Genomic DNA, 60948 nt, shown 5'->3' on the forward strand with positions numbered 1-60948 from the left:
TGAAAAACTGAAGCAGAACAGATACTCATACCGAACGTATCAATCCTCGTAAAATATCATAGTCAAGGCGAGAAGACCCAGCCAAACCGCCAACTTCCAATGCAGACATTGCGTTAACTATGTGAACATTACGTTGCCGATGTTTTGCTCGAAGATGGAATTTATCCACGGATTCCAACAGCTGGCGGGAGAACTAAGAATCCAGAATTAGTTTTGCAGCTGTGATCACCGCCATCAATACTTCAACAGCTGCTATTAGCTTCTGATTGATTTGCTTGAGCTGTAGTCAAGATCGGTATTGATTTTTCTTTACCAACTAACGGTTAACGTTTCTGCGTTAATGTATCCGTTAGAGCTGCTATTACATTTTAAGAAATCGTTTGTAGTTAAACTACAAGAAAAGTGCAGTCAACTCGACCTCTGACAACAATATCATTTACATTTGCAGCAGTTAAACGCTAAATCGGTGGGAAACCAACTTTTACAAACTAAAATTAGAAGACTTTCGTTTTATATGACAAAATGGATGCAAACGCTGCTCATTCCGACTTTGTGGAAAGCGGCAATTTTCTCAGCCAAGACTTTTCAGTAAGATTGAAATCGTTGGCATATATGGTTCTCTCTTAAGGTGACTTCGGTCATTTCTCGCTCATTTCGAATTTCATTCGATTCACATCAATAGTTGTTTTCTTCAGATGAAATGCATAACAAATGAAGTTTTTCAAGAGTGCTTATTCATCTTGCCTCAGATTAAGAGACTCGAGAAAGCTCCTCATTATCGATCTCGGGATCCGATGTAAAATTTCTGCCGTTTAAAAAAAAACATATATAAAACAGTTTAATTAGATCGAGAGTGACAGAGACAAGGTAATTGGTTTCTTGACCGCTTTGTCTCAGGAGTGATAACTGTATTTTTTTTTCTTACTGAAGAAAACTAGAGAAAATAAACTAAGAAGAAAGAAAATTGAAAATGTGCAATGATTTTGGGTGAAAGAACTTGCAGTCAAATGTACACAAATGCAGACAAATGTACACAAGTTTGTCAATTTTCACATACTATTATATCGCTTAGACGTAAACAAAGGACAACACACTCCACCTTCTCAGCTGTTGTCTCCTGATGCACAACTGGGGCACGTGAACTCTCGGGATCAAACATCTGAAAATCAATATGATCTGAAAATGAACAATCACGGTGGGAAGTCAGGAATCATTATTAAATACTGAGAATCTAGTAAAGCAATCTTGTAATTCCTTTCCTAGAACATCTCCGCGAGAAAAAAAAGAAACCAGAGCAGTTTCTGTCGTTCCAAGCAGAAAACTTTGAGATCCTAAAGCGGCTCTTATTTTTGCAAATGTGACCAGCAGAAAGGCAGGGAACCGGCATTCATTGATGAGGATCCAGGTGCAACAGCATAAGGTACATGGAGTTGCGGCTCCTTTCATTTTTGTAACATATTGTGCACAACCAGATCAGTAACGATCATCTCTATGCGTTTTCCATTATACATGGACTCACAATATGCTACGAGAGCAGGTATGCGTCGCCGATTTGCTATTTAGAAGTAGCTTTACAGTACTCCGCAGCGATACATAGCGATCGCCCAGTTGTTTTTTGATCTATTGACATATTCGATTAGAACGCAACCATCCGATCCACCTCCAACGTCAAATTGATCATCGCATTATCGTTTAACGTCAATTTACCATCTTCTACTTTCTATCGCCCCATTAGCACCAATTTATTTCATGACTTCATGCTTTTCCACCACTCCTCTGCCACATTTGGCCATTCTCATCAGATTGTCCTTTCACGGATTTCACGAATGTTTTTTTTTTCTTCCTGTTTCTCTTTTCCTTCACAATACGTGTGGAGAAATGCAAAAACGGATACGCTGGACTTGGAATGGAAATTATAGCTGCACAATTGGCTAAAAATTCGTGATCTGTGTGTTGCTTCCTGCAGTATTGATAACTGCTTATACTGTTGTTGTTGTTGTTGGTACAGTTGACACGATCAACCAAAACTTCACAAATTAGTTCAATATTAGTACTCTTACTCTTCTTCATAGATATAATTAGACTCAGAACTAGTTTCATTTCATAGGAAAGAACTGAATACGAGATGTGACGGAAATGTAATGGATTCTTTACCTTCACTTGCAATCTGCAAAGAAAAAAATGTTTTAAGAAACCTCATTTATACAAATTTATTTAAAACTATCTTCTCCATGGAAATCAGACGTGAACGCTTCATAAAACCATAAATTACTGTACCGTATTAACATTGAACACAATCATGTTAAAGAAGACTCAAGTAAGGCCCGTGACTACACACATACATTAGCGACAAAGGGATCAAATTTCACTAGACACAAGACGATTAGACAGCATAAATCATTTCTGCAATATCTCGTGCAATACTCTTTCCTTTTTCGTCAGCAACTGCATCCTTTATTCGGTTGACAATGCTCAGCATATTTCTGGACTTTGCAAGCTGCAAGTGAAATTATCTAACGTTTTTAGATACAGTGGACCACGACATTCCGAAAATATAGTTTTTTTTTATTGGTAGGATGCGATTCCTTGATATCAGTAACAAATAACAGTAAGTCCTTTACTGAGATAAAACATCGGAACAAAGAGCTGTGATATAACGATATTATCACAACTTTTCGAAAAAAAAAATACAGAATGATTTTTTGTGTGTGCAATGAAAGAAGAAACACAACAGAACTTACATTAATTACTGTAGTATCGCCCCACATGAAGGTGACGATTGCTTGCAGCAATCGAATCATTGCAACTTCGGCGAAGGAGCCAAAGGAGGTTACTTTGTCTTCGCACACCTAAGGAAACATCAAAATCAGTCAAGCAAAGATGTAGAAAAGAGCGGTATGGACAGAAATGAAGTCTCAAAAGTTTGATTTGTACTTTTATGATCTCCCGGATAGCATCCTCTCGTGGTCCCAATTCGGCGACCGTTTCCGATCGGTTTAACAAAAGTAGGCTCCAGTTTGCAAGGGCTGATGCTGCTGCTATCTAAAAATAAACAAAATCACCAAAAACGGCTACCGATTAGGGAAATATTACAGCTATTGGTGCTGCTATAAAGTAGCACAGTGCAATGCTATGCATACGGTATGGAGAACGGCTTCGGACGAAGGGACAACGTTCCAGACAAGGAAATTGCGTGAGCCGCAGCGAACAAAAAAGAAAGTTTCATAAAACCCAAAGCAAATACGAATCCTGGTGGCCAAACCCTTATTTACCTGGAGTGCAGGTTTGTGGCTTGTAACGTGATTTGCTACAGCTCTGAACAAAATTTGGAAATCGTGAGAAACCATCTCACGGCCACGACTATGAACAAATGCGTTAGTGATACATCGACACACAAGTATAGAGATCGCATCCGGTGGCTCGCTAAGAAGAAGCGCTGAAAGGCGTTGTTGAGTGCTTTCTCCTCGTCCCTGAAACTCAAAAATCATTTACCTTGATGATGAACAATAGTTTATTTATATAAGAAGGAATAATTAGATTGTCATTATAAACTATTTATGGGATAATCATCTTCGAAAAGAACAGATTGGAACGACAACTGAACCCGGATAGCTCCTATAAGTTCTTCCAGTTCCTTTAGTTCTCAGATCCAACCAAGACTATTTTAAAGTTCAAGACGTGACTTTCTTATCCTCATATTATTTCGTTCTTGCTACGGTAAAGACATTTCACGTTAATTATTAGATTTAAAGGCATCATCCCACGAATCTGAGGTGGTACGGATTTCAGGTAGAGTATTCGTATACGGGGTGGGAGACTACGGAGAGGGGGTGATTCCGTCCATTTCTTCCTAATTGCCGTAAAAAACGGCCCGAAAGATACGGCTTCAGGCGTTTTGGCGCACTATTTTCTACAAGGGGTTCGATTGGAGCGCTCCAGCCTTGTGCGGCGCCGCATCTTCCGGGCCGTTTTTTACGGCAATTAGCAAGAAATGGACGGAATCACCTCCCTCTCCGTAGTCTCCCATCCCGTATACGAATACTCCACCTGAAATCTGCACCACCTCAGATTCGTGGGGTGATGCCTTTAATTGTGAGAATGTTAAAATGCTATCACAGCAGAATATAGGTAACAAAAGTGAGCTCCAATACTAGCAACAGTGTCTTAATGATATGCTGAAACAGTGATTACCTTCATGTCGCAGAAGTATGAGTTAAGCGTTTCATCTAAAATGGCTACTCGAAACACATCGAGAATTGGAACTAAATCTTCGATGTCCCACTGCAATCCCGTTTCAAGCGCCATAACCAACATCTCATAATCATTATTGGTGCTAGATGCTGACATCAAACGCTGAATCGCTTGCAGCTAAAACAAAATAAGTCTAATAAAACGGAATCTCGAACTTAATTTAGATCTCAAGAACTCACTTGTGTTTCATTTAGCCTCAGGGCTGTTTGTTTATCATTTACTTCAAAAAGCTTTGTAATGGCTTTAGTACTTAGTTGCTCCACACCAAATCGATAATAATTCGCCATAGGAGTGAGCTCGCCGCGAGGCCTTCTTTTGTCTACAGGTAAACACGAGCTAGGAATAATATCACCGGAAGCTGAGCCTGGATGGTACCTGCAAATTCACGAATTAAATTTTGCTATCGAAATGAAGTTGAGCCTCATATCTTAAGAACCAGCGGATTTCGGAAAGAAATCTGAAAGTTGTGGAACAAAGTTTTGTAGCAAACATACATATTCTATCCTAGCAATAAGGATACTCAAGCACCAAGCATAACATAAGCGCTTCGGATTTAAACAATTGAATAAGGAAACGAGTCATCTTCAGCGAAACTGTTCAAAATCAAAGCTGGCAATTAGATTAATGTTAAAGTTAAACTACTTAAAGTGTTGATAAAATTTTAAAACTTACCCTCCAGAACTTGTGAGTGGATCACCGCTACTAGCAGGGGGAAAATCTCCATAAGAATTGCCAGGAATGTATCGTCCACTATCAGTGAGAGGATCGGCGCTGCCATTCGATGAGAACGTACTGCCCTGTGACGGAACGTAACGGCCACTACCTAAAACTATTTCCGAGGTAAGCAGTGCAGTTTTTGCGTCTCTATAAAGAAAACGAAATTTTTTTTAACAAAAAAAAAACATAGGGTTTAGTACGACTCAAAGGCAACGCGACGATTTTCCATCAACATCAAAAAAGGAAGAGAGGGGCGGTTATAATTGTCAACTTCTCGTCAAAGAAGGACGGCTGGCAACAGTTAGAAACCGTGTTATAGATGAGGTCTTGCAAAAATTACTACAAAGTTTCACCTTAAATAATAGCGAAAGAACCATTGATAGGGAAAGGATAGTACTCGGAGAAACAACAAAAAAAAAGTTCAAGGATGCACCGAAAACATCATGCGTACGGAGATAATTTTAGAAGACGAAATTTGTCGATGTTTGAAACGTGAAAATGTGAGTAACAAGTATAGCAGCGGCTTTTTTTAAAAACATCTTTTGATCTTCGTCACATCCTGCAGTGAAGCATAAGAGCAAACACCCACACTCTCATAGCGTTTCCACGTGATAGTTAAAGAGAAGAGGAAGAAAGACACGCACATGGTGTAAACGAATATAAATCAAAACAAATTGTTCTTATCGCGCTCGCAATCAACTTATTTGTTCTTGAACTTACCTGTAAATGGGTCATAAAACTGGCCCGAAAAGGCTCCTTGTGCTCCCGAAGTTTGGGATCTCAACAATCCTGACACCTAAATGGATGAAGGAATGCAAGAATCGAATAGAAGACTAGAAAGAATGATGAAATAATGGAAAACTAATGGAAGTACCTTGGCTAGGAAAGAGATGGGCAAATTATGCTTTTCGACAAATCTTTGAGCAGCAACGTCCGGATCCTCACTCAGATTGTAAGGAAGACGCAATTTTCTTCCATCGTCAACGGTGACATCGAAACAGTAGTCGTACTCCTACGACGCAGTAGCAATAAAAAGAGATGTCAACAGTAGCTGAAAACCCCGCTAACCTTTCCGTCAACTATAACTCGCTGCGTTGGTTGGACTTTATGTTGCTTCTGCGCAGCAGCAGCAGCTTCTGGAACGTGAGCCTTGATGTAGTCCGTTATTTCATTCAGATATGACGCAGGAAGATTGTTATCCTCAAAACATGAAAATAAAAACAATTCGCAAGGATCAACGCATTCACAGGTGCGATAGGGAGAAGCCAGACCCTCATCAAGTGAAGGGGGTTCAGCTCATGGAGTGCAACTCAAGTGAAGGGGGTCCTTTCGATAGCCGTCCAAAAGCGAAGGGGGTAATTTCGCCAACCGTTTGAAAATGAAAGAGGTTCTTTCTCCAACCGTTCAAAGTTAAAGGGGGTTAGAGCACCGGCTCCGACTATCGCATCTACGAACGCAATTGAATGGACTCAAGGACTTCACTTATCAGAAGATAGTTGTTGAGTAGAGCCAAAAATTCAAAAAATATGTTCCAGAATCATGATTATCAAACTTGAATATTAAACTACGCACAATTGTTGATCAAAAAATGGAAGATCAAAGAAACTTCATAATTTTGTCATCTGGAACTTGTACCAGAGGTGTCTATTAGTTTTCCTCGCACTACGTTTTTCATTTGACAACTGGTATTGTCCCTTTCGTTTCTCCTTCACTGCCCAAATCAATAGACAGCGCAATTCAGGAAAAAACGGTATCAGAAAAAAAAGAAATCACCTGAATGAATTTCTCAGCTGCCAGAGCTGGATCAGTTCCTTTTTTGTATCGAAGTTCCATATTTGGAGCACCATCATCCAGAGAAACCTTGATTACCACGGTCTCGTTTGCCTAGAAATTAAAGTATAGAAGAAACAAGTATCAATCGAAGAAAAGACTTGCTTACTTGACGTTCCTTCCTTTCTAACTCCTTAGCAACCTTAACTGCAATAGCGTCATCATATGCAGCCGCTACGGCTGCAGACGCTTTGCGATTCTCATTTTCGGTGAACACATAGATTTTGCCATCACTAAACTGGTATAAGTTACAGAACATTTCTTCAGAAACACTCCTCTATATAATTTTTCGCTTGCCTACACCTATGCATTTGGTAATTACAATTCACGAGTTGTAAGTTGCATTAGAATTAGATTTTCTGCTGAGGTGAATATGGTTATAGGTTCACACCCTTCAGAAAGAAGAAAAATGACCTGGCCGCACAAGCAATGTCGCCGTTTGGAAGACCTTTCACAGCCCAAAGCGTCAGTGCTGGGGATTGAAGCAGTTGTGCGTGTGAAAGACTAAAAACAGATAATGTGTGCCAGAAAATCTCCAATCGAAAGAAATACACACCTTAATTGTCCTTCTATAGTGTTTTGCTTCCAAATTTCAACATATCCTCCTTCACTACATGAAGCTATATGGGAATCGACGAAGGCTAAGCTAAACAACACTAGAGGTACGAAGATGCAGAAAGAAATTTTTAAAAAAATCATAAAGATGAATATACAGTAGGAACTTGCTCAAAGATAAAATCGTCCCGCAACGACGAGAATTTCCCAAGACAAACACCGGTCTCCGTATGCCATAGCCTTATAGTAGAATCATTAGCAGCAGAGAGAAATCGGTCAACAGAAATAACAAGTAGTGCTCGTACAACGTCGGTATGTCCTGTAATTAATCTAACTAATGTAATTAATTCAATTTTAATTTAGCTGATTAACTCAACTTTAATTAATTAAGTTTCTTATTCATCTAGTGATCGGCAAAATTACTTTTAAAGCGACTACTACTGGCGATCTGCGCTCATATGCGCCCCTAAACCTCAAAAAATTTTTAGGCTTTTTTTTCACATGAAGAATGTGACCACAACTCAATTCAGAGCAGCTTTGATTCTTTAAGCCATTGGTTGACATTATCAGAAATTCAGCATTAGTATTTAGGATAAGGATAAAGGATAAAGTGTCTGGCGTTAATCAATCCGCTTGGGATGCGCCCCCACGTTCACTTCAATTCAGAATCGTTTGAGGTTTACGAACGTGTATCTGGCCTATACAATGACTTGCGGTGGCTAGTCGATGTGTAGCTTTATCCTCAAAGTTGTCCAATTTATACGGAAGCTAGGGCGCATTCGAACCCGATCGATCGGAAGCATTACCCCTCCACCCCACCCCCAGTATTTAGGATGCTACCCTCAAATCCCTCTGCGTCTATGTTTATATACAACTTCTTGTTACTCTGCACATTCTTTGACTGCACTTGACATTTCCTCCGTGCAGTTGCGATCAGACACAACAACCACCCTATCGGGTGACCCTTTTGTGCTATTTAGTCAATAATCAAGCATTTCACCACTATTGTTTTCAAGTACCGCTTCTGTCTCAAAGAACAACAGTCAATCTTGAGAATGGATTTCAGCCGAACAACATTCTGCGACCAATCTTACAAATGGGAAGAGGAAAAGTGAGGAAAGAAAGTCTAGATTGCAAAAAAAAACAAAGGCCGGAAAGTTTACGAGTTCCACCCTGCTAAACATGAATCTATTTTTGAAATTTGATCGTTTTGTGTGAGCCTTTTACCTAGCTAAAAAACAGGAACTGTCTTACGACAGCAGGATATGATGACAGGAAGAAATGAAAAGAAGAAAATGCGACAAAAATTTGTTCTACAATTGTTTACATATATCTTACCCGTCAAAGCGAGAAAAACAAAAACCAAACCTGTATACGTCCTAACTTCGTTATCGTTATGCCAAAGTTTAACAGTCTTATCAGCACTTCCTGACAGATAATATCCTGGATTTGATTCAATTGCGCACAGGGCCCATACTGATAGTTTGTGCCCATTGAGCAGAAGAACCTAGATAATAAACCCATAACGGCTAATTCAAGTTTGCTCACTTAATTAATGAATCAAAGTACCGGAAATTCTGGAGATCCGATTTCTCTGATAGGCCAAATGATGATATTGTTATCCCAAGAACCACTAAGTAAAATATGATTCTTTTCATCGACGTAGAGGCAACAAACTGAAAAAAAGGTCGTACAGAAAATTAACGAAAAACAACAGCAAAAGATTTGAGAAAAAAACAGTCGTTCCCTGATACTCACCATTTGAAGAATGTTGAGTTAACACTGATAGTGGCTCAGAGGATCCAGAACCATACACAGCTATAGAGCCATCCTTTCTACCAGCAAACACCCGCCAACCTTCTGGTGATTCATAGTAGGCTACTGAGTTCACCGCTAGTCCTTTTGGTTGGGGGAATGCGAGAGTTTCTGAGAACTCTCCACCTCTGAAACACAAAATCAATAAAGTATGGTTACTCCTCTGAAGAACCCTAAAACCATATTAGTGGTTTTTTTCTTTGATAACTAAATATCAAGATAAGCAACGGATAAATCGTAACGTAGTCTTCACTCATTAAGCAGAGCCTCATCAAACTGATTAAATAGATGCCGCATAAGAAAAAAAAAACAAAAAAAGCTAATTCTTGAATGTCCGCATGTTCTATAAAAGGCGAAAACAGAGAAAGGCAGAGAAGAGAAGAAAGTACCTCTTAGACCAGAACTTCACAGTTTCATCACGTCCACCAGAAATAATTACTCCAGCTGATGTTGAAGCGAGACATTTCACATCCGATTTATGAGCATCGATGACACGACTGAGACGAAACCCTTCTCCTTCGGTGGTATCGCTCATTTCAACGTCACTCATGGATGCTGAAACGTCACGTTGGTGTGCAAGTAAAAATGGCCAATGCTTTCCTGTAACTTCAGGGTTATGTAAGGACCCTAAGCAGTATCCAATGTTATTTAAGTAGCTAAGCACAATTCTACGGCACTTATTTACCAGTTACAGTCACCAAAAAAGATTTGCATTATTTCATTCGAAGTAACTTTCTCACGGAAGGTCTTACAAGTCGTGCTGACATAAAAACAAAACCCAACAAGAGTTCCGTAAGCAAACTAAGGATGAATCAGACGAATGTAGGGAGGAAACTCCGAAATTTCGAAAATCATCATTGTTTTGTCAGCTCGGAGCACCAGTACAGTGGGTAGATTTTCCCTATTGTGCAAATCGCACACAAAGCGTATAAACCGACGACATGCTCCAATGGGGCTTCCTGTGATGTCCTTCCTTCTTCACCTCAGCTCTTTTAACCTTCCATAGATTGTTGTGTTGGCTATAAACTGGTAGAGGCATTGATAGTTGATTCTCCCCTCAAATTTGGGGCCATTTATAAGTCAGCACAACTTTTTTTGTTTACCCTTCTAACGCTGCCGAGATAAAATCTACAGTTATTACCCGTCATTTGTTTTACCCTCACTCATGTGCCATAATTATCTGCCTGAGCCACTTAATACACTAGGAACGTGGCGTATGTACATTCCCTTCCATGTACACGCTAAAAGTCTTCCGCAACTCCCCGGTGACCTTGAGGAGTGAAGAGATTTTGAACGGATAATTCGCTCGACCCCAACTGCGCCTTCTTCTTAATTTCGCTGTTGTTGTCCTACTCAACCAAGGACAGGAAAGACAGTTATATTAAAGAAGTGGGTCTGTGATGGATTGATAGCTTTATACCACATGGATTGTAAGGGTGCCGTAGAGTTCTAGTTCCGACTCTATGATTTTGGTGGTTATTGACCACGGAAAACTAGCCAGAAAAGGTTATCGATGGTCATTGATTGCTAGATCTGGATCGACGCACCGCCCATCTAGCGGAGACTGACCGTAGTGGACTCTGTGGACGGCCTAAAAACTCCATGAGGTGATCCCCCGGCCCTGACGACAAGCTCTGCTGGAAGCCCTAAAGCAGTGAGCAGAGTCTGCGTTCTGATCCCGTAACAGTGAACTTTGAGTACTACTGCAATTTCTTTCCATCAGTTTCTAATAGCAAATCTAAAAAATATTCTACCATATATAGTAAGGTCAAGACGATATGAAGCATGGTGCAGTTGCGTAAGCGGCTGCGCTTCAGGAGGCGCTGGCATAATGTGGCACTCAGGGTCGAGGTGGGACCATTGCTAGCACCATCCATCGCTGCAGCGCGCGATGGTCCCACGTCGATTCAAACCCCAATCTCCACCGCGACGTTTCGAAAGCAGCCGCTTACGTAATTGCACCGTGCTTTCTGTCGTTTTGATCCGACTATACGCATGATGTCGATGTGAATATAGCCATAAGGTGGTAACACCCTGGTCAGAGCACATATGTAACATTGCATACACATGTTGACAGACGTTACGGCCTCTGGGTACCTCGCTTTTGTAACTGTTACACGATAGCGTTTATATAGTCGGGTCAAAACGACATGAAGCACAGTGCATTTGCGTACGCAAAACGAAACGGCGCGGTGGATTCGGCAGTTGGAACCAAGGTGGCGCCGTTGCAAACTGCAGCGTTGAGTGATGCAAGCAAGGGCTGCAGTCCGTTCCTAACCTCTACGCTCCACCACACCGCCTCGAGAGAAGCTGTGTACGCAATTGCACCGTGCTTCATGTTTTGATCCGACTTGTCTACTATACTATACTATGACTACTATACGTCCACTGTATAAATAGTGTATGGACTTTATATAGTAGGTTCAAAACGACATGAAACACGTACGCAATTGCGTAGGCAGCTTCTTTCGAGGCGTTTCGGTGGAGCGCAACCTAGCGGCTAGGAGCGTGGTGAAATCCTTGCTGACAGCACCCATCGTTGTAGTTTGCGACGGTCCCAACTTGTTTCCAAACGCTGTCTCCACTTCGCCGTTTCGAGCGCGTATGCAAATGCGCTGCAACTACACTCGTGATTCATGTCGTTTTGACCCGACTATAAACGATGACATGTATCAGCTGCTATTGCACCATAGTTGCAAGAACTGTAGAGTAGATTGTTTCTGTGATTCAACTGAAATTGTTCATTTACAGGCAATCAATTGGAAATTTGAATGGAGAATGTGGCGCTCGAAGTACAAATTAATGAGGTGCATTTTATATTAAGAGGTTTCTATGTACTTTTTATTCGTTTTAGTAACCACAATTTTTAGGCTGAATGTGTTGAAAGGGAGGTCGCAAAAGAATTGGAATCTAAAAAGCTAGAGCTTGCTGGAACAGTTGCTGAACATGAAGACTTGGTCAAAAAGAAAGAGGTCTGGGATTCCATCGTTTCTCGTTTTAGCGCATCGTAAGTTTTTTATATCTTAAGGTAAATACTATGCAATCTTCTAATTTTGCGGGAACTTATTCTAAATTATTAAGCGAAATAGAAGAAGCTCGTGAACTTCTTCAAGAATATAACGCTGTTAGGGACCGAGAAAAAAATTTGAAAGCATCATCGAAAGCACAACTGATGTTATTGGTGAACGAAATCCAGTCATATCAAGAGAAGAATGGAAATGCGGTATGAGGTACTTGTTGATTTATGGCCACCATCAACGAAAGTTTGATTGGATGAATACAACAGCTATTTTATTTGCTTCTTAGTAGAATTTTTTTTCTTACTCTAATCGACCTAGAGGAGGAGAGCCTCATATTGATATTCTGGCACTTGATTGGCCCTTTCTTTACTTCTATTCCTCAAGAAACTTATCCGTCCAACAAGTAATGAAGACGTGAATAACACTCAGCGCATTAATAATGGCCATCTGACTTGGAAACAGAGTAACTTCTAAGGTGTATTCGAGCGTAAGCTGACAAAGTGTTGAATCATATTTTATCATATTTTGAGATAGTCTTTCGCTTTAAGTGCTGTGAAATTTTATTTCTGTTATTCGACATCAATACCTCCTTTCTCAGGAATCTGCATTGATAATGAATTTCTTGTCGAATTATGGGGATCTGTAATGATTTAGTACACAAGTTACCAATTTATTACCTGATTCAGAATCAACGAGAAGTTGAGGAAAGTGAGGAAGCGCTATCAGCTGAACGATTACGGTTGGCAGAGGTAAGTTGCTCCGATTAATCTAACAGAAACATATTTTGTGTAGACTGCCATCAATATTCCTCATTTGAACGTGATTATTTTGCAAAAACATGGCATGTATATTTTATATGAGAGTATATGATAGGGTAGATATGTATATTTTATAAATGAACACCTTGAAAAATGTGTGCTGATTGTATAATAGTCTCTGAGTGCTTTCCACGTGGATGGAGTGTGCGTCTTGAGAAGTTGGGGTCCCGGTGTGAAAGATTTGATGCACAGGATCCTCAAAAACCCACTATTCCTTAGCTTTTGCTGCTTAGTTGGTAAGAAAAAAGATTGATTCATAGATGTCTGAGTTGTTCTTACACTCGGAAAATATTTGTGACTGTATACCAAGAACTTTTTTTTTGTTGGTTCCGGCTGTACTAGTTCTTTTCTTGAGGCTATCATTATTTCACAGGTAGCTCAACGAGTAGCCTCTTTACAAAACGAGTTGGACAACATCCCTTCACAAACGGAAATGTCCCAATATCAGCAACGGTTTATTGAACTGTACATTCAAAGTTAGTTTTCAAATTAACTTTGATTCACTCATATTTGTTATTATTATTTATTTGTGTTGTTTATTCACTTTAATGTAAGGTTTTTTTTAAAAAAAAAAAAGAGTAACCACATATTTGTAACCAACGTAATCTCGGTGAACAGTGGACTCCTAGAGTTATAGTCGGGTGAAAACAACCTGGCTTGTGCTACAGTACAAAAACCCTATTTGCACTTGCGGTGAAGCCCTAGCTGGATCCAATCTGGGGTTGCTGATCGAGAGTTTCACTGCACCATTTCAAGTGCAACCGTTTACGCAATTGCACGGTAAACCAGGTCGCTTTATCTGGACTGTAGGTCTCCGCCGCGCTTTGAACAAAAGTGAGTAACATAAACACAATCGGCACAGTCGCTATAAAGAGATTCGTAATCGTATGCGAAAGAAGGCCTTCACATTATTTGGAGGAGTTTGGTCGTTGTACGACGACAATAATTTAAAGGCATCACCCCATGAATCTGGGGTGGCACGGGTTTCAGGTAAGTAATGCCCATACGGAATCGTAGATTGTGGGAAGATGGTGATTCTGTTCATCTTTTCCTGTACCAGAGTAAACGGACGATCTCAGAACGCTATTTCTTACGATGGCTTTTGCTACCCGTCTGAAACCCGTACCACCCCAGATTCGTGGAGTGATGCCTTTAAAATCCATATCTAATCCCGCCACCTTTCAGTGGGTAGCAAACATCGACAAGCTCGGCAGTACGTAACACTCTACAATACACTTGTTGATGTTCGGAATTACATCAAGAAAGATATAGAATTGCTTTCTAAAATCGAAGATGTTCTTCCCCTGTAAGTTTTTTTTTCAACATTTATTTAACGAAGAAAATAGTGCAAAGATGAAACTCACTATTTTTTCTCAGAGCCACTCAGGCATCGTATCAAGATTCTTTCATCAACAACCTTAATGACATTTTTAATGCCGTTTCTGCAGTCCAAAAGAAAGTAAGTCCTTGTTTATAGTGCATGTTTTGTAAGTTTGAAATGCTGTTGAGTGTCCTAAGCAATGATTCAGGTGTTAGATCGTACAACTATGCTCACCACTAACAAGACTCAACTAACGTCAGAATACAATGAATTGAAAGAAAAAACGAGAAAGTTCAATTATCTCGTTGCGAAAGTGATATCGGTAAGGAATTAGTTCTGATTTATAATATTGGTAGTAGTCAAGAGACTTTTTTTTTTCTTTGCACCATTTTTCTTACCATCTAGTCACTCTTTCCGTAAATGAATGCTATTCTCTCTTCGCCTGCGCTTACGCGTTGCACATCAACAGCTCCTATAGCTATATTTTCCCTCAACCGGTTTTCACCATTACCGTATATACGTCAAATTGAATACTGCATCGGATGTTTGATCCAGGAAAATGGTTTAGTGGCAGAGGAAAATAATTTGGGTCAGATATATTCATTGCGCAAACTAAGGTTACTGCTTCTAGTTCTCTTATTGTTTCGAGAATTCAGCATGTTTCACTGCACATGAGCAAATCTATCAAAATTCTCGAGAATCTGAAGATGGGATAATCGCAAACTACAGATAGGTTCGAATCTCGTACCCGGTTAAAACACATGAATGAGTTATCGGAGTAAATTTAATACCAGTTTCTATTGCTTTGAAATTATTGAGGTCTCGACATACTGTTTTATTGTGCTTTCTTGTGCTTTTAATTTCAATTTCACCTCATTCTTCCCCCACTCGCTTGAATATTAACAAAACAAAGCAGAGTATGCTGTTGTATAATAAATGACAACTATCTCTTCAGGATTGCGAACGTAATGAGAGGTTACGCAAGCAGTTGTCGGAAAACAGCAGTACCGCTTGAATTTCACCTCATAATCGAAGATTGTTTATGTTGGTTTGGTTTATGTTTACTTTAATTTCCCTCTCTTCGTAAACATGTCCTTGTGGATTTAGACTTTCTCATAAACTAACCGCTTCCACTTCCGTACGAATCTACGTGGACCTACATTGGCTTCGCTCATATGTTAAATAGAGTTCTGATGTTTGTACATTACACAGTTCCAAGAATAAATAGTTCTGTAAACGAGGTCGCTAGTTTGTAAGAATTGCACAAGGATACTGTATTTCGAAAAAAAAAAAACGTTTTGGCTCCTGTTTACCCATCACCTCCGTTTGGATGGATAAACTATCGAAGTACCTTTTCACATTTCGTTCTGTTTACACTTTTTTGTCGCATACATCGCTTTCTCTTTTACACTTAAGGTAAACGTGCTAACTAGGCTTTTACAGTAGCTAGCTACTGTAAGTACTTGAAAAAATACTCGCGTTTTCTTCTAAAATTACTGTAAAAATGAAACCAGGGACTTCCATTTACAGACAAAGACTTACTATTTCACATGAAACGGAGATTCTGAATATTCTGAATAGTGCGTTGACGTTGTTTTTAAAATAAGCCTATGGCAAGTTGGTTTCATGTAATCTGGTTCACTAACATACACATAAAATGTAGATAGGGATGCTTGTGCATGTATATATGCATAATAATTTGAGGTCCAAAGCAGAATTAAACTAGGACAACATATTTATTTACAGAAAAAATGCTTTATATGAATATGAAACAAACAGCGCTGAACGAATCTGATCACAACCCGCAAGTATTGTCTTGAAGCTCACCGCGGACTAATAAAACAGTAAAATAATTGAGTTACAACTATACGGGATATGGCTATTTGTTCTTTACCCAATAGATACACGTTTAACGTTGCACAAACAACACAGGAACCAAAACGAAAGTACTAGGCGGAGGAATAAGAAAGTGATAAAGTACTATCACTTCAAACGCTTCAAAAACGCAAGGTGCAACAAATGAACTCGAGAATATGAGGACAGTGTGGCCTAGAGACGTTTGAGTAGCAGTAGCAGCCAACGATATTGTAACTTTCAATTGTTTTACATCCCGAAATTTCTCAGAGTCTGATTAACAATTTCTAAATTCTTACTAGTTTGTCTCAGAGGAAAATATGGAATGAAAAAGTTGTCTTTTCTTATTCTCCCAAAGAAGAAGAGATATACCATTGATAAGAAAAAGTTAGTCTATTCCTAGAAATTCACTCTTTTAGGCGTTGATGAATCCATCGTTCTACTAAAATTATTTTTGGAACTTGTATCATTTAGGGATTTCAGCCGTATTATGAAAAATTAATGAAGAAAACACAAGAGTACCAACCTCTTCAGCTGCTACTACACGCAACCCACCCATTTGAGAATAATCAACATATTTCTCAAAAAAAAAAATAGCTAACAGTTTGACTAGAGAAAGCAGTGAAAGATCCGAAGAACACTGCATAACTGATATCAGCCGAGGACAGTTCGAAAACCAGCAAGAATGTAGGCATAAATTCACAAAAGATGTGAAGTGAAATACATGGAGAAAAAAAAAACTAAGTGGAAATTCCTTAAATGAATGAAATTCTAGATGATGTACTATGTTTGCGGTTCATAAACTCAACAAGGATATGTGATCATATTTCACATTTCAAACTCTCATATCTCTCTAACTGGCTACTCATCTGGTAATGGTGTTATTGATAATCTATCAATAGAATCCACCAAAGCTCCACGATCATGATTTCCCAGTTCTTCCGGTATTGAATACAAAGGACTGCTTACCAGACTCCGTGAAGTCGACATGCGTCGCCCTGCTACCATCGTTGGTGCGGAACTCACCGGCCGAAGGCGTCCAGGGCAACTTCCTACGGAAGGTCGTGTGCGACGTCCAGACAAAATTGGGCGGTCGTTTTGTGACGGCTATGAGAATAAGAGCATTATTTATGAATCTTAGAAATATCGCTACACCTTATGAACGTTTGCCATGTAAACAGATTTCTGATATACTTCCGGTACTTAATTAACTGTATCATACTTAATCCAGGCATCTACGGTGCTGAGCCCGAGAAAACAAAAATTTTGAGGTCATTGGAGGTCGTATATGTCAACGTATTACTACGGATAGTGAACCAAGAGCAAACTATGTACGTATAAGAGTCATGATTTCGGAAAACTATGCAAGGTAATCGTATTCATGTGGAGCCAAACAACTAAACGGAGCCGTTCACCAAAAACTTTAGGCTGTCCACAGAGTTTCAATTTCAACGGCATCGGTAAAACGCGCGCCAAGAATCAATTCACACATGTCGACCGACCTGCTACAGTATGACAGTAATCGAAAAATGGCAAGTTTACAGCAGTGTACAGATACTTTAACGAAGGACGATGGGGCAAAAAGCTACAGCGATAATTCGCGATTGATTTAAAACGCGTGCATTTTATCGGCACTGAAGGAACTTTGCGGCCACCCTTACTGTTGAAGATATTACTCCTACCAAGATGACCATGATAACATTATATCTTTGCGACAAGGTCTACTATAGCGGAATATGGACGTAATTTTCTAACAAAGGCTAGTTTAACGACAATACTACAACAACGTAGTAGTGCATAGATGTGAGTTTTTAATTATCTGTTTGAAAGGATGAAGAGCATAATTCTAAGACTATTCTAAGCCTCTGTTAGGAAATGTCTTTTGATGTTTCTTGAAAATGGAAGGATTAACTCACTTGGGTAAGGGGACGATAGCGACGTCGCCAATTCCTCACTACAACAACATCAGCAATGGACGATGTTGACGAACCGTATGATGGATAGAGCGACTACAAGGAAATGCAATATTATTGAACACTCACAGAAAGTAGGAATAGAGTTATATGAGTTAGCTTAACTCACCTCCGTGGAATCGTCGTTGTAGGCATTTGGTTTCGTAGTAGTCCGAAACACGTAAAGAATTGCCCAAACGGGCATCAAAAAAGAAACAATGTCATATGGAAACTTTAACAATGAATAGCGTAATTGATCATGATCCTGAAAACAGATGCAATCCAAGAAAACTACCTAATATTTACAATGATTTTGTGACTGTATGCGCTATTTTATACAAGGAAGAATAACTTACAAATACTCCACTGCAACCTCTTCTATCGTCGGCGAGACAAAATAAGCTCACATGGTAGCCGAGATCGGCTAAAGTGGATGTCTCGAACGTCCAGAATAGACTGAAAGTAATGTTTGGAGGTCGAGCAAAAGAACAAAATATTCCTCAACTCGAACCTAAACAAGTCACGCCGCTGATTTGCGCGTATATTAGGAGCTGCAGATATTCGGCTCATTCGTTGTAGAATCAAGAAGAATGAGCCAACCATAAGTTGAACCATTATAAATTCTCCAGCGGAGAACCATATCCAATAGGGAGCTGGAAACGAAGTGATAAAATTAATCGTGGAGTTGAATACGAATGCAGAATCATTTTCATAGTGTTTTGTCTAATAGTTCAAAAGAAAACAATGAATTACCGTGACAATCTCTCCATGGTTCTATCGAAATAAGAAAGCCAACAATCAAAAATAAGGTGAAATAAGTGAACATGAGGAACAGCGCCGAAAAACACAGTCTGAATTAAATTAATAAAAAGATAGGAAAACCGGCCAAGCTTTTAAAATTTCAAAACAGGAATCAGAGCAAATGTTAGAACTTCAAAACAGTACCTTTTACCAGCTATTGAGCTCCAATGCATCATTTTAGATGCTACATCCAAATAGAAATAACATATAAGAAGAAGTTCGAGTGCTTTTGCATAACTAATGAAGAGCGACAACTGTGTTGTCCAACCCAAAAGCCATTCAAATGAACTAGAAATATATTTTGAAAAAGAATCTAAAAATTAAGAGAGATTACGAGTAACTTGTAAACTCACCCAGCAATACAATGAACGCATAAAATATAAAATAAAAGGAGACGAAGATGTGATGGTGACGTTGCATGAAGATGAATAATCCTTGTTAAAGCCACCATTGCTGTTATGATACCAGCCAAAGCAATAAGTCCAGAGCGAAGACACGCTAGAAAGGTGGAAAATAAAACCGTAGAAATAAAAAAAGAACTAAAGTTTTTAATATACAGCTTGATGAAATCAACTTCGAAGCCAATATTAATTGGGGTAAACAGAAAAAACATGGAAACTATGGTACAAAATGTTAGTGATCCATTTGTTCCGCTTCGTCAATAAACTGTTGATAAAAAAGAACTGACCAATGGGCTCCTGAGGTGAAACACAATTTGCGCATAAAACATCAATGGATCGGTTAGTTTCTGGTGTTGATGTATTGTCACGGAATAAATCACGCAACTGTTCCTCTTCTTCCATCTAAAATTTTAATTCAATATAAATCACCAAAAAAGTAGAAGTTAAAAAGTAATAAAACCACGCACGAGTAAAATCAGAAGAGGATTAGGAAATTCATAGTTTTTGCCAAAGATTTCGTCTACGCTACTGTATCATGTCTCACGTTATTCATATTATCATATTATTCAATCACAGCTAAACGCTAACTGGTCGCTTTTGCATACGCGCGCGATGGTCGTAGTATGGCGATAAGCGGATGAAAAAAGGAAAAGAAAAATCCCAACAGTGCAGAAACGTAATATAGCTACAGTAGGACTAAACACACGAATTAGAAAGAGATAACATCTCATAGTTCCTAAAGGTACACTCCTAAAGGTTTTAATGTCAATTAAGGGACTCACAATATATTTAGAAGAACAAGAATGACAAAGCATGCAAATTAATGCTCCAAAATCCGCTTAAAGGCATCACTCCACGAATCAGGTGGTACGGATTTCAGATGGAGTATTCGTATACGGAATGGGAGACTATGGAAAGGAAGGTGATTCCGTCCATTTCTTCTTAATTGCCATAAAAAACGGCCCGGAAGATACGGCTTCAGGCGTTCTGGCGCACTATTTTCTACAAGGAGTTCGACTGGAGCGCGCCAGCCTTGTGCGTACTAAATATATTATATTAAATATGCTTAGCACGTCGTGATTCAACTTGAATACGCGTTCACTCGTCGTTTATCACCGCAGCTGGGTTTTCATAGGCGTTTTCTTCGTATGTCTAAAGCACTCCACAATATTTATAACATTTATTTCTTGTTTATTTTCTCTTCTTTATATTTTTTTATTGTTTCCTATTCTTCAATGCTATCAGTATGCATGTAATGACATCAAATAAGAAAATATAGATTCTTCATCTAAACAAACTCAAGGAAAAAATAAGCCGGAAAGCAAACAGTAAGATACGCACTGTCTGAGGTGACGATAGCATTTCTTTGAACGTCACTCTTCATCACAAACAAGAAGTTACATCAAATCATTCGAACATTTCCTTCTTCCAACAATCAAGCGATCATATTTCGTCTTTTTTTTTTCTTAAGAAGACGTGATAAGGACACAAGTGTGTTTCGCCCCTATCATTTTGATAAATATATTAAAAAGTTTCTTTTTGATCAAAAAAGAAAAAACGAAAGATTCCACTTTGTGCTTGTAACAGTCACACCACTTCACATTATTCTCATGCTACAGTACAACTCTACGCCTCTTATCTTGAGAAAATATTTCAACTACCTCCAGGATCCACGATTAGAAGTCACACTCAATTCACGTGTCCTCCAACAGCGAATGATTATGTTGCATTCAATCGGTGAGGATGGATGTATGTATAGCTGAGTTCTTTGTTTTGTGCATTCAAAAATTCCAAATAGATTTAAGAACTGCCATTTTCAAATGAAGGAGATAAGTGGTGCGCTTAATCTCTGTCTTTTTTTCCCGAAGCTTATTAAGTGCAACGAAGCCGCAGTATGAGAATGGATGTCACGGTACGTTGGACGAAAATTACTGTAATTGTTGGCTATGGTCCAGGGGGATAAGGAAAAATCGAAGCTCTACAAGCACTCTGTTCCTACGGGAGGAGTTCTGACCTCCCGCAGGAACAGAGTATAGAGCCGTCAATTAAACTATAATCACCTTCTTCTTTATCGTAGCTAGTTGCGTAAATGCAAAGGAAGACTTTCAAAAATATTTTGATGTACATCTCGGTTCCAGCAGCATTTATCTGTGGAAGATGTCAATGCATCTCAAAAACACAAATATGTAGTAGCAAGATAGATGGACTTGAATTAAAAGCAAAAACTACATTTTCCCAAAAAGAGAAACCTCAAGATTTTTCCAGGCTTTGACCAAGGCGATAACGTCGAAATGTCGTAAGCTGTTAGTTAATAAAGAAAGATCAATACCAATCTTGGCTACAGCTCAAGCAAATCAATCGAGAAAAAAGATTGTTTATGCGAAAAATGATAGCTGGTGTCGCTGACGAACTCCGCTTTGCAGCAAATAACAAAGGTCGATACAGTGATGACTCAGATAAGAGACGATTGTTATGTGTTATTTGATACGTGAACGCAAGAAAAAATGATCGTAGTTCTCGAATCGTATAGGCACTGTGCGTTACCACTGTATCGGTCCAAAAAGGGCGAGACCCCTTTCGATTGTAACTTTAGATACGACCGGACCAAATTCGAGCAAGTATGTAAAACATCTTACTGAAATAATCCTAGAATATCTGTTTTTTTTTCTTCTTTTGAATTAGTAAGTGATGGAAAAACGGTAGCTGGTGGGGAGAGGGGGAGGCACAACGCTGCTCTAATCCACTTGTACTCCGGCCGGCGCGTAAAAAAAAACGTCCATAGAGAACAACGATCGTTCCTAAGCGACAAATGGTTTTCCCATTGAAAAAAAAAAAACAGAAAACATTTGAGAAGGCGATAGTTCATCAATCTACAGTCGTTATTACTGGAAGTTAAATGAAAATGAATCTGTTGGGGCCCTAACACCTAAGCGTTAGTCATCGAGGACCCAATGACATATTAGCTAAAGCAACTAAGAAAAAGTATGATAGGGTTGAAACTGCCAATGCTTTAACTCCATCAAACGTTTCAAACGTGAAGTTAGGAGGACGAAAATGTGATTTGAATTTGCGAACAGATACCCATATCTTAGATTTATCAGAAAACGGAGTCGTATCATCCCCGCATATCATCTCTTCATCTCCCGCCGTCTGCATGCAGTCAGCACTGTTTTATCGAATTGACTACGAATCTGTCGGGGCCCGATAAAATTGTTGAGCTGTCAATAGTTGATTCCAGTGTTATTTTCATGACGTATAAAAAATCTGCTAATATTTACTTTAATCACTGACGACGAGGTGATTGATCGATATTACAAATCAGTTATAAAGATCAAAGAGGTAAAGAGATCAATCGCAACCGCTGTACCAGGAATATACATGCTATACCCATAGCACATGCACCGAACATCATAGGAGACAATGATGAAAAAATGAGAAAGAAGAAAAGGAGAGGAACACTGACGAAACCTGGCCCGATCCTCATAAAATATTTGAGTCACGGGGTACCGTATTTTCTTTCGACGGTTGCGTCGCGGCTCACCCTATTCAAGCGCATTGACAAAGAATTTGTTCGATTTTGAAAAGGACAATGAGTGGGCTCGTTGCGCATGGATTTTGTTTATTCCAAGAAGTTTCCAGGATTTCTATACTTTAACTAATTCTCCTTTTACTGCATGTTACTCTTAATTTGTGATGGGACAATGACTACGCGACGTTTATTTGCCTTAGGATCCTTTCTATCCTAGAAGTTGTACTCATTTTTCCTTTCTAAATAAGTTTTGGTGCAGTTCATCTTCAGTAGTAGCTGGAAATCTCGCTATTATTCTCTTTCAAGAAGAAGAAAACAGTGGGAGAATAAATATGATACTCTTCATGGAGGTTACTTAAATTATGTATGTGGTTGCGTTCAAGATGGGACCTTCGCCAGCTCCTACCTCCTCCAGGGGTCAGTAAGAGACCCATCACGGCATCTTAGAACACAACCACCTACGCAATTGCACCAGCCATCAGATCGTATGGCTTGACTGCAATTATGGAATTGAGGTGATTCAATGTTTGGTTTGATTACCTCAATAAGAAATCTAAAACAAATAATATGCTGTGAAGGGTCAGCCTTGTTGTGAAAAACTTAGGCGAAAACCAAAACTCTGTAAAACCTTCTAGTGAGCTCCGTTCTGTCTTGTTTTTGTTTTATGACAAACCTATGGGTGTTTTCAAACAAATAAATGAGTTGTCGACAAATTGAATTCGGTAGGAATCGGATTTATGTATACAATTTAATAAAGCGAAATGAACTTACAGACACCATAGCGATTCGGTGTCTTGCACACATTGGTGTTGGCAGCGATGACACGTGATTGACTCATGAGGGGAATAGGTCGGACAGACAGATATAAAATAACATAGCAGCGACACTAACTCATTACAGAATAATTCCAGTACTTAAATTACTTAAAGACATCACCCCACGAATCTGAGGTGGTACGGATTTCAGGTGGAGTATTGTTATACGGGATAGTAGATTATAGAGAGGGGGGTGATTCCATCCGTTTCATCCTAATTCCCGTAAAAAACGGCCCGGAAGATGCGGAGCGTGCACAAGGCTGCCGCGCTCCAATCGAACTCGTTGTAGGAAATAGCGCACCGGAATTCTCGAAGCCGTTTCTTCCGGGCTGTTTTTTACGGCAATTAGGAAGAAATAGGCGAAATCACCTCCCGTTTTATAATCTCCTATCCTGTTTACGAATAGTCCACCTGAAATCCGTATCACCTCAGATTCGTGGGGTGATTCCTTTAAGTGGCACATATTAAACATCCCGTTACCTCTTCGTTCGATGGCTCAAAAGAAAAAAGAACTCTGTAAAACGCATAGAAGTAATATCTATGCGAACAAAACCAGAGAAAAGCTCCGTTATCCAAGCTTCGTCGAAATAAAACTTTCGTTTCGAAGTATTCTTCATGTACGACTTTCAGTTAACCTCGACATGGTGGCATATTTCAGTATTTAGTTTCTTTCGTTGAACTGGACCCGAGGTTGTTAGTATTTTTTATTCGTAGTTAACGTTTCGGCAATATCGCTTTTTTTCGAGGTATTTCTCAAAAATGACTGAATTTTTACTTTGAGTACTATGGAGTTCCGATGGATATACACCGTTAAAGTAATTCCATCATAAATTTCCTCTTTCGGTCGTGAGAGTTAATCTTTGACATTGTGTTTAATATAATGTCCGGTGTGGCACTATGCCCAATATTATTGTTCAAAAACGAATCGTTACTGTAAATCATAGGACAGCATGTTAGGGTGGCGAAAAGGATACGCTGAACAAAAAATTAGAGAAAAGTGCAGTAAATTTAAAAAATCCCTTCCAGATGGTGTCCAGATGTGTCTTCGATTTCAAATGATTTTCATGAAACTTGCTTCTTTTTCTTTTTCTTTTCTTTTCTTTTCTTTTTCTTTTTGCTTTGCTACTTTTTTTCAAAACAAGAACTAGAAAATAAGCGCTCAAAAGGTAGCTAGACAAAAGAAGTCATTAAAAAGTTATTCTAGCATCCTAATTTCAAATGCTTCACTGATTTCGAATACAACTTCTATCTTTAGGTCACATCCTGACAGATCCTGACATTTGTGGGTTAAAATCAGGACACCTGTTCAGGACGTTACTATATTGAAAGTATAGGTTGCATTGTATTGAATCATATTATATTAGAAACATGGCGTTGTGTGCTTGCATTGTTCGATTTTGTTAGTGTAGAGGACAATGGTTGCGTTTCAGGCCTCGTTACGATATTCGTGTGGAAATATATGCGATGGAACCTTTGAAAAATCGAATCGCCTAGTATAGTAGACGTAAATTCTTGTTGGTTTTTCTTCATTCTCGTATTTATATCGTGTCCCACTGTTTTTTTTTCCTTTTTAAATATCATCTATGAATTTGTTTCAACCCACATGACTATGTAGGGAAGTATTGTCAGCCCGCTTAACTGTGAGACAAATAGCGCACTAATCCCATTGTAACAAAGATATTGTAGTAAAGAGGCAGTGCATCAGCTGTCTTCAGATATTCCTGTTGTCGGGGCACTATTATAAGAGGCACCATGCCAGCTGACCTCAGTTAGTGTGCGTATTCCTGCTAGTATCTGCCACTACTCCATTATTATTCGGACCAAAAGTCCTATCACTGATAAATAATTCCACTGAACCACCATCTACAAAAGGCACTACACATCATTTTGCTGCATCCCCCAAACTAATTGGCTCTACCAGTCTCGAGACAAAGGACAGTTCTAGAGCTAATGAATAGCTCAAAAAACTGAAATATTCCAGAAACCCCATCTCAATCAGAGAGGCCGCGTTGATCAAGTCCCCTCTCATTCATAGGAACCAGGGAGTCGTCCTATTCCATATTCTATTTATTCTTCGATAATTATTCAACTATTCTTTTATTACTGTTCCCTCATTTCGCCGCCACAACAAGCAGCAAATCTTCAATCGATATGATCAATGCAAGGATCAATCATATACGAAACTACGCAGCTCCGCTGGCGTGAGAAATACGTAACATATGCTCTTCTTTTGTATCGTTGTTTCATTGTTGCTGTTTCCTTATTACTTATAAAATACTTGGCTGGGCGGGAGTGTTCGACAATAGCTGACGAACCTCTACCATGTTTCATCATTTTCGTAATCCCATTGTAACAAGGATATTCTCGTAACATCGTAATGCTATTGTAGTAAAGGGACAGCACATCAGTTGATCCTAGTCTATTCTTGTTGTCGTTACTAAGAAATAAGAGGCAGCATTCAGCTGACCTCAGTTAGTGTGCGTATTCGTGTTAGTGTCTGCCACTACTCCATTGTTATTCGGACCAAAGGTCCTATCACTTATAAACAATCTCACTGAACCACCATCTACACAAGACATTACCCATAACACATCATAAATAATTTACATCAATCAAGTTAAAATGGATACAATTAAAAACTTATCAACTTATGCAATACATATGACTACAACAAGAGACGAGAGACAGTTCCATAGCATAAATGTAAACTCTTTGTGCACAAAACATGCTATTGTGCTGATAAAGCACGCAACTGTCGTATAATTGTATCTAGTAACTTCTTGCGATCTCCTTTGTTGATGGCAAAGAATCCAGAACTTTTCTTTTCATACTCGATCATTCTAAACCAAAAAGGATAGAAATAAGTTAAAAAAAAAAAAACAGACAACAGTGTTCTACACACTTTTCCAGTAGTTGGGTAGCTGTAGAGGGGCTCACGCGCACATAAGTACCATTCTCTTGCCCATATTCAGCCAAGTACGATGTCCAGTCATTACTCATCACCAGCTCTAACAACTGCCTGAATAATATGAACTTCCACAACGCTACTAACTTTTTACTCTCTAGAAAAGCTATATTTTCTCATTTTCGCGTCTAGAAATAACCTCAGATGAGCGAACGTCATCGGGAGAGTATTGTGATCGAAGCCTGGCACAGGGCATCGTGCTGTAAACATCTCACACTGCATGACGTCCAAGCTGAATTGTTCCAGAGCACCCACAGAGATTGCTCGAACGTCAGGTGATAGTAGTACATCAGACAGTCTTGTTGACAGATGTTTGCACGTCTGGAATTTAGCATTTTGGTAAAGGACAAAAGAAGTTTTCGTCTACTGAGCACAGAAGAAGGAGTGAAGTGAAGGTTGCTCATTTTGCTTTTTTTCTAATAATTCTCAAAATAATGAAGTGGATAGATAAGTCTACCATGAAGTAAAGATAGAAAAAAACTTTGCACCGGAGATAGAACTCACTTGCATACAAACATGTCGAGCCAAAACTGAAGGAAGGTTCGTGAAGGAAAGGAATGTTGTTGAGAGATAATTGATTAGATCGCTGATATATTCAGATGCATGTCCTGAAAGTGTGAACAATTCTATCATCATCAGGTGAACACACAATACAGGCGACTGCACAACTACAGATGTGAATTCGATATAAATATGGACACAGAATCCTCACATTCAAACATTAACCGACGTGAAAGGACGATTTCCTTCACAAAATATTTAACTAGAGCTTCGCAAAACAAATCTCCAGTAGTCCTTATTTTCGATTAGCAGGACGTAGCGGAAACTAATGTACTACACTAAGATTAAATGCTGGAACTAGCGTATTCTGCGTAAACTTTCCTCTAAAAATGATCCACACCCCAGTACGATTTCAATTGGACTACGATATAAAGATGGAATAAATTATCCAGTTTGAAAAAGCTTATCTTCAGTTATTTCACTTACCAGACGCTGTAATTAATTAGTGAGAATGAGACATCAAAGATAAGAAAATCAAGAAAAAATAACAAAATCGGAAGAAGTGATAAGATTGTAGTCACAGCGAACCTGAAGACGCTGGTAGCTCCCAATCATATTGCGCCAATTCTATGAAAGCATCCACTTTATCCCGTATGCAGACTTCTATCTGTTGCTCTACCTGGTATGAAAACGATCATTAAAATCCTAAGCAAGAAAAATTACAAAAATTAATCAGTGGTACCTCACTCCTAGCATCACGAAACACCCGTTCGGTAAGTGATAACTGATGAGCGGTCATTGATACATTGAGATCGTTTCCGCTCGTCAATTTCGTGATATAGACACCAAGTGATTCGCAAGATTTCTCGAGGTAGCCGATGTTAACTGTGATTTGCACCAACTAAAAATGCTTGTAGAATCCATGTTCACAGACATGAGGAGCCAAATGCAAGAAAAAGCTTTGTCCACATAGATTCGACACTTTGTTACAATTTTTTTTTTCAAAATATGATATCTGATATGTTAGATAGAAGTCATTCAAAGTGTTTCAGTTTCAGATATTTACCAATATTTGTTTTCGGTGTCGATGCAACGATGCGTACCTGAACTAATGATAACTTTTTCTCCACAAAGGACTTCAGGCTACCGGACCAACGAGATAGTAAAACATTCGCATACCTAAGCAATGAATAGGAACACGCTAAGAACATATGAAACTAAGGATCGAATCAAAAGGATAAAAAAGTCCCCGTTAATATGACTTACCTCCTCACGGTATCATCCATTTCAGATTGTGTCAACTGAAGATGTTCCATGAATTTCAGGCATCCTTGTAAATACAATTTCGCTTTCGAATAAGCAGAAACGACAAAATGTGAGTATGGGAACTTTCGAGGAAATGGCTCCTGAAGCACATTAAGAAAGAAATGCGTATATAAGTACATATCAATGTATATAAAACCAAGAGTCCAAGCTCACAATTAAACATGACTTTTTCTGTATGACCGGTAACTGAATGATCGTAAGAAAGAGGCTATGAATAGTGCAAACGCAGCATTCTCTTAATATAGTATAAAAAAAACCTGCTCCATGCTCCTTTTGTAGAATGGAAACTCTTTTATAATAGCCTTGAATTGTTGATCGTTCTCCACGACAATTGGAGCATAGTTATCCTTTTCAAGATCCCTTTCGAACTGTGCACAATACTCACTCATTAAGATTTCGTTATATTGATCTCTAAAAAGAACAAAAATGAATACTAAAGAAACATGGAGCAATTTAGTGTCCAAATCAAATATGCACATGAACAATAAATAGTAAGCGATCAGGTGAGGGCGCCAGCGACCAGAAACAACTCCACTAAATCAAAACATAAAAAGAATCGCTTTTACACCACCTGAAATTCTGTAGAAGAGAATATAACGGCGCGATCCCATAACCGTAAGACTTCATAGTCAGAGCAAACAAAAGAATGACTTTCTTCATCCGCAACATCATCTCCACATCAGGACAACCTCCCTGAAACATAATTTTCGTGAGTGCTAGGAAAACATTTATATTTCAAAATTTCACAGCACATTTATTTTAATACGATTATTGATATATTCACATTAACGACATGAATATCGATCAATATTTGTAGCATGATTTCGAGGTTCATTAAAAATGTAAGAGGTAACTTAACTTAACTTTCCACCAAAGTCTACCTTAAATAGGAAATTGGTGTAGGCAAAATTTTGAACATTATACCAGGAAAATACAACTATGTGGCAAATAAATACGAAATGAGAGTTGTTTCACGTAGAAGACCGTTCGGAAATTAGATGACAAATGATTCACTTCTAATCTTAAACTTTTCTATGCTCATTTTTGTTCCCATCAGTAGCGATGAAACAGAGATGTTCAGGTTTGATTTGGTGCTTGTAAAACGTGCGATGTACATGTCTTCGTAAGGTCAGCTACAGTTCAAGTACAGTTTTGAATGATAAGCTTCCAAATATTTCCTCCATTTTTAGAAACGAAGAATGAGTTCAAAGCATTCAAATATCAAACCTATAGGTTGCCGAAAAAGAATGAATGTAAGCGATTTACTTGCCCTAACTATATTTATGAGTGAAATAATAATCAACAATATACGAGTGTGAACTCACAAAACGAGTATTCATCGTGTACACGATCTTCTTTAGCGCACTTTCCCAAAGTTGATCTTTGTGTGATGACGGGACCAGCGCTGGTTCAGTGATAATTATATGATCTTCAACAACAAAGAAACCAATGATTTCGTCCAGATAGTCCACATAGTGTTTCAGAGAGTTCATCTGAGAGGAATATTAAGGAGTACTGAGCGAGAACGTTCAAGTACTCAGCTCGACTAATTACCTTCGAAGGTGGTTCGATCACGAGATCGCATTGGTCCTTCCTCTGTTGTCGATAAAACATGTCGAACTCTTCCTTAGCACCGAGTACGTTGAAAATTTGACAGCATCTTGATTAAGAACGATAAAACAGTGGTTACTCGTTCATTGCTAACTGTTTTTGTTATTATTCATGAATTCATTGCAAGAGTCACGCTAGAGTTTATTTTGACTTTTGGCCGTATCAGTGAATGATGTAATCGTCTTCTAGGAACTTTCTGAATGCACAATAATGCATCATCCCAAACATAACAATGTCGTTTCTGCTAGTTTCATCCTCTCCCTACCAGAATTTCATCATACTCGTTATTCTGGCGATTTTGTACCCGTACATCACATCGTCGTTTACGGAGTAGAGCCGGCGAAACCGTTCTGTCCATCACTTTACTATGGTAATATGGATGGATAGCGGACCGAACAGTTTCGCAACGCTGGAGCGCTTCCAAACCGGATAATTTCGCAACATCCAATGACATTGCACGTTCTAATACTGCTCCTACTACTGTAAGGTCATCTCTACACATCTGTTTCTTTGATCCTATGGCGCCTACGTCCGTATGCTATTCAGAGTAAGATGGTTCCACCTATTTCGAAACTCTGAGAGATTGACATGTGTCTCTCCGTTGTATACGATTGCTACTTCGAAAAAAAGCCACAACTATCTTCTCAAAGGCATTTTTTTTTCGAGAGACGTATCTTTTCTTAATGAGAAACCCTTAAGGTCTCACCTGTGGACAGGAGTGAAGTCAATTAGATCTTGAGCTGACACTTTCTCGTCATCCTTAAACAAATTTAGTTTTAGGCTCAGAAAAAGGCACGTTAATGAAAAAAAAAGAAATTCGAAACCAAAGTGGCAAAAGAGAATCATTAGGAACCTCCAAACTATCTGCATGCTCCACAACTGCAGCACCATTTGATGTATTTTTTCTCACAAGTCTTCCATCAGCCGACACGGCAATCTCAACATCAACCAGCTTTCTGAAGAAATTATATATCATAACACCTTTTTTCCAAACAAACTGAAAGAAATATTACTGTTTTGCTTCTTGCTGTAACCTTCGAGCTCTCTCAGTTTCACTGACTCCAAACGAGTGTTGTTCCGCAGTCTTAAAATATCATTTAAAAAAGAACAATACGAATGCGAAGGATATGGCTAAGACTTACGCATCTGCTAGCGTGTCGTCCAATCCTGCAAGCGACCTTTTTGACATTTTCCAGAAAATCCTTGAATTCCGAGTACGCCTAGAAAAGAGATATTTGATGAGGAAAAAAATGAGTAGGCAGGACTTCGTGAGTAAAGCAAAAAACGAAAAAAAGAACCTTTGCTTTTATTTCATTTCGGACAGGAGCCATTGTTTTGGCCAGTATTTGTGTGAATCGATATTTCTCGACAAGGGCAAGATGAGTATGTTCCAATTCTTCCAGAACTTTCAAAGCTTGGTAATACCTAGTTACATCACTGCTAACTATCTTACGCGTGTAGTATGGGAGTGATAAAGCATACTTTTTCAGTTGCATAAGCTCCTGTAACTTTGCATAGTTCTCCAAGACTGGTAGGCACACTGATATCTGATCAATAGCGGTGGACGCATTCTTCACCAGTTTCCTAAACGATAGTTGAATTAATCGATAGTTTGAGGAAAGCTTTAAAAAAAGACCCAGCACACCTATATTTGACTATTTCTTCGCTCTTCTTCGAAATATCTTCGCTCGCAGCTTGGATTTGTGAACTAATGGTGACAGCATCGTACTACAGAAATGTGAATCTGGACCTATGTAGATCACGAAACGGATTTGGAAGAAAAATTCAACCTTTATTTCAGTACAACGCTCTTTAAGTAACATGAGCTCTTTCATAGAGTCCACAAACCCTTGATAATGGAAGGCGCACACCTAGAAGAAAAATCTACGCCACAACTACAGCACAACACGGCCAAATATATGACAATGCATATATTATAACCATGATCTGTCAACGTCAACAAAACTTAGGTAGATTATGCATATGACATGAAAGTTGGTTGAAAACAAACCTTTTGGATGTTTCTATCGTATTGGTGAATTCTATGCTCGAGTGCGCGACTAAACTTACGTACATCGCCGCAATCATATATGGCTCTGAAGAAACTGTCCTTAAAAATCTGTGTGCGAAAAAAAAACCACTAGAGAATGGCAAACCTCAAAACTAAACCGATGCTTCCTGAATCTGTAGTTTCCAGCTCGTAAAGAAAGAATTCTTGTTCGGCACTCATTTCCGGGACTAAAGTTAATCAAATGAGCGATATCATCATGAAATAGAGGCTAAAGCTCGTCTTTTTCTTATGCGGGACGGGTTTGTTCCAAGCTTATAAATGCTAGTAGAGAAATGCTGTTTGTGTAATTCTCGCATGCTTAAAAAGATGCTAAGGAAACGGTGATAGCTTATCTTTTCCTTTGGAATTAAGGATTTACTTACATGGCTGGTAACTGGTGGAAGCAGTATCACTGCTTTCGCCAGCAGTATCCTTAGTACTTGCCACCGACGAGCCATCCATGCGTGTGAATAGACAAGAGACACTAAAAACTGCTGGTTCAACAAGTCTTAAAAATAAAAAGAAAAGAAGAGAAGGAAAGGAGAAGAAGAGAAAGAAATAGCGACAAAAAATCAATGCACGGTCTCCATTACTCATGATGATCCAGTCGACCGCGACGCAAGTCGCGGGTGGCTCGCGCATCAAGCGAAGTATATTCGCGCAAACTAGCAACTATTCATGACCGCTGACCCATAATATTAAAAGAGGTGGGTGATCACAATCATGAAGTTCACTGTAAATGTCGCTGCTCCTCTTCACATCTCAGAATATTTTTTTTTCAATCATGACGTTGTCTGTTGAATCTCAACGCTCTCACCATTTGACTTGTAACATCTGTGGTCTTCTACAAACAGTTGCATTGCATGAGAAACGGAGCCCATTCCATTGATTTTCTCATACTTTCATTTTCCCGTGCACTTTATCCTTTTAGTAATCCCAAAAACAACGAAAACTCAAAACATTCTCATAAAATATAGTATTGATACGTGCAGTGCGTTTAGGCGCAGAAGAAACCTCAGTTTAACCAACGAGATAACTCTTTACACCCGTAATAGAACCGAAAGTAGGCAAACAGGATTGGTGATGAAATCATCCAACGATGTTCCTAATTCCTTAATTTGTAGGGGTGTCTTACTCCCGTTTCACTCTCGAGGTTGATACTAGTACAGGTATACCCGACGCATTTATCTACCAATGGAGACAACGTATGAGCAGAGTGTCAGGAAACCGACGATCTTGGCATCTTTGTGGGCACACATAGAGTCAGAGGCGTAGATTACGAGTATGAACGTGACTACGCTCAATTATCCCTAATCATCCTGTAAAACTGTAGGGGGAACAGTTTTAGCTTCTACGAGATACGTTAGGAAGTGCCACCGTTGTACACGCTCCGCTTCTCCCAGCAGCGTATTCATTGGCTATACTTGAATAGGCTACTGAGAATACCTAATCGATTCACGATCGTTCCATCATGCACAAAGTTCTCGTCTCTCGCGTCCCCTTGTAGGAACAAACGCTGTTTCCCACAGGGTTTTCCAGGACGATTAGAGGGGATTGAGAGGGACCACTTTCATACTCGTAATCTACACTCTGAACTCAATATTTACCCACAGAGATCCCAACATCACCAGTTTCGTGATACACTGCATTCGAAATGGAATGTCCGAATGCTGTTTTCAATCTTATTTCTCTAAGAAGAATGTTCGAGGACATTATTATCAAGCTACAGGAAATATACTACATTCTCCATCATCTTCACATCGATTGTGATCGAAACAGCTATTGTGGTTCATATGTAGCCTAGAACCAGTAATTTGTAGAATATCTGTCAAACGAATGAACTATCGGCGCATAAATTTGGTAAAGCAATGGACACATTGTCTTTCTGGGGTTTGTGATCAGTCAGCGCTGTGGGGAAAAAACCTGATCCAGGTAAGGCTAAAGAACAGATGTTCATCATCCTTTACCATATTTAAGCGGACACAGGCTCAGATTCCTTGCTAGTAGAAATGTCTACGCAGAGAAATATGGCCAGAACTTCCCAAAGAATTCTTGCAACTGGTAACCCGAAATAAACCATGTGGAAAGGAAAACTACACGATGCAACCTCAAAAAAGTGATGTGGGGCGATTTTGGACTCTGTACGTAGGGAACACCCTGCGTTGATAAGGATGGCGATAATCTACGTAGTTTATCCGCAATCACAGAAACTCTTCTTTGGAGGAAAATTGATTTCACGTTATTCTTCCCTGGCGCTGGAAAATTTATTTGGTTTTGTTCCTACGAATTTGTGGAGTTTATTTGGGTTCCGTATGTTTTCAATGCTGTCCGTTGCGGATTCCAATGCTTTGGGGTCTTTGAGCGGTCTCTTCCGTAATAGACGGACCAAGTGTTTACCTGCTTTGCAGTTCGCTTCGCTACTTTTAAAATACATACCTCTTCATACGATATATACCATATACGGCATATATATGCATAGTTAACTCGTATCTCAACACGCATATTTCAAAAATCTCAAATATTCTTGTAATTTGACCAATCATTCGCTGAAGAACTTGTTGCATCATTATTATCGTAACCGCTCGTAACCGTCGCTGTCGCTGATTTCTGTAGTGGATGTGATCAGTAAGTCAAATTTAAATGGGTCACTTGTGGTAGATTCTTGTGTTAAGCGGTCCTGTTAATTTTCAGCTTCTAACCGTTCATGTATAACTAAAAGAAATGTTATGATTTTTTGGTGAAAGGATAATTTTTCGAATAGTGGTGTGAGTAATGTCACTTTAAATTGCTATCTAAGCTTCGAAACGATCGAATTCCCATCAACTGCGTGATTCATCACATGGTGGGAGGTACGTGTAAACGAAATTAACTGTGCTTAAATCATTGGAATGTTCGATCCTATAATTGCTTCATTAAGTTGTAGGCAAAGATGCATTCTTCGCTCTTTCCTTTTATCTCTCTAATCTCTTCAAAATGGCATTCAGTGTGAGAATAAGTAATGTGCATGATGCTTTCAAATTGGCTGGTCTTGTTCAGAGATGAGCAAAAAAAATAATTGCGTTCCTTTTCCTTATAATTTTTTTTGTTACCTGTGATATGGTAGGGTCAAAAGGACATTAAGCACATACGCAATTGCCTACGCGGCTTTTCTCGAGGGGGTGCGGAGGAGCGTAGGGAAACCCTTGCTGTCACCATCCATCGCTGCTGTTTGCGACGGTCCCAACTCGGTTCCAACTGCTGTCCCCACCGCGCCGTTTCGAGCGCGTACGCAAATGCACCGCAACTACACTCGTGATTCATGTTGACTCGTTTTGACCCGACTATAGGAGTCTTGCGATCCGGAAGAACCATTGCCTGATTGAATCACTTAATTTTGTCCGACCAATTACCTATCTAAGCGACTCACTATATCCTCCAATTTTCAGTTATTCATTTCCTGGTTACAAGCTTTCTGTATTCATAAAATATCAATCTTATGGATGAAGAGTACGAAAGTGTGGCACTGGTCAAACCGGAAATCTTTGTGTACCGAATTCCTCCACTTGGTACAAGTCGAGGGCACAAGTTAGCTATTTTACTTTCATGTACATGATTTTTTTCTGTTTCTTTTTCTTATATATTTTCTTATTTATTAGTGAATGAAGGGTGTTTTTGCAGAGCTGCCGACTGGAAGTTAGATGCACCTGATTGGACTGGTAGAATGAAGCTAGTAGCCATAGGAAAACGTCTTGAACTTCGACTAGAAGACAAGACATCAGGTAATTAATTTGATCAACCGCATTAGCATCCTACTTTTCATCGAAATTGCCATCTTTGATCGATTTTGGTGAGTCATATTGTAGATGATCACTAGGGGGTTCACCATACATAGCAGATTTCCCGTCGAACTCACTCGTGAAAAATCGTTATCGCAGTGATTTTTGCATGCAGACATGATCGCGAATACCTATACCCGAATATAATAATGTATTCCAAGTATTCTAAGATATAGGATCAATGTAACTTGTTTGCTGTATGTGAAAACTTTAATAAATAAAGGTTAGAGGTAGCATATTACATTTTCCTTGTTTGCGTCTTTACACACGAATAGACAGTGGTAGAGTTGTGGTTTACGAGTGTGAGAGAATCCCTCTCAATCCCCTCCTCTCCTTTCTTTCCCTCACAAATCCAGAAAAATCCATCTATAGTGATCTGTGTTTCCATCACTCCAACGGTGCAACTTGTTCCGGCGATGGCACGCGGCAGAATTCGTCGTCGCCCACCGTCCGAGACTAAAGAAAATAGGTAGAATCGAGGTGGGACCATCGCGAATTGCATCGAAGAATGGTGCTAGCAAAGTTCATCCCTCGATATTAAGCGCTACGCTCCAACCCATCCCTTCGAGCGCAACCGCTGACACAAGTGCACCGCTTCGTTTTGGCCCTACGTTATATCATCTGTGGGAAGAAAGGAACGAACAGTGCTGCTATGCTATGCGTTTTTCTGGATTTGAAGGATGAATAGCAGAGCGGAGTTAAACTAAGGGAGAAAGCTACTATACTATACGCGCGTTTTTTTTTTTTTTTTTTTTTTAATTTGGGGGAGGGGGAATTGGTGGTCTTTCTTGTGGTCGTGGGCTGCACTGTTTCCGCTATCCATTCTTGCCGGTTTTTTTTTGTACATTGCCTTTAGAAGAGTCCGCTTATTCGTCTTATGGAGAGTGTTGCGTTTCTTTTTTAAAGGTGCGCTCTATGCAAAGTGTCCTATTGATGCTTTTCCTGGTGTATGCATTGAGCCCGTTACCGATTCTTCACGATATTTCGTTATTCGTCTTAAAAATGACGCTGGCCAGACTGCGTTTGTTGGATGTGGCTTCGCAGACCGAGGAGATTCATTCGATTTGAACGTTGCTTTACAGGTGCATAGTTTAACTGTTTATTTTCCCCTACATTCTTCATTAGGTGATTTGCCATTTGTTTGAGGTCCTGTAATTTGAATGTATTAATGATATCTGTTAAGGATCACTTCAAATACATTGAGAAATCTGCTGAACTGGAACAGGTTACAGCGGCTGCGCCCAGCTTAGATCTTGCGTTCAAGGAAGGACAAACGATATCTATCAATATTGGTGTGAGTACCAGTTTCGGTTGTTTTTCTGGTATCGATTTTGTGCTTGGGTTCTATGTTTGACTTAGCGCAACTTGGTAGATCAGAAACTACTAACATACTCAGTAATCCGAGTTGGGCGTAGCAGTGAATCTACGTGAGAATACTTGAGAATCTTTCTATTGCCGGCAGGGTATCTGTTTTCTTCTTTGTGTATATGTAAGTCGTAATTCGCACTGTTGTTTGTGTGATTCAGCCGGCTTGCACTGTTATGCGCCCATTACGCAAAATCCACTATCCCATTCTTCGGTGCAAATGTGTCTCAAAACTCGTTCTTCACACTATCTGACAGCTACAGACTAATCTGAAAGTGTTGGACCGTATCAATATATTAGTTTTTCTCTGACCCACGTGCACTTTCGCACACGTAAATTAATTCTGTTATTTTACATGTGGTGCATGTTTATTCATTTTTATATGGATATTACGTATGTACACGTGAGAATGGCAGAACGACACGTTCAACCCGCAGCGTTCCCCTTCGCTGAAAGTTCATTAAGGTATGGGTGGGGAAAATTGAGTGGCAATAGCAGCAACTCAGCGATTTCTGGTGTAGATTGCAAAATCTTAGCGGTTCCCGGTGTTTGGAGAAGTACAACTAAAAAGTATCTCATAATAACCTTATAACATGAGAAATACACTGACAAAAATAGGGACGTAAGAACTTAACAGATGAAGAATTTGCGCTCATAGCAGCTGAATTTTTGGCTTTGATTTCAAATTCTTTTGTTTGTGTTTAGACCTGAACGCCATCAGTTGAATTCTTTTACATTGAGGCATCTGTGGAAGCATTTCATCAGTTAATTTGATCTTCATAAACAGAAATAGTTACTAAAATTTGAAATCTATATAAACATATTTAGTTCATAAACAAATTTTGCTTTGTAGGATTTCTCCGATGTATTTGATGTTTTTAATGTCAACGGATTTTTTTCTGATTTTCAACATTCATCATCATTGTTTAGAAGAAGAGCTCAGACGGACAACAGGCTCCCTCTCGACCACGTCCGCAACCCTCCCCGGCTGGAGGCACTGTGCCATTATTACCTCCTCCTCCTGGAAGTTCTGCGGTATAGCCGTTTTTCATATCTCACTCAGCAAAACAGTTGTTCATTTTGTTAACATTAAATTTTAGATCCGCAGGACAACACCAACACCAGCGCAATCCCAGAATAAAACTAATCCGGTCGGTGGCAATTTACTGTAAGTATACCACTAGTATCTTGTACGAAAAGGTTTGGTCTATCTCTTACATCTTTCAGAGATTTTTAGAGACATTCCTGTTTGAGCCATTCCTGTGGAAATTTCATATTACTCTCCATTTCGAGTAATTTTATAGTATTATTACTCCGGTGGTGATTTATTTATTCATTTCACTCTTTGTTTCTTGCAGAGAAAGCTCTACTGAAACTATACTTTGATTGCTTTCTTTTAACATATTGTTAGAATTATGATAAAAAGTTAATCCAACTGTTGAATCTGACTACAGCATTGTCTTTTACAATCTCATATTTCTTAGAATTACTTTTTTTAAAGTTTTTTGTGCATTTTATTCAATATGCCCTTCCATACCCAAGTTTTTAACGCGCAGTTTCCATGATCTTTGCTTCTTTCGTAGCCTTGCTGTACTCAAAAACATCTTTACTGTGATTCCCTCAATACATATATTTGATATATCATAGTCAGTTTGATGTTTGCTAATCCGCTCGAGCCATTCCCTCAACCCATTGGCCAACCCAGCCCAACTGCTGCGCGACGTCTCCAACGCGATTTCCAAAGATTACTGAGCGAACCTATCGATGGTATCATTGCTATGCCAAATGAAGCAAACATCTTGGAATGGCATTACGTGATCAAAGGATCACCGGATACCCCTTACGAAGGTGAGTTTTTTTTTTATAATTCCCACTTTGCTGATGCTTAGTTTTTTTTATTATTTATTTGCTTGAATAATATTGATTAATTGACAATTGTCGTTAAGAAATAGTTGTTTAGAGACTTGAGAGTTTGATAAGGGAGAGAGAATGAGTCGGGGGGAGGAGGGTGAAAGTTCATAAAGTTTCATAACGAGATCATAAAATCTACGTTGTAATGGGGAATGTGCGGTATTTCTAGCACTGTCACAAAGGTTATCCTCTCGTGTGTTGGGATAGAAACGTTTTCATGAAGAGCTAGGACACCTCTAACTTTGTATGATTTTATCAGGTTGCATATGTTCTCATTCTCGTCACTTAGAACTTGCACTTCCATACCTGAGATGTATAGTCTTCGAAATCCCACGTTATAGTAAATTATGAACGTGTAATGAGTCTATTAATGAGTACCGTACGTCTTTTCTTAATTGCAACTTTCTATATTTTTTCGAGAGCCTCTACTTCAGGCGGGTTTTATTACGGCAAGTTAGTTTTCCAACCAGATTTTCCTTGGAAACCTCCCGCCATTTGCATGCTTACTCCTAATGGAAGGTTTGTCGTTTGTCTTTGCTAGAATTTCTGAAGTCCAGACATGAACTTAGATGGTTTTGCTCTTTTTAACTACAGATTCGAAACAAACACGCGCCTCTGTTTGTCTATTTCTGATTTTCATCCAGAATCATGGAATCCCGGTTGGACTGTATCGGCGATTCTCGTATGTTGATTGCTTTCTTCTACATATTTGTCTTTTTGCATACATGTTGTTTGAACAGTGAACAAGGGCACGCTTAGAAACAATTAACTCTTCAAGCCTCAGGTTCCAGGTAGGACTCCATAGCTTTATGAACGAGGAAACATTTGCTGCTGGCGTCCGCAACGAATCCAATCCGGTTCGTCGCAAATACGCAGCTGATAGCCGAGCATGGAATCTAGCGGTATCTATTTCATTTAGATTGTTTTCTTTTGCTGTTATCAGGTTTGATGTCCATTGCTATTTTTGCCTTCACTTCGGTTTTTTCTTCGGATTTTCTAGATTTCTATCGGCTTTTCATTTATCTGAAATGTGGCCGTTTCTGGCTTAAACCAGACGTATCCGTCTAATTTATTGTTATATCACTTTTTTCATGCTCATTTTTAGTGCCCGGAATTCGTGCAAATGTTTCCAACCTTGCTCGACGAAATCGGTGCAGACACCGTGGTAGGTTCTTTGATACCGTTCCGAAGCCGTGCAACATTTAATGTTTTTTTTTAGGAAGCCTCTTCGTCTAATGACCAAAAAAGTGTACCTAAAAGATGCGCTCAGAAACGGAGAGCGGTAGCGCACTTAGAACAGCATAGAAACCCTCCTCGACGCGAAACTGAAATGAAACAAGTCGAGGTCATTGAATTATCAGACGGAGAATAGTTGAGCAAAATTTTTCCCCTTTTTTGAAATTGAAGACAATTATTTCAAAAAACGTGCTTGTCGTTATTTTGTCCTGCTTTTAGTCCTCTGTATTTTCTCGTCTTCACTGAAGCAGTAAGATTTGTCCTAAAAGGGCTATGAAAATATTGAGCTTTTCTTTTCTTCTATAACTGAAATTAGTCAGTCATGGGCTATTGGCGTCTTTTTTCTTTTTGTCTATTAATGGCCATAACCCAAGGGGTTGTACAGTTTTTTTCCGTAAATATATATATAGTTGATTTTCTCAATATTTTTGCACAAAGTAACTGAAAACTGCATGCGCCCTACTTCTATTTTTTTCTCTAAAATATAGTTCTTCAAATGCTTTTGTTGCATATTCGATCGAAGTTGTTTTCGTTGGAACTGGAACTCGCGATGGCCATTGCTAAATGCTTTGGACTTGTAAAAAACCTGTGACGTTACCTACGCTACGAGGTTATTTATGACATTTTGTGAACTTGGCAATGAAAGAAGGATCATGCCAGTACCAGAGTTGTCGATTTCAAATTATTGGCTCAGTTGTGACGTCAGTGGAGTGAAGGAGTTAATTTCTTATGCATGAAAATCGACGAAAAATGACAATTTTATCTCTACTCTGTTCGTATATTGTATTTAATGTTCCTTCATTAGAAATATTCGATCACAGAACGACTCAGTAATCTTTACTCTGTAATAATTACCAGTTTCATTCTTCTTTATTCGATGAGTCTTGATATTGTTGTTAAAAATAGAAGTAAAATGCAGTTCGTCCGCGAAAAGAAATGTATTGTTAATATTTCGAAGAGGAATGCTGCCCTGCATAATTCCCTTCACCAAAAGCCACCAACGAAATCTGGATTTGTCGCCCAGCGACTGATGGAACCCTCTGGATGCAGCTTTACTGAGTTATAGGAAACTGTAAAATATGCTCATGTTTTTGCTATCCAGTCACTTCATGTTCGAATATACCGGTTTTGTCTCTCTAATAATGTGTTAATAGCCCGCACAGCTAATCGGTGCGTGGAAGAATGGATTTGCCCTCTTTGATCAACACACTATCCGAATAAAAACATCTAGAAATAGTGTGCTGATAAGAGAAAGCAATCTTCTGTTTTCCAGCAGAAATTACTTATTCGGTGTATACGTCTGATGATAACTTTATGTGCATATCATTTGTTGACTTTTCTGATATGTTTAATTCTTTTCTCTGCTACTGTGGTTAGTGGTTACTTATTGTAGCCATTATTATGTTTCGATAACATCATATATCTGTGCGTCCCAACTATTCTTTGCCCAAAAATAGCGCATTTATGGCATCACAGAGCTTGTGTCTTTTGTTTTCGTATTCTTCCATTCCATTACTCGTTCATTGAGGTAATAATGTAGTGACATCGCCAACTATGTCATGTTGCATTGTTTATGGGAAAAGAATGGTTGTTAAGGCCGTATTTTCCTTGCGTTTGTATTTGTGTTGTTTACAGTTGTATTCAAGCTTGTTTAGTTGCTAAAGAATGGTTATAAATGATTCGCGTTGAAGGATTTGATTCAATAACGAAGTGGTTGAATATCCCACAGACGTTTTTTTTTTCATAATTTTTTTGACTTCTTATTAAGAAAAAAACTGTGTTCTCAGGTTTAGAACCACCGGAAAATTTTCTCTTCCCGTAGTAAATATATGCTAGTGTTCTGTAGCAGTGTTGAAAACCTTCCACCATCCATAGAAAAAAGGGTGATAACAGTAATTCATTTAAGAGGCAACCAATATTTCAGTAGTGTTTATAGGATTTCAAAAGCCCAAAAACCCGAATCTGCATTACTATCAATATCAATGCGACTCATTCGATTATTTTAGAAAAATCCGGGAATCGTTCCAAAAAGAATTGTTTTCACTGCTGGCGAAAATTGGTGTTATAATTGTCCTCTTCTAGCTACTACCTTTAGGGGCAATACATTCGAAGAAAGCTGGTCTTTGTCGCTATAAATGTTACCCGGCGATGGTTGTGATGCGTAATTGATAATATTTTTTATTCGATGGGGATAGCTAAAACCTTTAAGTGAACGACATAGGCACTTAAACAGAATCTTTCAGTCTTCTCAGTACTTAATTGTGGTAAAGTGAATGGAGTGTAACGCAGGGCGTTTTGTACCCAGAATTACTATTAGATCAAATTAAATCAAATAATTTCCTACGTTGATCCACATACAGTTCCTCTTCCCAGTCCACATTTTGATCTTATAAATTAAAAATGACGTTGTTCGATGGCATCCACGAAATAAATCAATAGGAATTCTCATTTAGCTTAGGGTTATTACTGAGAAGTTACCTCAGCGGTTTTTGTGCCCAAACGTTGACACGAAGGCTGCTGAAGAAACCTGATCTTTTCACATGATCGATTGTACTCATTGAAAACTTCAGTTTTTTTTTATGTTGGATGAAATCACTCATTTTTTTACTCGAATTGTTGCTGAAATTTCAAAGCTGTTACTATCCTTGGACATCATTGTACTTTTTTATTCCAAAAAATCATAAAAACTTCACAGCGCATCATTTCAAACTTTATTGAACATTTACTGACGTTGATTTCTGGGATTTTCGCCGAATGGAGTAAGTTGGTGTTTATAGATTATTCCTGCATATTTTGGTTTGCAGATACATCGATGGTAGCGTCGGTAACAGCAACAGCAAGATTAAAGAAAGATTATGCGAAGTTATTGAAAGAACCTGTGCCATACGTACGTGCTGCACCGCTACAGGAGAACATTCTTGAATGGCACTACATAATATTTGGCGCGCCGAGTACTCCATATGAAGGTTAGCTTTGATTCCATTCGTCTAATTTCTCATTAGGCAGTTTTTCCACGTTTTAGAATATTATTCATGGGTTTTGCTTTTTTTGTTCATTTTTCCCACACGAGTGGATTCTAATCTATGCGGGCAAACATCCAGCTTTAGTTGGAAGAGCGTTATCGGTTGAAATTAACCACTATCTTCTAATTCTTTTGCTTCTTGCCTCCTTTTACATTTGTAGAGTAGGGGAGAATTCTATGTGTCAATAAATTGGTTTCTGAATGTCCTTCCACCTCCTTCCAACCATTATTTATTAACTACTTTAACTTTGTAACTTAAGTATCCATTTTTTTACAACCGCTCTTAAGTTCAGCTGAAGTGAGAAGAGGAGCTGTCAGAAGTTAAAATTTGATAAATGTTATCCCACTCTAAAATGTTTTCCAGTTCCTGTTTAGTCACAAGCAGACCTAATCTCTGCGGTACAATTGTGATTACACAAGTACAGATATCAAGGGCTCTTCGTACGTAATACTGAAGAATACTAATACTACAGAACAAGGGACTCAACATTTATTCAGATCTAACAGACTTATAAACATACGAATACCTTTGGGAACTGTTGTGGAATATAGAAAATATAGAATGATGATGAGAGCTTAGGTGTTTCCATAGGCTACGTGCGCAGTCGAAACTCTTGAAACTGTTGACCGTCTAGAATGTTTGCCTTGTCCTTGGCGGTATAATTCAAAATTGAACAGCATTCCGCGGGTGTGATCTCGAATTTCGATCTACTCCTCATCATTGATTCATTGGCGCCTCTGTTCCTCAAGAAGGACAAAGAAGAGAAATGTGATTGTTAGGTCTACGTTCTAATGCAGGTAATGCGTTTCGTATGGTTTTGCTAAGAACACAATTGTTCGCACCGCTTTCTCAGGAGACTTGGACGATCCGCACTTCAGTTGTGGTCGCGTGGTTTTCCGATATTGTTTTCATTTTTCCCGCCCTGAACGATCGCATGTCTGAGTCAGTCATATCACATTCTATCGACTTGTAAGGCTGCGTCGACTGTTTGCTCTTTCGTAGTAAATTTCAATAAGTAGAGTGCACTTGAAAATAAATGCCTACGGGTAAGTCTCATTTGTCACCGCCTCAGTGTCTTCGTCAAATGAGAGGAATTTCCAACGTCTAGCTTCGCACCTTCTACGGATACCGATATCCAGCCCAAGTTGTTTAAGAATCTGAGAATTGAATGAAGCAGACGTGTTCTTCTGACTGAACGATGTCAGCAACGACGACCACTATTTACCTGCAAAGTGGTTTGGCTGCATTTTCTGCTTCCGAGATCATTTAAAGACAACATATCATTGACGATTGACGATCTTAAGGTTTTTGTGCGGCAATATAGAGTTCGGGATGCAGCTTTCGGGTATTTCACGCCCAATTCTCCCCAATCGTTCTGGAAAACAGCGTGGGAGCCACCGTATTTCCTACAAGATACCTTTGAAGATCCTCATGCACTGTCCGTTCCGCTCAGAAACCTATTCATGGATTTTAATTGAATAGGCTGTCGAGAAGACCTCATTGATCGTCGATCGCTCGCTCGTGGATGCGGCGCGTTTGCAAAGGTGGTGCCTTTTCACGTATCTTATAGGAACAAACGTCGTTTCTTATGCCATTTTTCAGGATGATTAGTGAGAATCAAGCGTAGCCATGGTTACACTCGTAATCTAGAACTCATACTCTATATTGTCCCACAGGGACCCCAACATCCATGATATACCACCTTTAGTAGGAGCAGCTCTCTTGTAGTCATAGATGCGATAGTCGCAGCAGGTGCTCTGACCCCCTTCACTTTTGAACGGTTGGGGAAGGGACCCACTTTCTTTTTTGAGGGTTGGGGAAATAACTTGAATTGGGTTGGCGAAAGGATCCCCTTCACATGAACCTCTTCCTGGGAGGGTCCGCTTTCCCTAGCTTGTAATTGTTGATCACTGGGATTTTCCTTGAATAAGAATAGCTTTTACAGAATTTAGTAGCTGAATTGTTGATATGGTATACAAGTGATAATATTTATATTGTTGTATTAAAACTATTTCTTGCTGATTGTTACTATTTATCGCCCTCTTTGAGCAGATTTTTGTTTTGGTTTTTTTTTTAAAGATATATAATAACTGTATATGATACATAGTTATTTTCTTTCTTCTTTTTCAGGCGGTGTATATCATGGCAAGTTAGTTTTCCCAAATGATTTTCCCTTCAAACCCCCATCCATTTATATGATTACACCAAGTGGAAGGTTTCAAGTAAATACAAGGTTATGCTTATCTATTTCTGATTTTCACCCGGACACTTGGAATCCTGCGTGGACGGTAAGATTAACTATAAATTTAACAGTATTTCCGATTTTCTTGAGTAGCAGCCTTTGTTCCAGGTGTCCACGATTATCACTGGTCTTTTGTCTTTCATGAACGACACTGCGCCAACTTTGGGGAGTATTACGTCGTCAGATGCAGAGAAGAGAATACTTGCTCGTCGCAGTAAAGCTTTCAACTTGAAGGTATATCCATTGCGAAATTCTGCAGTTGATTACTAGTTTTAATTTATTTTAAGGATCGCGTATTTTGCGAATTATTCCCTGATGTCGTCGATGAAATCAAGAAGGATCTTAGTGAGACTAACACAGCAGAAGAAGCAACATTGAGAGAGGAAGAAGAACGGCTGCGAAGGTTTTTAGTTTTTTTTTTCCTGAAATTAATTTTTAGTAAATTTGATTAGCTTTCTGCGACAACGTTTTAAATAATTACAAACGGATATTTTACGCATTTGCAAGATTGAAGCGCCAACGAACCAGCTCGCTTTCGATGAATGCAAGCTTCCAACAGGTTCCTCGGGGTCTAAATCATTTGCTGCGTGAAGAACTTTTTTAGTTGTTACTATAGTGACTTCGTTTTTCTTCAGTTTCCAATCTTTATTATCGCTGAAGATGCCAATTCCGTATTCGAGCTTTTGGAGGAGATCCGATTTTCGTCTAAGTTGTTTAGTTACTTGGCTCTGCTAGTTATTTTTAACCATTTCTCAGAGAAAAGAACAAAAAAAGAACATTTATTTCCTCTTTTCCAAGCTAGAAAGAGAACATGAAATACGACAACAAGAGAACATCAGCAGGAAATTGAAGGAACGAAGACAGAAGATGGTTTAAACTTGTGCGCCTAAACCAACTAAGCATTGTATCTTTTTCAAAGTTGACTGCCTTTGATTATTAATCATGAATTTTATTACTTATTATATATAGGGCCGCGACTAATTTGAGACAGGAAATACCACATCAAGTTTGCCCTTCTCGGGCTTTCACTTTCCTGAATGAGAGTAGGGAGGGATATAGTGAAACGCTCCATCGGGTTTTTTCCATCCTCAACATAGTCGCAGTCCTCGTTCGTATACTTTTTTATCGAGTCATTTTTGTTTTAGTGCTGCCGAACCGTCGTCGAGCCTTTCGTCACTCATGTCGAATCTAATTGTGATTGCAGGCGTCGTGGTACTTGCGTTTGCAGTTAGATACATGATACATGCTGCGCAAGAGCAGGACTCACATTACAAATGATTTTCTTTTCTGTACATCAACATGTACGTATTGTTACACATTATTTGTGGTTCTTCCTTTGAAATATTTCTTTTATCAGTAGATTTCTTCTAAACTCTGCACGTAATTATACTATCGCCAGGTCTTTTCACTTTAGTTCTGACGCAACCTCTGGCTTTATTTCTTAATTTTTAATTTTTTTTATAACTAAGTCAAAGGAACAACGAGTATTCCGCAGCCGGAGTTCGCCTCTTAAGGGTTCGTTCACAACTTCTAACCTGCACCTGTAAAATTCGGGAAAAAATGTGAGGGATCATGTCCAAATCAACGAGAATCTACATCGTCCTGGACATTTCACGGATCAGAGCTGATCTGACCCTGCCCACGTTTTGCAGAGGCTGTAGTTATCATTGCATTCTGACTATTAGCGCGAATCTTAGCTACTCTTCGGTACTTGTAATGAACCAATAACAGAAACTTACAATGCCGAAGGACTTTTTGTATTGGAACTTTTAGTTCTTGTGCACTGCTGCATTTCCGTTTATGTCTCATATTTACTTTAAAAAGAAAAACTACTAATTTGGAAATCACCTGATCAACGAGGTTGTACTTAATTTTTTTCCAGTGATCGCCTTTTCTCTCGGGGCATGAACAGTCCTCGGCAGTGTTTGAAACTTTTCTAGCTAAAATTGGCTATAATTCGTTATCCAAGCGCTAATGTAGCTATCCTGTAGCCCTTGGATCATGTATCCATAGATAGCTATTAATAGACTATGTATCCTTGAACGTGGTCGCTATGCTTAGAATCAGATACAAGCTTTGGCTAATCATAATTCCAGACATGAACATTTTTTATGCACTAAAATGGGACTTGTGACCATTGTGATGCTTTTTTCGTCCTTACACGCAGCGAAGCAGCTTTCTTGACGACTTTCGCTTTTACCGCATTTACGGCTTGTTAAAATTATCTGGATCTCGTTTTGACCCGAATTTACAACCGAGCTGATTGTTCCTAGCAGGTTCTGCTCTGATCCGTTTAATGTTCAAGAGATACATGATTGCACTAATCGTTTCAGTTATGGGGAATTTTTGCTTGAAATAAAACTGGACGCGAGTAATGAATGCGTAACTTCCAGCGTTATGAAACCCTGATGTACATACCGCATTGTTTAAGAAGCAGCCACAAACACGTGGAAGTATTTGGACTTATCCGGTAGCTGAGAAACACGAGCATGTTTTGTGAATTTTGCATCCTAATGTCCGTAACAAATGATTCCTCATAAAAAGGCAAGCGATTACAAGTAACATCAAACAAAGGTGCTGTAGCCAAACTGTTGAAGTATCGTAAAATATTTCTTTTTAACTGGACCTTTATCAGTTAAGGTCTTTTTTGAATATGGGAAATGTAAAAATGTGAAGTCTTTTCAAATGAATAGGGAAGTAACTGATTTTGTTTTAGCTAGCAGTTCCTTTATTTGTTCAGACATTTGCTTTGACGTTTTGCTCCTTTCCGGTTCCCTGATAAAGGAAATAATCGTTTTTTTTTTGTTCTTGGAACGCAATATGTCTTGAGTCCTTTTGCTTTGCAGCTCTGAGTCTAAAACATAGGCTTGATAAGGATTAGACCGGATAAGTACTGCAAGTGGTCTATCTAGCATTTGTTTAGACGTACAAGTATTATTATATATCGAATAAAAAGCGTCGTCTAAAGATGTTGTATAATGAGGGTGATTGGAATCGTTTTTTACGTGATGGGACGGAGATATGGGGCTTGTGTGTGCGTCATTTATTGCCTGCCTACACCTGTTTCCTTCAATTAATCCCCTGTCTTGCGCGATTTCCTTGCTTAGGATTTCTGAGTAGCTGTTCTAGTTTATGAGTGACAAATTGCTTCTCCAAAAACCCGATTAATGTCATATATTTCTTATGTCTAGTATAATAAAAGGCAGGAGTACTGCTAAAAGCAACTTTTCAGTCCCCATTTGCATGCTGAAGGTACGGTTTCGAAGATGCCTCCGAGTGCTAAATCCATCTGTATAGTATTATTTGTATGGGAAACTGATTTCTCTATGCCTCTTCTTCTTGTCATAGTTAATGTGTTGGCTCATAGTGAAAATGAATTACGATCCCCATAACTAGTTCGTATATGTATTCATTGACTGATGAAAACTGATAGTTTATGTGATAACATTGTACTGGATATGATAGAGAATAAATATTCGACGCAGATCTCTGTCTTTGAGGATATCAGTGTGTTCCTGACCTAATACCTATATGATGTTACATTTTTGAATTTATAATCGTGTTAAAACAAAATGAAACACGGTGCAGTCGCGTTAGCGGCTGCGCTCGAACCTTTGCTAGCACCGCTTGGGGTTCGCGATGGTCCCACCTCGGTTCCAGCCGCTAGCTCCACCGTGCTGCTTTGAGCGCAGCCAATTACGGAACAGCATGGAATTTCATGTCGTTTTGACAGGACTATGTAAGGATTGTGAGATGGTCACGCAGTTTCCAGTAGATATAGTCGAGTCAAAACGGCATGAAGCACGGTGCATTTGCGTACGCGCTCGAAACGGCGCGATGGAGGCAGCAGTTGGAACCGAGGTGGGACCATCTCAAACTGTACCGATGCGATGTGATGCAGGCAAAGGTTCCAGTGAGTTCCTAACCGCTACGCTCCACCGCATCTCCTCGAGAACGCCCACGTACGCAATTGCACCGTGCTTCATGTCGTTTCGACTCTACTATAGAACTGATGGGATTAAAAATTTCAATCATCTAAAGATTGAGCAAGATTGTGTTAATGTAAGGAGATCTTTCAGATGTCCTTCCTCCGGAAATATTTATTCGCAGCTGTCGGCGTTTGTATTGTATGTACTCTAATAATATCCTATAGTTGCACATGTAATGATGGCAACAGATCCGAAATGTACATACCACATCAAGATTCACATGGTACTTCTCTTCTGTTTAAAAATCAGATTAGTTGGCCAAAAGTTCTCCGAATTATGTAGTGGCATCGTTCGAATTGAAGAGTCAACTGCGGCAGCACTTACTACGCTTCCGGACACATATCTACTCGTAATGATTATGTCCTCTCCAAACGATAGCGCTGTGCGCACCGTGATTCGTGACACATGGTTACGATTATCGCGGAAAGGTCCCTCCATCGTTGAACATCGTTTTCCTATTGGAATCAAAGGAATCAGGTGAGGAATTGGATTTTATTTAGTTTTTCTTTCAATTTTGATTCACATTCGATTTAGCAGGAGTATTTCAAATTTATGTTGAAGTGAAATTCTGTAATTTTAAATGGAGGGACAGTATGGTGCGAATTTCATTGACTTTGACCTCACGCGTGGTGATATGCATGTGACATACCGAGTCTAGTCTGCGACACTCTCACGTTTCTGAAGGGGCAAGGGAAATTCCACAAAGGAGAGCAAGATTACAACATTAATAGTAATGACAGGAAAGAAGAAGAAAACAAAAGTTATGGAAAAAATAACCTGCACGATCATCAATTTAAAAAAAAGTTAGAAAAATCGTGCCGTTCTATACAGTAGCACTTACTCCATTTGAGTTTAAGGAGAATTTAATTGTCCTGACTTAGCTCTATCTAATATGGCCAGTTATCTAAATTCCTTTTTCTGCTCTTGAGAATGTGGTTACGATTAGGAATAGTTGATCTCTACAATTTTTTAGTGAAACGGTACGACTTTTGATAGAGGAAGAGCAACGTACTCATAGAGATCTCGTATTATTAGAAAATTTGGAGGAATCCTATGGAAAACTGGCACTTAAAACCCTACGATCAATGGAATATGCATACCAAAACTTCCGATTCCAATACGTCCTAAAGGTTCCTATAGTTTTCTTTAAAAAAAAAAGTCACTAATCTTTTTTTAAATGATAAAATTTTGCAAGGTGGACTCGGACTCCTTTGTTCGTCTGGGCGCAGTGATCAAAGCGTTGAAAGACATCCAGCATCCTCGTCTTTATTGGGGATTTCTTGATGGAAGAGCGAAGCCTATTCGTAAGGGAAAATGGCGTGAGTCAGACTGGATCCTCTGCGATCGCTACTTGCCATATCAGGTGTGGATGATCTTTATTTGGTCTGTACAACTAATTTGTGATCGAAAGTGTGGATATTACGCTCTTTCACATTCTTCTCTCAAAGACATCATTTAAAAAATAGATTTGATGATAAAAGAGCTAACTCGTGTTTTCGGTGTTGATTACGTAGCCGATCCTTGCACAAATAGTAAGGTCAAAATGACATGAAGCACGGGGCGAAGCGTAACTGGCTGCGCTTGATACGTGCGGTGGAGCGTAGCGGTTCGGTTCGTGGTGGAATCCTTCTCAGCACCACCTTTCGCTACAACTCGCGAAGGTCCCAGGTCGACTCCAACCGCTTTCTTCACTGCGCCGCTTTGAACGCATCTTCCTTCATGTCGTTCTGACCCCGATATTATTTTGCTTCATATCTATACGTGTATATTTCTGTTTCAAGTAGTTACGTTTGAGTTATTCATGGATTTTCAACATTGATAAACGAGGAATTTGTGCCACATTTTAGATATATATCTGCTCTATCGATTATTTTCTTTCTTTTTTTTTCTTTATTCCAGAAGTGTACTTTTTAGCTTGGAGGCGGTTACGTGCTCTCATATGAACTGGTGCGTTATCTTGCATTGAATTCACGCCTCTTCAAAATGTACAAAAACGAGGATGTTTCTGTAGGCGCTTGGCTTGCTGGTGAGTTACGAAAGGAGGATTTAATTTGTTTTCCCATTCTATATTAAACATTTCTATAGGGCTTGATATCAAGTACGTGCACGATCCACGTTTTGATACTGAGTGGAAATCACGTGGCTGTAATAATGAATATATCATTACTCACAAGAAATCACCTGCTGAGATGAAGAAGCTGTATGACAACGTGGTTTGTTAAGCATTTTTCTATTCACGAAATATTTCAGATAGATGACTGGTTCAATATCTAATTACAGCTGAATCTTCGAGTCCTGTGTGAAAAAGAGTTTCGTGTTCGGTATTCATACGTATACGACTGGACAGCATTGCCAAGCGAGTGCTGTCAACGCAGGAATGGAACAAATATACCGTAGCTGAATAGCACTCCTCGTTGGATTATCGGATGAAATCCTCCGGGAATTTAAGTGCTACTATTGATCTCAGTGATGCAATTAGCGTTTCTTGTCAAAGAACTTTCTCTTTCAAAGCAGTTTACTCGGATTGATTGGTAGATCATATTCACATTCATAGTCAGTAACACAGAAAGAATACTTCCGCTACTGTGCTCCATTTTTTTTACGGTTGTTATGTTGTGCTACATCATTACTTTTTCTGTGACAGTTACGGGTTCTTGATGTCCAGTCAAATATTGCCGTTTTGGAATAAAATGTTCACAAATCTTTGTACTTATCTGCTTTTTCGGGTGAATTCCGTTCCCTTCTTTTGTCTGATAGTGTTCGAAGAATGAAATGCAGTTAAAGAACGTAACCAGCAAAATGGAAAGTGTCCTTTTGAGAGGAAAATGTGCAATGTATAACTCGTTTCTAAGGCTACCCGTAGAGTTCATACCCGGAATTACGGCCCTACGATTTTGGTGATTATCGTGTTACGCGGGCAGCGAACGAAAAGCTCTTATAATATCCGTCAAATTGTAACAAATATGGGCTGGAATTTCAGTTGGAAACTCAACCGGAAACCTTGGCTTTGATCTGTGAGAAATCAATATTTATTGATGACGCTGTCCGATAGTTCGTGATGAACGTCCCATACATACCGGGATTATGCGAGGTTAAAGAGAGTGTCCGGCGCGTACACTGCCATGGTCCTCCCTATTTTAGTTTCAATGACTTGTTTGATGAACCTCCCTGATCAGTAAGTTAAACCAATAGTGTTTTTGTTCTGTAATAGGGCCTGTGTAAGTGCTAAAATCGTGTCCAACCTCAACCCTAGGTCCCGGTCATCTTACAGTAAGATCAAAACGGGGCCAAGGCAGTCGCGTAAGTGGTTGCGTTCGAAGCGGCGCGGTCTAGCTAGCGGTTGGGATCGAGGTGGGATCATCCCTAGCTTCACTGAGATTGCAGCAATGAGTGGTCTTGGCGAGGGTCTCCTCAATCCTAACCGCTATCTCCACCGCACCCCTACCCTACTTCAATGAGCTTTAGGTCGCAACGCACCGTCGTCGCACAAAGCAAAAAAAAGCAAATATGGGATCTGTTATTAAGATTTCTATGAAAATATAGTTTTAGCAGAAAGAGTTGATTTCTAGTTACCTGAGGCACACATATTTCTTTGGTCAGAATTGTGATTTTTTTCCCGAACAGATCTTGCAGTATCACTGATGTGTGTATAGCCATAAGTAAATGAGTCACATGGATCATGCTGCCTTCGTCGGCACTTATACAGGATGTGCTCAAAAAGAGGTAAGCTCGATTTTTCAGTCTTATGTGAACTTCAGGTTTATGATAATGAAATTATTCTAATTCCTCTTCATACAATTTAGCTTTTTCTCGGAGAGCTTGTGGTTCTTCTTGCTCTAATGCTGAGAAACGTTTCGTTACCATGGATTTTTCTTGGTAGAAAGTTTAACAGTAGTACGTGTATGTATTGGTAAGGGATTTATCGTATATGAGTGAAAAGAATAGTAGTTTCTACGTGATTTTATTTCAGGTTCAAGTTTCTCTTAGACTATACGTTTCTAGCGCTTCCTCCTTTACTGGCAATGACAATTTTTTCACAATCATTAATTTTGCTCACATGTGTGACTGTCGCATGCCTTGCTACAATAATAGTATTTATTATCTGCGAATATTTTATGTCATCGGATCGACCATCTATTAGGTCAGTATTAAATAGGATCATCGACGAACAGCATCAACCAACAACTTTCCTCACATACTTCAGGTGAGTTTTTGCTTTTCCATCGGATGTAGAGTCTCATTTTCAAACAATACCCATTGTTGTCCTTCTAATCATCCACCTATTCTGTTTATCAACAACTTTTTTATGTGAACAGGTCCAGCATGTTGCTATCAGTTGCTGCAGCTATACTTGCTGTTGACTTCCCTATTTTTCCGCGTCGTTTTACCAAAACAGGTACTATTGCAACAGAATAAAATGCGAAAGTTTGTTTCTTACTACCGCATTTCAAATTTTCTCATTTCTAGAAAAGTATGGTCATAGTTTGATGGATTTGGGTGTGGCAGGATTTATTTCTGCCTCTGCTATTACTAGCCGACTTAAGAGTATTGTATCTAACGAGCTAAAGCCCTATCAGAAAAGGTTTATGGTACTTTTACCGTTGTCGATTGTATCCTAGGATTTTTTTTTACAGCTGGTATCAATATTTTCGTTCTTCATACGTACTACTCCCTTTAATAGGAATGGCACGAACTATTGTGCTGACAATTCTAGATTACCCTCAACATGTTACTGAGTATGGTGTACATTGGAACTTCTTTTACACTTTAGCTGTAGTGAAAGTAAGTCAGCGTTCGAAGCAACTTGTTCAGGCGTTTTTTTTCCTTTGTTTCAGATGGTTTCTCATGTATTTCCAAAAAAGTTCCCTCTAATATGGGCATGCATTTTTGGAGTTTTACAACAAACCATGCTTATGTATGGATTCGAGGTTTGTAAAAGATCCTTTTTTTAACATTTCAACATATTCCTCACTTTTGGATACCGTGACGTATCAGGAAAACCTATCAATACGTATACTTTTAATTGCTTTCTTCTTGTATACACAAAAAAAGAGAAAAATAGTGCTAAACGCTCCAATCTGTACTCAGATCCGGCATTTATTTAAGAAATAAATTTTCTTCGCGTTGAACAGATCTGAATTGAAACTAAAAGAAATTTGTGATTATTTAAGTCTTGGATTTTGGATGGCACAAACAAGCGGGACACGTTGTTTTCGGCGAATGCTGAGGGTATCTGCTCGTTAATGGGTTATCTCACAATATACTACATATCTGATGCAATGGCCAATTTCATATCTAAAACAGGGTATGTTCTTCATTGTTTTCGAATATCACTTTTTTATTTGGAATATGTCTTTGCAGGATTCGCTTAAAGTCTTGGTTCTCTTGTACTTGGAAGCTTTATCTATTTTCTTTGTTTTTCTATATAATTCAGCGCTTATGTGAGCATTCTCTGGGACCTCCGTCCCGACGCGTCGTTAACATCACTTACGTCTTTGCACAGGTACGATAGCGGAGTACATGTTATCTGATCTATTTTGCTAGGAACTAAGACACTCTGTTTTTTTTCCTTAATATTGTTGTTTTCAGATGTCGGTGCTTTCTTTTGCATTAGCTGGTTTTATGTGCATTCAATTATTTTCACTGGTAGCATGGGCAGCTAATGTTCCACATTTTTCCGTAGGTGAGATCGTGATTGTCAAGTCAAATAGTACTGTCAAGTAGCTTTTCTATGCTTTTCTGTTGGTTCCTCTTACAGATGATAATCCTTGGTGTAATATGCAGCCGTGCCTGACCACGTCTGTTAACAAGTCAGGCTTGATGTTCTTTCTGTTGGCTAATATTCTAACGGGTTTCGTCAACTTCGTTATTGATACACATCGAACAGATGACGTTGTGGCTATGTTTATTCTAGTTACATATATGTTTACGTTATGTACTGTGGTGCATATCCTCAATTATACGAAAATTAGAAGAGGACGTTAAACGGTAAAAGTATGCAGTACACCTTTATTTCTCATGATTCTGATTTTTCATTAGTTATTTTAGGACCATTTTGGGGACCCAAATTTTCTGTGATTAAAAGAAGGAAGGGAAATTTTTTGGGTGGGGATTTTAACAGCGTTTTGTAACTAATGCATACTATTCATGATGAACAATCAAAATCGGTGCTATGGAAGAAGAGGGGTTTTCAAATCTTTCTGCGAAATAATGTTAGTGGTGGTTCAGTACGTCCATGGGGCAAAGGCAGAAAAAAAACATGACCCAGGAACAAAACGAGGAATACTCAATACGTTACTACTACACCACCTGGGCTTGTGGATAATGCACTGCTCATAATCTCATGTGACTAGAGTGATAATTGATTCCTGTCATTTTTGTTTCTATGCTCTACTTAATTTTTTTTTGTTATGTGATACAACTAGTATTACAGTAATACGCTTCAAAACTATGTATTTTTTTACATATGGTGGTTTCGTACGGGATTAGTCTCTTCATAATATTAGTTTTGTTGTTGTCATTGAAGTATTCTTGTTTTTTCTGTGATATTTGCGTAATACAGCGAAACGATTTCTCTATACAAAGCTGTGTTCACGATTTTATTGATGTAATTTCTTTGTTAGGCTATCCTCATTTTATATGAACCGATTTCTGATTTTCATGGTTCTTTACAGTCATAGCGATATTCAACTTCTATTTTTGTCAACAAATTTATTATGGTATTTGGTCGCTATGGTAGCTGAACGGGTGACCACCGTGAATAAGTAGACTTTTTTTTGAGTTCGAAGAGGAACTTCCAAGGAGGCCACCAGAAGTACCACGGTCCGTTCTTCCAAACTTTCTAGGAAGAACATATTTCGTGGAAGATTAGCAAGGACCGCTAAGATGTTCTTGCCGATCCGTACATGCAAATACAGCTATCCAACGATTCTTTATAGCGCATTTAATAAATTAGAGCTTTAAACAGGTATTGAGTCTCGAATTTCGGACATATGTACTAATTAATCAAACCGAGGAGATTCCACAAAAAACACACATGAAAGCAAGAGAGGTAATAATTGATCCACTCCTACGACTTAGTGAGGATTTCTCGGGCATTTTCGCTTACAATATTTTCCATTGCGATAACATCTTTGCTCCAAGCTGCAATGCGGTTCGCCATCAGCAATACCTAGAACGCGAAGAATTGAAATTCTGATGCGAAGCTAACGCTTTATGAAAAGTATGATCACCTGGCTAGTATTCAATACTCTCGGTTGTACCCATGTGATGAGGACATTTTGATTAACTTGGTCGATAGCACCTCTTACCAAATCTTTGCTCAAGGCTTTCATAACAAGAAGCTCGACCTGAACATTACGAAAAATGTAAGTGCTTTCATTTTGTCAACAACAACGAAAGATATCTCAAGTGTAAAATATCCAGGCAACACGCTGCTTGTGTTGTGTAAGTTGATAGCATCCAAAATGAATGACTGAAGGAATGACTTACCTCACTGGTGGAAACTTGGCACTTTGTGGCTATTTCCCTAAAGGAAATTTTCCGTTCTTTCGATGGTCGTGCGAGAGCCAACTGTAAAGAAATCTCTGGAGACTATTCCAACAAGAATTGGATTTGAAAGATACTTATGATACTACTTGATGTGGTGCTATGAGAGTAGGTCAAATAAGAAGTTGTATACGAAAGTTTGGGATTTCTTTAAAATTGATTTAATATCCACGATGAGTGCTAATGGCCTAGTAATGTTTTCAAAGAGGCTATATTTGATCTATCTATTTTTTTTTCTTAAATTATGATTTCTCCCAACTCCTTCAACCTTATATGCTACACAGACTTAGATATCCCCAAAAAAGTGTAAAATAAGAAACCATTTGAAAAAAATGGAGACAACGTTAAGGAATAGGTAAGAACTTGCAACTGCGAGAAAATTTGTAGTGAAAAAGAAATTAAAAAAACACTACAGGATTAAGGGAAAACTCAAACCTCCATAATGGCTAAGAGGCGGATCTTTCCAACAAGAAAATCTTTCTTTCTCTTCAAGTCATCCCATTCAGACCAATGTTTTTCCAACGAGTAGAACTTATTAAGATCACCACAATTGAAGGCGTGTAACACCTGTAGCGAATTATCGAGACAATGTTAACGAACGAATGACAGTATGCTAGAGGAAATCTGAATTGATGAACATACATCAGAAAGCCACTTTTCACTTGATCCTGCAAGTGCTTTGAGAATAGGATGAGCAAGCTGAAAATACAACAGTATTGAAGAGATAAAAGGCGACACCACACGTTGTTATACCATTACTAAGACGACAAAAAAAAACCCTCACCAATTCACCGAAATTGTATACATTTTCGCCGAGGAGGGCAGCAAATCCAATCAGTACTGCCTAGATTACTTTGTTGATAAATTACAAGAAGAGTTACAAAAGAAACACAAAAACTAGTATCTGAATGTTTACCTGCACATGTTTTTCCTCTGCAGTCATTTTAGTGATATCTTCAACGCCAAGATATCTGAGAGCTTCGCGATAATATCCGGCAAAATCACCAATTTCTTTTAGATACATAGCACTGACCTAGACGTGTTAATTTCGATGTCACTTATACATTAGTACTATTCAAAAAAGGCTATATAAATACCTTGTAAAAAGGCGCATGGGCTTCGGTAACTCCCAGAAAGCTTTCAATTTCCTTCTGCGTCGACTCAATCATATCCTAAAACATAATGACAGAAGAATAACAATTAAAGTTGACTTTCTTTTCAGTGATTAATTATCTTCTCGAATTTCTCTCCAGTTAGTTGTTCAGTTAACAAAAAATTTGCGGTGTTGATATTGAACTGTACATGGGAAAGATCCTCGATTTGCGCACTACTGTACTTTGGTTGAGCGTCTTAAACCATAGCATCAAGTTGTAACAGCAACAGGTTTCATTCTGGTGAAATCACCGCATAAATCGCATTATGGTCTTCTAATTGCACGCGTTACGGTCTGCACCAATGTACAATTGGATATCGGCATTGCAAATTTCAGACTGTTGCCCCTGGTTACAATGAAGAATTGCACAAGTTCGAAGATGTTATTCATAAGAATGTCACGAATAATTTTTTTTTAAAAAATCTGATTACATGCCAGACGATCAGCTACACTTGAAGAGTGTACGTAGAACTTGTTATTATCATAAAAGAAACATAAAAATCCAAAGATAAACACCGACACAAGAGAAGTCACAGCAAAAATCACGTGCACATACCCGTACTTTTTTGATATCGACGAGACGATCACCGGAGTCTTTGTGGTTGAGTCGAAGTTCGATTTGACCTGCATGAACACGAGCAAGAGCGATCTAAACTAGCACTCCAAAATAAAAAAAAAAACCGTTAACGAAGTGAATCGAAAATTTCACCTTGTCCTTGTTCACAGTTTTCTCAATCTTTGAGAGGAAATCATAAGCAGCTTCCTTATCTAAACTAAGCGGAAATGAAGGGAATGAGGATGTAGATAATGGAAAACAACTAGAATGAACCAAAAAAAAACCTTCAAAGTTTACCTTTTCCAAAAATGAACTTGGCAATAGGTAGTACGATTTCAACAAGTTGTAAAGCGTTGATACGATGTTCAAACTCAGATATGAATCTAAACTCACATTGAAGAAGCATTTACAGAGAAAATTCAATCATAAAATGCTTGAATTCTTGCTGAAGAGAACCAACCCATCGTAGAATTCCTTCTGATTTAACGATGCAGTAAAAGCAGGGTTTGCTTGGGCGGCACGAATTTCTTGAGTTAGTTGATGCCATAGTCTGAAGTAAGGCTTGATTAAATCTTGCCACGATTGTATCTGGAACTGGCTTGTCTAAAAAAAACGAAGTGACAATAACACAAAATGCAATATCAGCGGGAAGTATTTTGATAGCATTCCTGTCTTCATGCTGAAAGATTTCAAGCTTATTTCTTCAGAGCTGAAAGATGAAGCTATAAGATTTTTACAAAATATTTCCGATCGATACTATAACTATTCAGCCGGGAAAACAGGCATCTTTGAAGAACTTACTTCCTCCCATAAAGCTGCTCAAACTTCAACCAAATGTCAGCAACATCCGCTTTCGCAGTCTTCTTATTTTTGGCGAGATATGCTTCCACTTTTTCAGACATCTTAATTGCACACAGAATAAGATGATAAAGGAACTAATCGTTGTCCAGGACAATGAAACAAAACAAATAATGTACACGAGAGCGAAAAAACAGGTTAGTAACCAAAGCAAACTGGAAATCTCGAAGAAAATCCCAGGAAAGACGAAAACCTGGGACGAATTGAAAGTCATCAGGCGCAAAATGTCGTGAGATAGGTGCGGCATTACGGGAAATTGCGTATGTCGAGCGATTCCCTCCCTCGTGTAAACAAACAAACAATCACACGATCAAGGTGTGCTGCAAATTTATATATTTTGCTGATTTGAACCATTTCTGTATATGTCAACTGCCCTTGCCTAATCTTGAGAACATCGCTCTTGAGAATCGCTCTTGTAACTATGAAAAAAAGATAAGTGGTGGTAAAAAATAAGTGGAAAAAAGATAAATGGTGTCTAGAATGAATAAATCCTCTTAGAACGGACCACCACACATTCGTCTTCAATTCAAAATTGCTTGAATTTCGTGAACGCGTGTGTAAAATACACAAGGATTTGCGGATACAGTTATCCGCAACTTGCCAGCGTTTTTATCCTTCCATACAAGTTTGATGACAGTTTACCCACATTAGGAAAATGAAGGAATTAGTTGGCCGAAGGCGATTTCGAACCACCGACTGTGCAATTCCAGCTGAGCACATGCCCGTTCTGTGCTATATCCGTCCCTTAAAGGCATCACCCCACAAAGCTGGGATGGTGGGAGTTTCAGGTGGGTTATGCCTATACGGGGTCGTAGGTTATGGGGAGGAGGGTGATTTCGTCCATTTCCTCTTAATTGCCGTAAAAAACGGCCTGGAAGATACGGCTTCGGGCTTTCTGGCGCATTTTTTTCTACAAGTTCGACTGGAGCGTGCCAGCGTGGTGTGGCGCCGCATCTTCCGGGCCGTTTTTTACGGCAATCAGGAAGAAATGGACGGAATCACCCCCCTCTCCATAATCTACTATCCCTTATAAGAATACTCCACCTGAAATCTGCACCACCTCAGATTCGTGGGGTGTTGCCTTTAAATAAATTGGCCCACGGGCAAATGCAAAATGCTG

At 39.0% G+C, this 60948-nt stretch overlaps 11 protein-coding genes across 18 annotated transcripts in view; 6 read left to right on the forward strand and 5 right to left on the reverse strand.

Annotated features, from left to right (window-relative positions):
* The window catches only part of RB195_016747 (uncharacterized protein), a gene marked incomplete at both ends in the record, with an annotated part of 4953 nt that extends 3794 nt beyond the window's left edge, over positions 1 to 1159 (reverse strand). The window contains 2 exons of the mRNA XM_013440679.2: positions 32 to 193; positions 1100 to 1159. Coding sequence (XP_013296133.2) covers positions 32 to 193; positions 1100 to 1159 — 222 coding nt within the window. The remainder of the gene's footprint in view (positions 1 to 31; positions 194 to 1099) is intronic.
* Positions 1160 to 2383: 1224 nt separating this feature from the next.
* Positions 2384 to 9718, reverse strand: RB195_016748 (uncharacterized protein; the record flags this gene model as incomplete). 2 transcript variants are annotated; one of them, XM_064183431.1, is made up of 19 exons in its annotated part: positions 2384 to 2497; positions 2742 to 2849; positions 2935 to 3042; positions 3273 to 3470; positions 4192 to 4368; positions 4431 to 4626; positions 4924 to 5074; positions 5689 to 5764; positions 5843 to 5980; positions 6037 to 6168; positions 6742 to 6852; positions 6908 to 7031; positions 7213 to 7302; positions 7355 to 7444; positions 7525 to 7672; positions 8722 to 8860; positions 8923 to 9029; positions 9112 to 9296; positions 9558 to 9718. In XM_064183431.1, 19 exons carry the CDS (start codon positions 9716 to 9718, stop codon positions 2384 to 2386), a joined length of 2553 nt encoding a protein of 850 aa, XP_064039312.1. The 2 variants fall into 2 exon arrangements, with proteins under 2 accessions (XP_064039312.1, XP_013296135.2); XM_013440681.2 differs by lacking the exon at positions 7525 to 7672 and having other exon boundaries at positions 7355 to 7454.
* Positions 9719 to 11939: 2221 nt separating this feature from the next.
* Positions 11940 to 15513, forward strand: RB195_016749 (uncharacterized protein; the record flags this gene model as incomplete). 2 transcript variants are annotated; one of them, XM_064183432.1, is made up of 11 exons in its annotated part: positions 11940 to 11975; positions 12039 to 12175; positions 12250 to 12391; positions 12875 to 12937; positions 13380 to 13482; positions 14192 to 14312; positions 14384 to 14465; positions 14536 to 14649; positions 15283 to 15302; positions 15363 to 15371; positions 15435 to 15513. In XM_064183432.1, the coding sequence occupies 11 exons, from the start codon at positions 11940 to 11942 to the stop codon at positions 15511 to 15513; spliced, it is 906 nt and encodes a 301-aa protein (XP_064039313.1). The 2 variants fall into 2 exon arrangements, with proteins under 2 accessions (XP_064039313.1, XP_013296137.2); XM_013440683.2 differs by lacking the exons at positions 15363 to 15371; positions 15435 to 15513 and having other exon boundaries at positions 15283 to 15342.
* A 1529-nt stretch (positions 15514 to 17042) lies between these two features.
* On the reverse strand, positions 17043 to 23668 carry RB195_016750 (uncharacterized protein; the record flags this gene model as incomplete). 2 transcript variants are annotated; one of them, XM_064183434.1, is made up of 10 exons in its annotated part: positions 17043 to 17288; positions 18098 to 18190; positions 18264 to 18398; positions 18490 to 18589; positions 18645 to 18786; positions 18887 to 18984; positions 19079 to 19222; positions 19288 to 19432; positions 19623 to 19737; positions 23636 to 23668. In XM_064183434.1, 10 exons carry the CDS (start codon positions 23666 to 23668, stop codon positions 17043 to 17045), a joined length of 1251 nt encoding a protein of 416 aa, XP_064039314.1. The 2 variants fall into 2 exon arrangements, with proteins under 2 accessions (XP_064039314.1, XP_064039315.1); XM_064183433.1 differs by lacking the exon at positions 23636 to 23668 and adding an exon at positions 20118 to 20150.
* Positions 23669 to 26407: 2739 nt separating this feature from the next.
* RB195_016751 (uncharacterized protein) lies at positions 26408 to 32594 on the reverse strand (the record flags this gene model as incomplete). Its single annotated transcript, XM_064183435.1, has 23 exons — positions 26408 to 26519; positions 26582 to 26698; positions 26784 to 26965; positions 27149 to 27252; positions 27734 to 27824; positions 27888 to 28046; positions 28249 to 28324; positions 28412 to 28551; positions 28729 to 28882; positions 29043 to 29164; positions 29797 to 29964; positions 30026 to 30131; positions 30789 to 30841; positions 30936 to 31038; positions 31096 to 31166; positions 31225 to 31302; positions 31381 to 31507; positions 31565 to 31666; positions 31728 to 31810; positions 31873 to 31953; positions 32094 to 32178; positions 32239 to 32320; positions 32516 to 32594. 23 exons carry the CDS (start codon positions 32592 to 32594, stop codon positions 26408 to 26410), a joined length of 2475 nt encoding a protein of 824 aa, XP_064039316.1.
* Positions 32595 to 35607: 3013 nt separating this feature from the next.
* RB195_016752 (uncharacterized protein) lies at positions 35608 to 38549 on the forward strand (the record flags this gene model as incomplete). The annotated part of the gene is made up of 7 exons (XM_064183436.1): positions 35608 to 35696; positions 35790 to 35890; positions 36854 to 37029; positions 37131 to 37241; positions 38243 to 38347; positions 38413 to 38480; positions 38540 to 38549. The coding sequence occupies 7 exons, from the start codon at positions 35608 to 35610 to the stop codon at positions 38547 to 38549; spliced, it is 660 nt and encodes a 219-aa protein (XP_064039317.1).
* Positions 38550 to 38967: 418 nt separating this feature from the next.
* RB195_016753 (uncharacterized protein) lies at positions 38968 to 40595 on the forward strand (the record flags this gene model as incomplete). The annotated part of the gene is made up of 6 exons (XM_013440686.2): positions 38968 to 39160; positions 39658 to 39742; positions 39818 to 39905; positions 40015 to 40125; positions 40329 to 40388; positions 40443 to 40595. 6 exons carry the CDS (start codon positions 38968 to 38970, stop codon positions 40593 to 40595), a joined length of 690 nt encoding a protein of 229 aa, XP_013296140.2.
* Positions 40596 to 41803: 1208 nt separating this feature from the next.
* Positions 41804 to 49021, forward strand: RB195_016754 (uncharacterized protein; the record flags this gene model as incomplete). 3 transcript variants are annotated; one of them, XM_064183439.1, is made up of 8 exons in its annotated part: positions 41804 to 41831; positions 43264 to 43425; positions 45613 to 45770; positions 45833 to 45958; positions 46012 to 46127; positions 46870 to 46936; positions 46980 to 47025; positions 48957 to 49021. In XM_064183439.1, the coding sequence occupies 8 exons, from the start codon at positions 41804 to 41806 to the stop codon at positions 49019 to 49021; spliced, it is 768 nt and encodes a 255-aa protein (XP_064039318.1). The 3 variants fall into 3 exon arrangements, with proteins under 3 accessions (XP_064039318.1, XP_064039319.1, XP_064039320.1); XM_064183438.1 differs by lacking the exons at positions 46980 to 47025; positions 48957 to 49021 and having other exon boundaries at positions 46929 to 46956; XM_064183437.1 differs by lacking the exons at positions 41804 to 41831; positions 46980 to 47025; positions 48957 to 49021 and having other exon boundaries at positions 43272 to 43425; positions 46929 to 46956.
* Positions 49022 to 49803: 782 nt separating this feature from the next.
* Positions 49804 to 52110, forward strand: RB195_016755 (uncharacterized protein; the record flags this gene model as incomplete). 2 transcript variants are annotated; one of them, XM_064183440.1, is made up of 7 exons in its annotated part: positions 49804 to 49936; positions 50016 to 50190; positions 50687 to 50843; positions 50909 to 51076; positions 51628 to 51739; positions 51799 to 51926; positions 51994 to 52110. In XM_064183440.1, 7 exons carry the CDS (start codon positions 49804 to 49806, stop codon positions 52108 to 52110), a joined length of 990 nt encoding a protein of 329 aa, XP_064039321.1. The 2 variants fall into 2 exon arrangements, with proteins under 2 accessions (XP_064039321.1, XP_013296143.1); XM_013440689.2 differs by having other exon boundaries at positions 49909 to 49936.
* A 1266-nt stretch (positions 52111 to 53376) lies between these two features.
* On the forward strand, positions 53377 to 55795 carry RB195_016756 (uncharacterized protein; the record flags this gene model as incomplete). 2 transcript variants are annotated; one of them, XM_064183441.1, is made up of 13 exons in its annotated part: positions 53386 to 53436; positions 53517 to 53623; positions 53684 to 53917; positions 54030 to 54109; positions 54181 to 54295; positions 54348 to 54495; positions 54549 to 54641; positions 54885 to 55018; positions 55075 to 55216; positions 55303 to 55396; positions 55472 to 55569; positions 55628 to 55701; positions 55762 to 55795. In XM_064183441.1, 13 exons carry the CDS (start codon positions 53386 to 53388, stop codon positions 55793 to 55795), a joined length of 1404 nt encoding a protein of 467 aa, XP_064039322.1. The 2 variants fall into 2 exon arrangements, with proteins under 2 accessions (XP_013296144.2, XP_064039322.1); XM_013440690.2 differs by lacking the exon at positions 55762 to 55795 and having other exon boundaries at positions 53377 to 53436; positions 55472 to 55698.
* Positions 55796 to 56782: 987 nt separating this feature from the next.
* On the reverse strand, positions 56783 to 59872 carry RB195_016757 (uncharacterized protein; the record flags this gene model as incomplete). The annotated part of the gene is made up of 13 exons (XM_064183442.1): positions 56783 to 56884; positions 56946 to 57062; positions 57205 to 57285; positions 57697 to 57828; positions 57904 to 57960; positions 58046 to 58105; positions 58178 to 58294; positions 58359 to 58433; positions 58971 to 59063; positions 59124 to 59182; positions 59268 to 59353; positions 59431 to 59520; positions 59772 to 59872. The coding sequence occupies 13 exons, from the start codon at positions 59870 to 59872 to the stop codon at positions 56783 to 56785; spliced, it is 1170 nt and encodes a 389-aa protein (XP_064039323.1).
* Between the last annotated feature and the right edge of the window lie 1076 nt (positions 59873 to 60948).

Source organism: Necator americanus, chromosome II, assembly GCF_031761385.1.
Source record: "Necator americanus strain Aroian chromosome II, whole genome shotgun sequence".
Taxonomy (NCBI): Eukaryota; Metazoa; Nematoda; class Chromadorea; order Rhabditida; family Ancylostomatidae; genus Necator; species Necator americanus.